This window comes from Eleutherodactylus coqui, unplaced genomic scaffold (genome assembly GCF_035609145.1).
Source record: "Eleutherodactylus coqui strain aEleCoq1 unplaced genomic scaffold, aEleCoq1.hap1 HAP1_SCAFFOLD_425, whole genome shotgun sequence".
NCBI lineage: Eukaryota > Metazoa > Chordata > Amphibia > Anura > Eleutherodactylidae > Eleutherodactylus > Eleutherodactylus coqui.
This window is the reverse complement of record NW_027102523.1, coordinates 5626-77714: the sequence shown is the minus strand read 5'-3', so window position 1 is coordinate 77714 and position 72089 is coordinate 5626. Positions and strand designations below refer to the sequence as shown.

General features: G+C 44.9%; 1 protein-coding gene and 1 long non-coding RNA gene across 4 annotated transcripts; one reads left to right on the top strand and one right to left on the bottom strand.

Annotated features, from left to right (window-relative positions):
- Nucleotides 1–281: 281 nt before the first annotated feature.
- Nucleotides 282–3567, top strand: LOC136604693 (uncharacterized). The gene is made up of 2 exons (XR_010789808.1): nucleotides 282–741; nucleotides 2595–3567. It is a non-coding gene; the product is annotated as an uncharacterized lncRNA (long non-coding RNA).
- An 8586-nt stretch (nucleotides 3568–12153) lies between these two features.
- LOC136604694 (uncharacterized) lies at nucleotides 12154–55888 on the bottom strand. Of its 3 annotated transcripts, none has more exons than XM_066588919.1 (12): nucleotides 55818–55888; nucleotides 45453–45627; nucleotides 43770–43925; nucleotides 43546–43682; nucleotides 26999–27138; nucleotides 24021–24209; nucleotides 23821–23910; nucleotides 20042–20131; nucleotides 16647–16772; nucleotides 15676–15807; nucleotides 14671–14787; nucleotides 12154–14584 (listed from the first exon to the last, which is right to left on the bottom strand). In XM_066588919.1, exons 2-12 carry the CDS (start codon nucleotides 45623–45625, stop codon nucleotides 14462–14464), a joined length of 1473 nt encoding a protein of 490 aa, XP_066445016.1. In that variant the 5' UTR covers nucleotides 45626–45627; nucleotides 55818–55888; the 3' UTR covers nucleotides 12154–14461. The 3 variants fall into 3 exon arrangements, with proteins under 3 accessions (XP_066445016.1, XP_066445014.1, XP_066445015.1); XM_066588917.1 differs by lacking the exon at nucleotides 55818–55888 and adding an exon at nucleotides 55587–55807; XM_066588918.1 differs by lacking the exon at nucleotides 55818–55888 and adding an exon at nucleotides 55587–55807 and having other exon boundaries at nucleotides 16647–16769.
- Nucleotides 55889–72089: the final 16201 nt, after the last annotated feature.

Here is a 72089-nt window from a genome sequence, read left to right as displayed (position 1 = left end):
AATTAAGTTCTGGATGACTAGAATAACTGTTATACTTCCTGATTGTAGTTGTAAGAGAAATAAATACTTCAGTGCTACAAGAATAAGGCCTCACTCATACGGGCAGATTTCAATTGTGGAGGATCCACAGCAAAATGCAGCCATTCTAAGGCATGTACTTTTGCTTTTTCGCTTACTCTTGCAGATACAAATTGCATATTCCACGAGCGGTGGAAAAATCTCAGCATGCTCTATTTTGCTGTGGACTCCATGTGGACGGCATCCATTGAAGTCAACGGAGGCCATCTGACCTGCAGCCCATACGCAATTAACATTGTGTGCTGCGAATACCCACGTCATCGCTTAGCAGCAAAATACAAACATTTAAAAAAACCTGTTCTGCACATGACCGACTGTGAGCCGCTGCGGTCATCTGCAATACAAAATATGCCCGTGAGGTACACAGGGTCGCCAGGCGGGCTCACAGGTGGAATACCACTGCAGGTCTCCTGCATGCGGAATCCAGTCTGCCCGTGTGAGCCCAAGAGCTTTTCATTATTGTGTGGGTGGTACTGTACCCTGCTCATGTGCGATACCATGCATTACCGATAGTTATATGATAAATCACATTGAATTAAAAGTTGCATTATTCTCTCTGTGTCTTTTATACAGGGTAAAGAAGAATTTGAAAAAACTCAAAAGGAACTGCTTGAAAAAGGAAACATTATACGACAAGGAAAGGGTCATCTAGAGCAGCAGCAGGTAAGATACAGATATGTACACTGTAAACTGGACAATCAATGCATTAGGAACGGCTAGTATGTGATCTTGTGATCAGTAATACGGTGCCATGGTATCACTGCGTCACGATCTACTCTCAGATAATATGCCAACATCTCCTCTGCGCAGTACAAGAAAATATTTGGCAGTCACGGATAAAAGTGGGGACTTGAGTGACTGACTGCAGGCAGATTGTTGGCGCCCAGAGGTGTGGTGCCAGGATTTCTGAAGCAGTCGGACTTGTTGGCTGCTCCTAAACCATGATATCAAGAGTGTACCAAGCCACGGGTGGTTTATCCCGGAAGCGAGCATGTGGTATCTCAGCAATGACATGCCACAGTGGACCAACCAACCCAGCAGTAGAACAGCGGTGAAGTTAGAGACAAATTTCTATAATGATCATGTGGCATCATATCTTGCATTGACTGGGGTTCAATAGCAGAAGACCAATATAGCTGCTCCTGATGACCCAGTGTCATTGTCAACAACGCCCTGCATGGGCATAGGAAAGATATCAATAGCCCTTGGACATATGGCAGAAGTCGTCTGGAATGACGATTCCCATTTTCTGCTGAACCATATGGATGGCCAGGTCCACATCTGCCGTAAACTGCATGAAGCTGTGTCCCACTGGTGCACTGTTGGGGTTCAACAGGCTGGTGGTAGTGGCCTAGAACCATTGGTCATCTTACCACAATCCTTGAATGGTGAACGCTCCTCAAGAAGAGCACAAAAAACAAATGAAGCGCACATGGATGAGATCCGAGTGCACTCCATTCTTCACTGATAATTGCTAGGGAATTTTAGAAAGAAAGCTAGGCTTTGTTCAGTTTTTTATGCATGTATAAAAAAACAGATGGCACATAAACAATGCGCACACAACGCATCTATATGTCCAAGCATATACACACATAGTGAAATTTGTCCATTTTTCATGGATTGAAATCGCACACGCCCTTGTGAATGAATCCTTAGGAGAGTCTGATAGAATCACAGATAGAGATCCAGGGAATTTCAAATTCACTGTAGCAGCCGAGTGGACTCATAAGGCACCGGCTGCAGTCATTGAATGGTCTAGCCCTGAGTATCAATATAATGGATGGATAATTGGATGGACGAACAAATAGATAAATAAATTAGACCTAGATGGAGCTATATCACTCCAATTGTATAAAGGATATCATGAGAGAATTTCCCTAAGGATCCATGCTCATAGCCATATTATGGAGCTAAAACCAGGGGTTTTATTCATGGATTCTGTGAAAATCCACCCCAAAAAAGAGTGCAATGCTTACTGCATGTTATATTACAGAAGGCACCATACAGTGACCGGCAGAGATTCAGTGTGTTGTTGTATTGGGCCCTTACATAAGATGTTGATGGGTGTATGAACCCTTAAGTTATGTTCACATGTCACTAATTTGCTGCAGATTTTCTTGCACATTTTTATGCAGATCTGCAGCAGATTTTACCTTCTCAATTGAATTCAAATTGAAGGGATGAAATATGCTGCAGATCTGCACCAAAGTCCGTGACAACATTTTCAGCACATCAGTGACGTGTGAATGATCCTTACTGCAATTTGATGTGAATATGAATAGAATGATTTTTGCAATGCGACAACCCACAGACCAGTTTGTTCAGTGGTTTCCACATGTTGCATCTGGATTATTGCCTCTCTGTAACTGATGGCTTAGTTTACCCTTGTGACTGCCCGCACCTCTGTGATTCTCAAAAGACTAAGATGTATCTGTTTTTTTAAATGATAGAAATAATAAGCTAAACGTGTTACAACTAAGAAAGTTTTCTAATTTATTCTGGTCTTAATACTTCAGCTGAAGCAGTTTGAACGTCTGGAAGAAGAGGTTGCACGGCCCATTGAGAACGATCTGTCAAACTGGACGCCACCACAACACTACAGCCAAGTTCGTAGCACCCTGAGCAACTCAGACCGGCAACTGCTTCTCTTCTACCAAGAACAATGCGAGGCAAACGTCACTACTTTGACCAATGCCATTGATGCCTTCTATAGCTCCATCAGTAGCAACCAACCTTCCAAAATTTTTGTGGCCCACAGCAAATTTGTTATCCTTAGTATTTATATGGGACACATTGTCACGCCAAGCCAAAGCTCAGGACATCCGAAACAAAGTCACCCACTACAGCAATCTTATGTGTGACAAGCTCAAGGAGATAGTTCTTTCCACCAAAACAGAAGCACTTCAATACCCATCTCCATCAGCAGCCAAGGATATGGTGGAGAGAGTCAAAGACCTCAGCAACAGCACTCAGCAGTTCAGGATGGTTCTTGGGCAGCTAGCCGCTATTTGAAGATGCAGTTGACTTTATTGTCTGGAGATCTAGTCCAGGTGTGACAAAGAGATACTGTGAGGAGCTGTTGGCTCAGCGAGTCAGCTGTAAATCCTCTGTAGAGACGTTTGATAGACTTTGATGCCATCTCTTTTAAGTAAAATTAATTTTAAGTGAACTGCAATTGGGATTTATCCATGAAACTACACTACAGCCTATGCTACATTTACGGAGGAATGTCGGACTACAATTAGCTCTTAGCTAAACTTGTAAATATTATTCTTGGATATCAGATTGAATTACTTGTCCATTCCATGTCCCTAATTGTCACCAATCAGACCATTTCTGGGGCAGTTCATTTCATTCTAAATTGTGTTTTGAGCTGCTTTAGCATAAACGCTTTCCCACTGGAAGACCTCCACCGCTGTGGGAAACAGGTGAAATACAGAGTCCGAGGCACTCATTCATTCTTCATAATAAAAGGGTTGTTATTTCTTCCACACTTGTCAGTGACGTACTATAACAGTTACCATCTTATGATATGTGAGACTGTAGGGTAAATTATAAGAAATGATAATGACTTACAACCAGAAGATGCATGCTTTGTGAGTTTTGAAGATGAAGGTTACTGTACTAATTTTTAAAGAGGTTTTCCATCCAAAGGTGAACATACTATAGAGGCAGCTATGGGGTCCTGGAACCAAAGATCCAGTCTAGGTCTAATAGCACCAGAAGGGAGCCCAATTTTCAACCTTCAACACCCTCCCCCCCCCCCCCCCCCCCTCCTGCTCCTGCTCCTTTCATATATGTAGGTTTGGTCTCCACCTAAATGTATTGATTAATATGGCAATAAGTGATAGTGAAAAGTATGGTTTCAGCACTGACAAGCCTTCTCTGCCCTTGGCTTAGTACCAATTTTCTTTAGGATAAAGCCCTGATAATTGGAGACTAGTTGCTTTGGTTTATGTTGCCTGGCATCCCTTATGTAAAAGGATGCAGCTTGTAGGCAGTATTTTCCTATCAACTACTCTGTCTTAAGTTGGCTTTACATTTTAGAAGGCTGTTGGCCAAATACTTTTCTAACAGCTATATATCCTGACCCCTCATAGAAACGTTGGCTTGTCCGGGTGTGTATGTGTTCTGAATAGGAAGAGGAGAGTCACTGTCAGACATCCCTCTTAGCAGCTTATCGGGTTGGGCATGTTGAAATCCAATTGCCTGATCCTTTTCTCCTCTGCAATTGGGAGAAGGTTGGGACTCCCCCATACACATTAGATGGCTACCGACTCCCACCAAAATCAGTGGGTTCAGCTGACATCGCTCTAATGTGTATGGGCAGCCTTAAATGTCAGCAGGGTTGGCGCAGTAGAGAAAGGACACAGCTGGCAACACTCAGGACATGCCATTCCCCACTCAGCCTGTGATATTTAGCACATTTCCAGTCTGAAAACCTCTTTACGGGTGCCTTTTGCAAACTATAACATTATATTTTTTTCCCCAAAATTGCGATTGAAGAGAATAGAGGTTAACATCTCTCCTCTATGTCGGTCCGTTTAGACGCTGGAGACCATATGTGTTTCCTTGGTATTTAGTCAAATAGGAGCAAATGTCTTCAAATACAGGTGCAGCTAAGAGGGGTTTGTCATTATAGTGATACCATCTATTGTTTTACATAAGAGTGCAGGTATCTGTACTGTACTGCAATATTTTAACTCGGAGAGTTATTACAGTGCATGCACAAGGCGGCTGCAAAAGTTAATTGACACATTCAGCTTTACTATGTCTATACTTAAAACCAATGCCATATGTAACTTTCCAAGATGTTCTTTGCAAAACTTAAAGGGGTCGCCTGGGATTAAGAAAAGCAAGTTTGAATTTTATTCCAGAAATAGCACCACTCTTGTCCATGGGGGGTATCTGGTATTGCATCTCATTCCCGTTCAACTGTATGGGGCTGAACTCAACAACCGGTACAGTCCATAAACTGAAGAGAAGATTTTATCAGTAATGAAAAGCAAAGGTTTTTTTTCTTATTCTGAGCCACCCATTTCGGTTAAGTGTTACTACAACAACAGCACAGAGTGGAGTTTTGGTTCATGCGTAAATGTTCATAGCCTTAAATGTACATATGCCAAATGCAACTATATCAATCTACACCAACATACATAGGCGTTTCTCTTTCCACTAAACCCCCACATGATAATCCAAGAAATCACACAGCCCTGCCACTCAGTAATAAAACTAATCAGTAATTATTTGGATTCTACACAGGCTATTACATGACAAATTACCTGGACATACATTGGTCTGTCACAATGCCTTAACCCTTTCTAATCCGCTGTCTGACGTCTAAAGACATTCTGATTGAAGGCTGTACAGCTCCGATGTCGGAACACGTCCGGCAGGGTATTCTTACTGTATATTACTGGCCCGCTCTGTTGTTGGGGGCCTCTCCAGCATGTCCCATACCGCAGTACTGGCTCTAGCCAGCAGATGGTACCGTTGTATATTGGCAGAAAGAGAAAACCACCTAGGAAACCCTGAATCCAAAATTGGATTGCAAAGGGTTAATCCACTTTTAAGAGGTGATGACTTAAATTAAGCCTTAGCCCATGCGCCCCACCATTACATTGACTCTCTAAGGCCACTCTCACACATGGCCCCAGCAAAGAGCTGTGATTTCAATCACGGCACTAGGCTGTGATTTTACTTTGGTTCCTGCCTCCGACAGCGGCTTTAGCACACCCCATTATCGATGAGGTGAACTAAACGCAAAAAATAAAACAGACAACGCTCGAAAATCCAGCGCCGCGTTCGAGCACGTCTGCAAGGCTTCATTGGAATCAATAACAGCGTCATACCGCGGTGTTCAAAACACTGCGGTAATCACGGAAAACCGTCTGTGTGAGTGTGGCCTTAGGGTGTAATTTTTCTTCTATATTTGGGATGACTTTGGTGTATTCTGATGTATGGATGCTATAGATTTTCTCTTTGTAGAGCAATATATTCTGTGAGAAGCTGATGGAAGGTAAAGGAAGTATTGCCAGGATAGAAGAACATATCTGTGTGCTGTGAATTCATTTGCTGGAAAACCAATCCCATATATTTTATTCTGAACTGAGGTCTAATGTCACGCAGAATCTCCTGTCAGTCCTGATTGTTGGGAGCTTGAAATGCCATCTGCCTGTATAAAACACATTTGTCGAATTGTGGTTTGGAAAAAAAAAAAAACATTCTCATGAATAACCTGCGGATGCCATCGACTAGAAACGTGGTTTATTGCTTCCTGACGTTTAAAGGCTTTACTGATGACGGATCTTTAGGCCTCATTGAGGGATGAAAACCAAAACAGAGTTGCTGAGATGTGTGAGATGTTCCATTGTACATTGGGCAACATTATGCTGGGAACCTTGGGTCCTGACATTCATGTGGATGTTATATTGACATGTACCACCTACCTGTTCCTTGTACAGACCATTGTACGCTCCTTTACCGCAGCATTCCATAAAGGCAGTTCCCTCTTTCACCAGGATAATGTGCCCTGCTATACTGCAAAAATTGCTCGAGGATGGTTTGAGAAACATCTCAAGGGGATGATTTCACTTCCAACTTCCTCCAATGACTTGAATTGGCATCACAGGAGCCTTATTTCGCAACTTACAGGATCTGCTGCAACTGGCTCAGAGATAGAAAGCAGAGGGCGCTAATAAATGGTTCATACTCTGATTGGGCCACCGTTGCTAGTGGGGTGATATATAAAATGAGGCAGCTCGGTCTGGGTGAAAATGTGTGTATCTGGGTAATAAACTGTCACAGGGATAGAAAGCAGAGGGTGGTAATAAATGGCTCATACTCTGATTGGGCCACCATTACTAGCGGGGTGCCACAGGCTTCAGTATTGGGCCCCATTCTGTTCAATATATTTATCAACGACCTTATAGAGGGGCTGCACAGTAAAATATCAATATTTGCAGATGACACAAAGTTATACAATATAATCAATGCAACGGAGGACAATGTGCGGCTACAAAAGGACCTAGATAAGCTGGGGGCTTGGGCAGAAAAATGGCAAATGAAGTTCAATATTGATAGATGTAAGGTTATGCACATGGGCAGGAGAAACAGATGTCATCAATATACACTAAATGGGGTACCGCTAGGGAAAAGTGATATGGAAAAAGACCTGGGGGTACTAGTGGATTATAGATTAGACTGGTGTAACCAATGCCAGTCAGCTGCTGCAAAAGCTAATAGAGTCTTGGCGTGTATTAAAAGAGGTATAGGGGTGAAGGATAAGAACATTATTCTCCCACTATATAAGGCACTTGTCAGGCCTCACATGGAATACTGCGCACAGTTCTGGACACCGGTGCTCAGGAAAGATGTTGCAGTGCTTGAAGGGGTTCAAAGGAGGGCAACTAAATTAATAAATGGAATGGGAGCACTAGAATACCCAGAGATGTAATCAAAATTGAGATTTTTCACCCTGGAAAAATGACAACAAAGGGGCAACCAAATAACAATGTATAAATACATTAGGGGACAATACAAAGATCTCTTCCATGATCTGTTTACGTCCTATGTCTAGAAGAAAGCAGGTTTCATCGCCAACATAGAAGGGGGTTCTTTACTGTAAGAGCAGTGAGACTGTGGAACTCTCTGCCTGAGAACGTGGTGATGGCAGAATTGATAAAGGAGTTTAAGAGGGGACTAGACGTCTTTTTAGAATGCTATGATATTACACGATATAGACATTAAATAACCAGCAGGGTTGTTGATCTGGGTCTTACAGACCGATAGGAACTATCAGAGGTTGATCCAGGGATTATTCTGCCATTATAGAGTCGAGAAGGAATTCCCCCAACCCCCAAAATGGGGCAAATGGGCTTCTGCCTCAAAGAGTTTTAGAATCAACAAGCAAGTGGGGAGGGGGGGGGGGAGTGGAAACAGACAAAAATGGATGGAAATTTGTCTTTTTTTCAGCCTAACATACTATGTTACTATCTTACTACCAGTTACCACCTTGCAAGGTCTTGTGGAGTCCATGCTTTAATAAGTCTAAAGGGCTTGTTCGCACCAGCACTCAGTCTGTGTTCAGACTTTACGTTTTTGGAGCAGAGAAATGGAATTAAACGATTCAATTTTTTGCCCATTGATGTCAATGTTTTATTTTTGAGCTTTCAGTTTGCTTCCATTCTGTTAGGTTTCTGTTTCTAATGGAATAAATAGCATAGTCCTTCTAATAGTGTCCGCAGGATTGTGTGACTGTGGACAACTTCAGCTGGGCAGGCTTTCGCCACAAGCTATTTTGTACGTGTGTGAACAAAGCCTTTGGATGGTTTTCCCCTAACTGACTATTGCCACATTTCGAAATGGCTGGGTTTCCATGGCAGTAGGGTGCTGTTTGGGCAGCTACTGCGTGGCAAAAACTCATGCATTTTACCACTGTTTTGTGATGTGGTTGTTGGCTACACGTTTTTTTGTAGGTGAAAGAGGTTAAATACCATCTTTCACCTGTAAAGAACGTATGGTTAATAAGCACAATTCACAGTAAAATATGTTCCTTTTTGCTACACAGTAGTTTGACGCCATTACCTGTATATGAAAACCCAGCCTAAGGCCAGATTCATACATTTGGGTGCGCAATACACAGAAAATAGAACCCTATTGATTTCAATGAGTTCGATCACTGGCGCATATTTGGTGTGAGCAATTCCATCGCACCAAAAAACAGCACACTTTTCTTTCTTACGCATTTATGCAGGCAAAGAGCACATATTAAACTCATTAGACTAATTGGCCATTTCAATGACTGGATCCATGGTTGTGTGTTTTTTTTATGCACGCACAAATACGCCACAACAATGCCACAAAAAAGCACAGCAAATGTGTATAAATATGGATATGTTCCTGTGAATCCAGCCTAAGACAAGTCACACTCTGATTAGTGGGGAACTTCTCACCATTGTATTGAATGACAATACAGATGTATCCTCCCTTAACATATGAAATGTGTAGCACAAATTAAAAAAAAAAATTGTACTGACATGAGAATTTTACATCTTTGTGTCATATGAGCCTCGTGTGGTGCAGAGTGTTAAGGCTGCAGAATGCAGTCCTAAGCCCTAACTCATGTCCTGAAGGTTGCAAATTCAATCCCCACGTGGTTCAGGTAGCCAGCTCAAGGTTGACTCAGCCTTCCATCCTCCTGAGGTTGGTAAAATGAGTGCCCAGCTTGTTGTGGGGGGTAATAAACGAATTACCTGAAAGCGCTGCGGAATAAGTTGGCGCTATACAAATAACAAGTCCCTTCATAAGAAATTAGAGCCCTTTTACTGTCAGAGGATTTTGGACATTTTGCCAGGACAATTTTGACACCTTTGATATGTACAGACAAATCCTAAAATATAAAATATTCATACTAATCTTCCATACCTATGTGTTTTATGGGAATAGACAACATGGTGACTGCAGCTGTCTTGATGATCTACTATTGATGACCTCTTCTGAGAAATACTGAGGAATAGGTCATAACAGTCCGTCTCCCATTGATTTCAGTGAGACCTGCACTTGTAGTTACAAGCGCAGGCCACTTTACAGAGGTCGGAGCAGAGACTTCCGCTGCTTCTGTTCCAACCCCTGTGAATTTGCGGTGCTGTCAGTGGGCGCATAATCAGCTGATCGGTTGGAGTCCCAAGTGACGGACCCAAGCAGATCAACTATTGATGAACTACTGTGAGGATAGGTCATCAATATTCTCCCTTGAAAACACCTTTAATGGAACTTCATGAGAAACTGGAATAATTTTTTTTATGCATTTGCACCTAAAACCCATAGCAACTTGCTTTATCAACTTCTACTTGCTGCACAGTATCTCAGGTCGTATTACTGATAGAGCATAGATTTTTGGTGCTTTTTTTCTAAACCAAGTTTATTATCTCTAAACCAAGAACTAGAGATGAGCGAGCATACTCGCTAAGGGCAATTACTTGAGCGAGCATTGCCCTAAGGCCTTAGTCAGACGGGCGTTTTTAGCCGCGATTTGCGCATGCGCATGCGTCCGGCGATTTTATAAAACCATTGCTTTGCAATGGTATCGGACACATGAGCGCTTTTTATGCGCTCGTCCGATAAATTATAGAACAAAAAAATCGCAGATCGCACCTATCTGCGATCTGCGATTCCTGTTCTCTTCTCTATATGCGCTCAATGGGGCCGGTGGCAGCAGCGCCGACCCCATTGAGAACATATAGAAGACAAATCATTCTTCTCTGCCACAGCTGTAACAGCTGTGGCAGAGAAGAACGATGTTTGCCCATTGAATTCAATGGAGCGGCAATACAGCCGCTCCATTGAAAGCAATGGGCTGCCGGCGTGAATTGTCGGGAAGGGGTTAAATATATAAACCCTTCCCCGCAATTCATCCTAAAATGTGTTAAAATAAAAAAAAATTGCAGCCGGAGTCTAGCCGCGGCCGCTGTCAGTTCTCCTGAACTGCTTCTTGGCACTATTCAGCCGGCGGGGCTTTAAAATCCCCGCCTGCTGAATGATCTGCCTCTGATTGGTCAGGGCCCTGACCAATCAGAGGCAGGTTTCACTCACACACCGATTCATGAATTCATGAATGGGTGAGTGACTGCTGCCTCTCAGCGCTGAGCCAATCAGGGGCAGGTCTGACTCACATCCATTCATGAATTCATGAATGGGTGTGAGTGAGGCATGCCTCTGATTGGCTCAGTGCTGAGCCAATCAGGGGGCAGGTCTGACTCACACCCCCTCCACACCCACTGCAGGACGGCCGCGCGGAGCTCCGGCTGCCGGGAGAAGGTGAGTATACAATTTTTTTTTATTTTAACACATTTTAGGATGCATTGCAGGGAAGGGCTTATATATTTAAGCCCTTACCGACAATTCATCCCGGGCTCGCCTGCAGCGCATTGCTTTAAATGGAGTCGGCTCTATTGCCGTCTCCATTGAATGCAATGCGCTGGACAGCTCCGGCCCGTTTCTAATGAAACGCGGCTAGGAGCAGATTTGCGGGCGATTTGCGGGCGACTTGCGCGCACCGGTCACGCGATTTGCGGATGCGCATCCGTCATGCGATCCGCAAATCGCGCAAAAAAACGCCCGTCTGACTAAGGCCTTAGTGAGTACCTGCCCGCTCGAGAGAAGAGGTTCGGCTGCCGGCGCGGGTGACAGATGAGTTGCGGCAGTGAGCAGGGGGGAAAAAGAGGGAGAGAGAGATCTCCCCTCCGTTCCTCCCCACTCTCCCCCGCCGCCGGCGACCGAACCTTTTCTCTTGAGCGGGCCGGTACTCGCTAAGGGCAATGCTCGCTCGAGCAATTGCCCTTAGCGAGTATGCTCGCTCATCACTACCAAGAACACAATCAAAGCTATCTGTAATACAGCCTGAGATACTGTCTGTAGAACTACAGTTGAAAGTGGGGGCTACAGTGAGAGCTACAGGCATATGCAACTCCTACTTCAGCTATATCACAGGATGCATTGCTGATAAAACCAAGAGTCTTTTCTTTAAAACAAGAACACAACCAGGCTATATCTGCAATAGGTAATGGTGGACACATCTGGAAGGCTGTATTTACACAGGCATTACAAGTTTTGCCCTAGATTCTGGTGAACAACTTGCATTGCACAACACATGGATACTTGTCCCAATAGCTGAACGATGTGTCGGACACTGTACATTACATGTTCTATTCTCATACTTGTACAAAAACGGGACACGCAGTGATTTTTTCAAACGCGGACCATCAGTCTGATTGACAAAACACTCATGTACATGAACCCATTCACGTGAATTGTGATATGTATGGAATTAGCACAGCTAAAAAAACAATCAGATGGAACTCAAGAATATTTCATGTGCAAATATCCCTATGTGTGATAAAACTATCATAAAGGTCAGTAACAAAATTAAAAAGTCAATAACAAAACATGCCGTAAAATTAATTTATGGGTAAACTTCAAGCCCCTATTTCTATGGCTAATGGAGCTTTAACGACTGACTTAATCCTATGTAGGATCTGACAACCAGAACTTGTAAGAAAATAACTTTATTTTCATTAGAACAGGTGTATTGCTGACATACATTTCCATTAATACTTGTTTCTGTCTTTGGATTGTAATACCGTAATTTGTAATAACAGAATAATACACAATTTAAAACATTTTTAAAATATTCAACTTCTAAAACTAGTACATGGGAAAAAATTGGCACAGTTGCCCAGAGCACCCAGATTTCTACTTACATTTTCAAAAGGGTGTCTTAAGAAATGGGAGCTGGACTGTGACATGGGCAACTGCACCACTTTGCACATGCTCTAGTTTCTATAAACCTAACCCAACATACTTAAAACTATGTTTTCGGGTGGCTTCACACAGGCGCATGCGTAGAAATGCTCGCAATAGCGTGACTTTTTGGGTTATAAAGGTCGTGCTGTTGCGTGGAGTTTAAAAAGTATGAACACGCTTGTGTGAAGCCGCCCTTAGGCTGAGTTCTGATATGGCAGTTTCACCACAGGGGTCAGATGTCAGATGTACAGTGTTCCTGAATGAGGGCCTTTCAATTCCCATACATGCTTAGCAGCAGTTGCCACATATTAATGCAATGTGGGATTTTATAGCCTTTCTCCCTGTAAAGCCTCCAACCCACTGGCCATGTGTCCCAGTTGCGTTTGAGAGGCTTGGGCACAACTTGCATCCGAAACCAATATCCAAACAGCCTGAATATAGATGTGTATTTGCACGTCCTAATTCTTGTCTATAGGACATGCAATGAGGTTTTTTTTGTCCATGTGACAAAAGCAGCAGTGTACATAGTCCTATAGGCTATAATGGGTTTGTGTGCTGTTCGTCAATTAACACAGACAGCACACAGAGCCAAACAGCAGACTTCAAATCTAAAGTATTCCATTGATTTCTTAAGGGAATCCCCACCATAGTCTATACAGTGGAGTCATAATCCATCCATTAAAGAGGAAATATCTTTACGATTACAATATGTATAAAAATGATTTTTCAAAAAAAGACATTAAATAACAGAACGACGCATATACAGGACCCAGGTTCACCAATGGGTAGAAGACATTGATGTTTACTTACACATCAGTATATAGCTATCATAAATGTGCCTGTCGCATGAATAATAGAGGCATCGCTGTGTATCCCAAAAGTTGTTATAATAGAATACACAACATATAAAATCACTGCACTAAAGCGATGCCAGAGTATGCTGCCCACAGACAGATCCATGTGAGCCCCACATAAATGCCGCATGCATGTAAGCTAGCACTATTAGATGTTAGGAAATAGCTAGAGGGGTGTTTGGTGCCGGAGTTCAGCTCACTAAATGGGTATGGTCATATTATGTAGTGCTATCTTCTTTATCCCATACGTTTGTTTGTTCTGCAGGGCTAATTGAACTACCTGTGTCTGCTGATGAGATTGAATTCTTTTAAGGCTAACTTCACCCGGCGAGTGCGATATCGCGCTCATCAACATGGTTTTCTCGCCTGTGTGCAGTTGGCATATGGGCAGTGTGTTATAATGCTGCTATTTTGTATATATTGGGTTAATTACTGCTAGTAGATAATATATATATATACTATGTGGGGTTTACTTGGACATGTTTGTGGGCATACACTTTTAGTTGCCACTGCAGCGTACTAATCTATATTCTATACATTGCCATGAGGTGGAAAGATAAAGGAAATAAATCCCTTTGAGCGGCCTGGCTGGATGCATGCGACAAGCATGTTTAGGATAGTTTTTTACTAATGTCTAATGCATTACATTCATGCGGTGGGATCTATTCATGTGCGACACACCGTTATACCTCTTTTATACATGTGACAGACACATTTATGATAGCCATTGGTGAACTGGGGTACTATATATGTATCATTTTGTACTTTATTTGAATGTCTTTATTGGAAAATAATTTTTATACACTTTGTAATAAAGATACTTACTCTTTAATGGATGGCGTATGACTCCATTGTGTGTTCTGGTTTCTAGTTTGATGGGAGTTGCTACAATATGTACAAGAAGGAGGTTATTGATGCACCTAGCCATGTTGTACAATCTCATGTCCTTGAGTTGTTGGCAATCATTACTTAGTCTATACAGTGCAGATGTTTCAATTTACATCCTTGATTTAAAAAAAAAAAAAAAAGAAACCTCTTCTTTATACAGAATCTGCATGCAGATTTTTTCCCATTGACTGGGCTAAAACCAGGACCTGCAACAAATTAGAACCTGCAGCAAAATTTTTGGACATGGCCAAACCGTGTCATTACTATTTTTACAAAAATACAAAGTAAACATTCAGGTAAAAACTGTTGGAGTATTAAAAGTTGAAAGAAGCCAGTCATTATATGATGTCCTTTGGTTTCTCGGCCAGGAACAGGCCCCAGCGCTGATCACCCAGGCTACAGCGATGAAGCTTTTCCTTCCAGCCTTCAATAATGTAGTTGTAATCCTCTTCAGAGAAACTCTACATGGAAGAGGAAGTGACAATTACTGGACATTACCGAGTGTTGTGTCAGGCACATTACACCGCCCAGGACTTTAGGCCATTACCTCTAGAAATTCCTGCTTTATCTCTCGTGTATGTGCAAGCTCCTTTTTCAGCACTTGTACAAATTGTTCTGTCCGATCCTGAACCTGAACTCTGACAAAACCAACTTTCTGCAAGAACTGAGGAGAGAAGTGAAAGGTTACAAGTAGACGGTCTACTATGGCACATCACTGCATGAATCCAACAAAGTGTTAGAATGAGCTTTATTAATCCAAGAACGTAAAAAGAACAAAGAATCAGAGTAGTGGAAGGATTCTGTACGGGAATGATAGATCCAAAGTATGCGGACAACATCAAGCTGGTGCAGATGATGTTCCATTAGGATGTCAAGGCTCTGGACAGAATGAGGGCAGCACGATGTCCTCATTGAGGGGATGAAGGGCTGACCTGGTCGTCTCGAAAGACGATTTAGCAAAGGATTCCAGTCGTCTATCGTGCTGTTCTTTAAAAGATGACGCATCTGCCAGGGACAGGGTAGTGCGTTTGGACAGTTGTGACGCTGGAGCATTCACCGGTGGTGAAGACCACCACCTTTTTAACTATGGGAGGGGTATAGCTGGTAGGAGGAGTCCACTCTTCCTTTGCTTAGTGTCCATATCCTAGTGGCAGGAGCTATACACAAGGTCTTCACTGTGTCCCCCAATGGCACAGCTAAGAAGTTAAATTTGTCTTATAATGTATGCCAATTTCTAGCATAAATTATAATAAATCTGTAAAGCTGTCAAGGCCCCACCTTCTGCAGGCCCCACACACTTTATGATTAGCGACAAGAGCAGTGTAAAATTAAAAAAGGTTCAAATTTTTGCATCATAAAGCTAGCATAAAGCCATTTATATATTGCCCCCCTCTAGCACAAATGTATTCCAGTTGCCTGCTTTTCAGTAAACTAAAAAGAAATGTGGTTCTTCAGATGGGAAAAGTCTTTTACCTTTGAAATACTAAGATCATAGCTACCATGTACTGAAAGATGAGCACCCATAGCAGCCCTACGTGTGTTCTCGAATTACCTTGCCATACTGCTCAGGTGTATATAGAACATAACCCCTCTTCTTCACATACTCCTCAAACACTGAAGACCACGGCCGTCCACCACAACAGTAATCTGTTATTAAGAGTTTCCCTCCTGGTTTCAGCCAAGACTGTAAAAGAATGAAAAGAAGAAAAAAAACATACCACATTTAAAGGGAACCTGTCACCGCTCTAATTCATCAATAACTAACTTATGGTGCTGTTAGGCAAGGTGACAGTGGCTGGATGGTGCATTTTTATACTCACCTGCTCCCTGCGGTGCCTGCCACTGAAGTCCACACTTTGCACAGAAATCTGAATCTTTTCAGATTGCGGTGCACATGCTCCTCCATAGACTTGTATGGGTGAGTGCATGCACAAGGCACTGAAAAGAGTCAGATTTTTGTGTACCGCACGACTTCAGCGCTGGGCACCGTGGGAACAAGGAAGCAGGGGAGTACAAAAAATACATCATTCAGATCCCTGTCACCTCGCCTAACAGCATCATAAGTTACTTTATGGTGCTTCAGGCAGGCCACCTGAGAGAAAAGACAAAATTAAATGCAACAGTCCTTAATGGGGTTGTTCAGCATTAACTCCCCTACAGTTTAGAATGAGTGTTGTTCATTCTGCAGAAGAGAGATATTACAGTTTTGGACAAACGCAAGTCGTTCTACTTCAAAGGGCTGTAGCTCCGGCTCTATCAGTGCTTTTAGTGTTGTTTAAAGGCATCTAAAAGTTTATACAGAAAATTTTAAAAAGTTATTTTTCCCTTACGCAATGCTTTAAATATTGAAAAAATAAAGATCCACTTTTGGAAAAGCTATGCATAGATGGTAAAGATAACTGCATATACTGTATCTAATCACTACCACTTTTATCTGATAATACAGTAGGAAAACTGGGAAATGGGGGAGTGACATTTCTGCCCCCCCCCCCCAAGGTCACTTAAGTTTTCATTTGGTCTTACATAGAACTTCCTGAAAAGTGCTCCTTTGTCATTGATGTGCAGAATGGTGTCTCGGCTGTACACCACATCAAATGATGCTTCAGGGAAGATCCTTCTTGTGGCATCTCCTATTTCAAACTGCACCTGCTAAAATAAGAAAAGGTTTTATAAAACCTTAGAAGGGCATCTTCACACATAGCAGAAATGCTGCAGAAAATCTCATAGCAAATCTGCATCATTTCCGCATCACAACCCCCATCAAAATCTATATAATTGGTACAATTTTGACTGGAAATCAGGTGCATGCCTGCAGCTGATTTCATCCTCGCCTGCTATCCTCTCATCTCAAAATACTGCGTGCTGCAGTACCCAGAACGCAGTGCATATGGGCAACTGCTAATGAGTGCCACCATCACCAATCATGTGATACTGAAGTGGCATCACAGGACTGTCTTAACACATGAAAGCCAGTGGTGGCGCTCAGCAGCAATTGCCAGTGCATACTGTGCTCTGGGTACAGCAGCACACAGTATTAGGAAGTGAGAAGAGCGTAGCGCAGGCTGAGATCAGCTGCAGATCCACAGCTGATTTTGAGTTAAAATCTGCAGCAATGGTGCAGATTTTGACAGGGTTTTTGATGAGGAAATGCTGGTAGTTAGGTCTACCAGAACACATGGTTCTATCACTGATTAAAGAGTAACTGCGCTTTTTCAAACTTTTGACATGTCAGAGGAACATGTTAAAATTTTTGATAGTGGGGGTTCTGCTGCTGAGACACCAACTGGTTGCTAAAACGAGGGGGATGCAGAGCATTGTGTCCCTTCATCTGTCTGTGCTGCCTGTTGGTTCCTCTCAGCGGCTGAACACGGATGCTTAGAGGTCTATAGAAAATATTGTAGGAGTGCAGTGTACAGATGGCTTGGAGAGGGCGATAGACAGCGATTCTGATACCTGAGAGAAAGAGAACATCTGTGAGGGTGGCAGAAACTAGATAAAAAGATCAGCTCCTACCACACACAGGGGGAAAAAAGCTGGCTGCTAGCCAGATAGAGACAGTCTGTAGGAGCAGCCATCAGAAACTTGGAGCCTAAGGTGCAGTTTGGACCAGTATGGGCCTGTCACCCATCTGAAAGAGGAGGATGCCCTTTAGATGCCCCGGGTGGGAGGTTTGTGATGGGGACTCTGTGGGTTGTGAACCATGGATATTGTATGTACCACAAGTTTTGCTATGCTTTGATGTGAAATAAAACTGGCAGGTGCCAGATTTTTAAAAAGTTCCTGTCTCTGGAGTGTTTGTACATTAAGGCCTTAGTCAGACGGGCGTTTTTTCGCGCGATTTGCGCATGCGCATGCGTCCGGCGATTTTTTAAAACCATTGCTTTGCAATGGTATCGGACACATGAGCGCTTTTTATGCGCTCGTCCGATAAATTATAGAACAGAAATCGCAGATCGCGCCTATCTGCGATCTGCGATTCCTGTTCTCTTCTCTATATGCGCTCAATGGGGCCAGCGGCAGCAGCGCCGACCCCATTGAGAACATATAGAAGACAAATCATTCTTCTCTGCCACAGCTGTAACAGCTGTGGCAGAGAAGAACGATGTTTGCCCATTGAATTCATTGGAGCTAGCAATACAGCCGGCTCCATTGAAAGCAATGGGCTGCCGGCGTGCGCGGGATGAATTTTCGGGAAGGGCTTAAATATATAACCCCTTCCCTGCAATTCATCCAGAAAAATGTTAAAATAAAAAATATATATATACTCACCTGCTCCCGGCAGCCGGAGTTCCGCACGGCCGGCCTGCAGTGGGTGTGAAGGGGGTGTGAGTCAGACCTGCCTCTGACTGGCTCAGCGCTGAGCCAATCAGGTGGCAGGTCTGACTCACACCCCCTTCACACCCACTGGAGGCCGGCTGCGCGGAACTTCGTCTGCCGGGACAAGGTGAGTATATATATATTTTTTATTTTAACACTTTTCTGGATGAATTGCAGGGAAGGGCTTATATACCGTATTTTTCGCTCTATAAGACGCACCTGATGATTAGACGCACCTAGGTTTTAGAGAAGGAAAATGGGGAAAAAATGATTTTGAACTCCCCCAGACCAGGCAGTGAGGGAGGTATTACATTAGGAATAAAGAGCAGTAGTACTGCCTCGGAACGAAGTATATACCATCAGATCAACCTGCCATTAAGGATCCAGGAAAGCTGAGTGTAAATGTAATGGTTATCTTTCTACTTGTCACCTAGCTTTCCAGGAGCCCTGAATGCCATGTTTGACTAGTTATAGCAATGCATGTTGTATACTTGCTTGAATAACTCTGGAGTTGGCATTCAGGATCCTGGAAGAGCTGGGTGACAATGTAATGAGGATTCCATTAGTTGTCACCCAACTTTCCAGGAGCTCTGCATGGTATGTCTCATTATGGTTATGTATGGAGTAGATATCTGTGCATAAATAGCCCAAAATGTATACAACATACAAGCAGCTCTCTCCCCTTCCCCCCTGCTATGTAGCCGGCAGATGTGATAGCTGTCTTTAACTACAGCTGATAGATAAGTCAGAGGGGGGGGCAGCAGTTCCTCTTACTAATCAGCTGTTTTATGGGCGCTGGGCTCTGCTATGGCACGCTGTCTGTGGGCTTCATAGCAGGAGCCGCTGGCTGCCCGACCAACTGTCGAGCTCCCTGCTGCTCCCCACCCCCACCAATCAGCTGTTTTATGAGCGCTGGGCTCTGCTATGGAGCGATCATTATCACACTATCTGTGAGCTTCATAGCAGGAGCCGTGGCCGCCCGTAAAACAGCTGAGCTCCCTGCTACTTCCCCGCCCCCACCAATCAGCTGTTGGGCCGGCCGCTCTGCTCTCCTGCTGTGTTGGCTTTGTACGCCGGCTGCACATTCGCTCTATAGGACGCACAGACTTTTTCTCCCCATTTTGGAGGGAAAAAAAGTGCGTCTTATAGAGCGAAAAATACGGTATTTAAGCCCTTCCCGACAATTCATCCCACACTCGCCCGCAGCGCATTGCTTTCAATGGAGCCAGCTGTATTGCCGGCTCCATTGAATGCAATGCGCTGGACAGCTCCGGCCCGTTTCTAATGAAACGCGGCTAGGAGCAGATTTTCGGGCGATTTTCGGGCATCGGTCACGCGATTTGTGGATGCGCATCCGTCATGCGATCCGCAAATCGCGCGAAAAAACGCCCGTCTGACTAAGGCCTAAGTGCCCATTCCCGACGGAGAGGTCGGCGATCTAGGATGCAAGTAACCCCAATCAGCCACATATGGAGGAGGATGCAGGCAAATGGGATGGTGCACAAAGCTGCAGAGTGCAAGCGACGTGTAAAATGGAAGTCCGCTACGAGCAGTGTTGCTAATTCTCCAACCTACCCAACAGGCTTAGTTACATAACTCACCTCAGGAGCATTCTCCTTCACAGCCCTCTCCATGGCAATTTCCACCATGTTAGATGACAGATCCATCCCTAGGACTTCAACCCCATACGTCTGTCAACAGTAAAAGAAAAAAACAAGCATATGTGGCCTAAGTGTTCAGAAAAGAGCTACTATTAATAAAGTGGAACTAACCCAGAGACAAAAAACGAGATTTCTTGCACTTACCATAAAATCTCTGTCTTATCTCATTCTTTGCAGTACACAGTTGAAGATCATGGGTATAGGTACTGCCACTAGGAAGCGGACACTAAACAGAAGAGTGTCAACTCCTCCTACCAAGCTTGTTAGGTTCTGCTGGAGTTTGCTGTTCTACAGGGTTCCAGAAGCACACCTGCACAGGTGAAGGTTAATTGAGCTGGCTGGGTGTGGTTGTACTGGTCAGCCAATCCCCTGTGTTTGGGGGTAGATATATACCCCAGCCCCCTGCAAGAGGAAGCTGTATTTCCTCAGTCTTTGTGCCTGTGTCATGTCAGCTTGTAGCTTGCTGTGTGTGTAGTGTCTGGTCAGCTTGCAGCTTGCTGAGTGCTTGGTGTCCTGTGCTGCCTGTTTTGTGTCATGCTAGAGCAGTGACTGCAAGACACAAGGAGCTTTGATCGCAGCCTTGCAGTTTAAGTTCATTGGCCAATGTGCAAACCAATCCCTCGTCTTTATATTCAGCTTTATCATCTGCTGTGGTAAGTGAGTTTGTGCATTTGTTTGGTCGTACTTGTCCTGGTTCCGTGTACCAGCAATTCTGGGAGAGCCAGGGCCGAGGTTCAAGCGTGGGGCCGCCTTTATTGGGACGATCGCTCTGCTTGTTAGGTAGAGTCTAGTCATCTTCCCTTTAGCACAGGGTCAGTTTCCCCTTCCGCGTTTTGTATGCCAGTACTGTCATTTTCCCCAGTCTGTTGCTTAGTGCTTAGGTGCCCACACTAACAAAGCTAATCGGTTTGTATGCAAGCAGTAGCAGAAGCAGAGTAGGATGAAAACAATGATACATTAAAACAGTAAACAGTAGAACACCATGCGGGTCACCGAGAATAAACACTTCAACAAAGAGCCAATTGCGTAGGTGCTGTGTTCCCAAATGAACAAGGTGAGAAAGATTTTATGGCAGTGCAAACAGTCTCATCCATGTCATTAGGGGACACAGCTGAAGACCAAGGGGCTTTCTAGAGCAGTCTGCAGGGGTGGTAATTTTAGAGAGGAAATCATGCAATCAATTATATAGCCATCTGCAGCACACACCGAGGAAGAGAGGTGTCAGCTGATGAAATTTGTGAACTTTGTAAAACTTTTGAAAAGTGTATAGAGGTCCATGTGGCAGCCTTGCAAATTTGAAGAGCAGAAGCACCGTTGCGTTCCACCCTGGAGGCGCCCACAGCTCAGGTTGAATGTGAAATGACACCCTCGGTAGCCTCAAGGTCACGTCTCGTACCATTAGGAATCACAAAAAAAGGGTCAGGACACTTGAAGGTGGATGTCTGAGACAAGTAAATTCACAGAGTATGAACTAAATCCAACCTATGGAGAGCTTGTGCCTTCGATGAGTATGAAGGACAGAAAGAGGGTAGAATAAGGTCCTCATTATTGTGGAAAGACAACACCACCTTCAGCAGGAAGGAGGGCACAGGGTGGAGGACCAACTTTTCCTGATGCAATACAGTGAATGGGGACTTGACTGACATGGCTGCAAGTTCGGAGACTTGGCGAATGGATGTGACAGCCAGCAAAAACAATATCTTGCAGGCCAAGCAGCAAGCCAGAATGTTATGCAAAGACTTGAAGGGATGTGACTGCCAGGCATCTAGGACCAGATTAAAGTCTCAAGATGGAACTGAAGAATGGTAGAGAAGGGCGGCATGCGCGACTCCATGTATGAACGTGCGAGCAGTCAATTTTGACACCAAAGGACTCCGAAAAAGAATAGACAAGGCCGATACCTGACCTTTTAAGGAAATGAGGCACAAACCCATGTCAAGACGCTCTTGGAGAAATTACAGGAGGTGGGACAGACAAAAATGCATGAGATGTAAATGTCATTGCTCGAACCAGAGGAAGAAAGCCTTCCATGCACAGTGGTAAACACGAGCGGATGTGGGTTTTCTAGCATTCATCATAGTATGGATGACAGGTTCCGTGAAACCATGGGCTCCCAGGATCACAGCTTCAACCACCATGTCATTAAACAAAGAGTGGATAAACTCGGATGTAAGTGGGGTCCCTGTAAGGAGATCTTCTCAAAGATGTAGACGCAACAGAGTACCACGTGTGTCAAGCGTGTCCGGAGCCACAAGGATCACTGAAAGGCCTTCCAGTTTGATCTTTTTGAGACGCTAAGAGATGAGTGGGACAGACAAACGTGAAATTTGACACGAGCATTGGTTATGTCATAAATAGGAAAAGCTAATGGGTCCCAACTCGATTATTCAATTGTAAGTGCAAAACAATTAGCGTCAAAATTTTACGTACATAATCTAAATCTCTCACTTCCCAAAGTCATAGAAACATGTCGCCAGTCTTCAGTGTTTGTTATTTTCTCTGAATCTCAGAATATAGGGCTGGCATTAGACTTTCCCTGTTACCCTATGGAGGAGGCCGAACAATGTGGCGTTAACCATCCTTTTGCCTGTCCTACCCTCAGAAGAACAGGAGGCATGGTCGACCGCTAACTGGACCCTGACCCACCAGCCATAGTGTTCCTCTAGAACCAGAGAACTCCCTTCTCAAAGGCAGGTGAGCACTGGGGTGCACACTGCTGGACTCTCTACCCATCCCTTTCACTAGCAAATTTCATGCCCAAACTCTCCAGTGGACAATCCTCTCTAGGTGGAACAAATCTGCTCGCTTACTCAATAGAAAGATCCATCTACATTTGACACTGTGATGCTCCCTACAGTGATGCCTAGACTTCCCTCAGGCTCACCTGGGACAATCCTTTCGGGCACTTCAGTGGCTGGTCCTCACCATGGATGCCAGTCTTCTCAGATGGGGGGATATACAACACAATCTCACAGCACAAAAAGCGTGAAAAATGGCAACTACATCCCAATGTGTTTCAAGAACTTTGCCGAGGTTGGGGTTGCCGAGACGTCGACGTCATGGCATCCTGAGTCATTGTTCACACCTGAAGTCTGCTCACCTCACAGACAGAAGGAAACCCCACTCAGAAACACATGCATGCATAGCTAAAACAGGAATTAGTTCAAGTGTCCACACACCAAGAAATGGACTACAGAGTCAGACCCCAACCAGATGTAAAAGGAAACATGTTGTCAGATATCACCACCTGACATCATACAGGATATCAGATGTCTGGAGGCCGCACCTGATAAAAGGGAAGGGAGCAGGGGCCCATAGAACATGCAGACAGTGAGATCAGGTGTCCAGACCGTCTGCTAGGAAGGTGGGGAAAGCAACTCAAGATAGCAGCATACATGACACCAAGTACTGAAAAGATGATAATGGATTAATGACCAGCACCCTCTAGTAAGAGGGGCTAGTATTTATGTGCACAAACCGATGGCGATTGGCTTGCTGGAGAACTCCACACCGTCATTCAGCCAAATCAACCACATCTGCAACAGTGTGCTCCTGGAAACCAATAGAACTACATGTCCCAGGAGTACAATGTGACAGGTAGGTCTTGCAATTATGAATGAAACCTTTTGGAAGCCCAAGCCAATCTATTTAGAATACATTTTTCCCACAGAATATAAACAGTGTTATGTAGATAAATAACTATGACAATGTGGACCTACCTTGGCCATGTAGAAGTCTCCTCCACCAATGCCACAGCCCACATCAATGACTCGCTGACCAGGGACAAGGTTTAGCATGGCAATAAACTCCTACAAGTGAAAAATTGGCGTGTTTACAGAAAAGAGAATATTTCTTGCATCTTCTTAAGAAGAATATTACGTCCTACACCCCTAACTTTCTTCCCCTGAACATGTCTTACCTTAGTTGTTTCCAGCCCTCCGGTGCTCACAAAGCCATCCCCAAATATCTTCTCATATCTGAGTATTCCTTTCCGGGAATACTGCTGATTATCAAGGAACTGCTGGAATGTTGTATAACCCTGGTGACTATTAGTGCTCCGTGGGACCTTCTGCAGCATCCAGCAAACCTGGTTCTGATTTTTCTTTACCTGTAACACATAAATAATATGGTTATGATATGGAAGCAGAACAAAGGACGTCAAAGAAAGAACTAGTGTGATTACAGCGATATAAGAGGTATAACACAAAGGATAGAGAATAATAGGCTGCTCTGCTAAGAAAGAAGAAATTCCCGTATTGACATGTGGAGTGTATTCTGATATAGGGGAATACAATGCAAGTAAAATAATGCAAAAACATTTTAATTACGTGAGGATTTATTCTTCATTCATGCTATCCAGCATTGTGGAGCTTGAATGACAGCTAAATAGTTTGAGCTAAGATTCTGGGGTATGTTCACACATGGTGAAATATACTGTGTTTTTTTTTGCTATGGATTTGGATGCAGAAAATCTGCAGCATATTACAGTAAAGGCCACGTGGGGGAGATTTCAAGAAAAACAATCTGCAGTGTAAAGTGATATGCAGTGCAGATTTTATATCTGCGACATATCAATTTATGCTGTGGATTATCACTGCAGATTTCACTCCCAGAAATAAGCGGGTTGAAATCTGTTGCAAATCTGCACCCATCATCCGTATTTGCATAAATTGCCCAGAGGAGCTTGCATGGCCATATAAGTCTCCTCACTCACCTCTCAGGTGCCTTCTCACACCTCTTCAGGGTGCTCTCCTTGGGAGAGACAATGACATCCCCCGACCCACTCACCCCGTAGGTGTCCCCACACACTTTTTGGGTGCTCTCCTTAAGGAGAGACAACACCCCTCTTGGCCCACATCACAGGCCTCTCAAAAGCCAAGCCAGAAACCTACTGCACACAGATGAGGGGCAAACATCCTGAAACAGCTATAAGTATATGGTTTTCTGGCTTGGTATCTAATTCCCAATTATTGTTATAAAGACCTGTAAAAAGGGTCTGACATTGATTTGAAGGAATGCTGCCATCAAGTAGGTGGCGCTGCAGAGGTATTGTTCCATCTTCCTTACTTCCACAAATTACCCAGAGGGGCTTGCATGGCCGTGTAAGTCTCCTCACTCACCTCTCAGGTGTCTTCTCACACCCCTACTGGGTACTCTGCTTGGGGAGAGATGATGACATCCACTGACCCACTCACCCCCTCGGTGTCTCCACATACTTTTGGGTGCTCTCCTTAAGGAGAGATGACACCCCTCTTGACACAAATCTGCACCAAAATCTGTGGCAAATCTGTATGCAACATATGTGGGCTTTACAACAAATTTACTGCAAATTTTGCCATGTATCCGTAACAAAGTCCAATAGCAGATTTTTATTTTTTAACCCCTTCCCGCCCCAGGACGTACCGGTACCTCCTGGGAGCCTGGTACTTCCCGCAACAGGACGTACCGGTACGTCCTGGGGATAGCGCAAGATCACATATGAATGAGTCAGTCACAGCCGGCGTCCCGCTGCAACAGCGGGGGGACATCGGAGATACGCCCCCCGCTGTTAACCCCTTCCCTGCCGCGATCTAAGTAGATCGCGGCAGGGAAAGAGTTCACAGAGGGAGCGCGCTCCCTTTGTGTCTCCGGCCGGCTCTCGCGATGTCATCGCGACAGCCCGGCCTGTCACCATGGCAACAGGATGCCAGACACTGGCGGCCTGTATTGCCAATGTCTATGATCGCTGTATAAGCGATAAGGCATGGCAGAAAAGTAGCTCTGCCATGCCTTATGACAGCGATCATAGGCATAGTGCTGCAAGTCCCTCAGAGGGACTCAAATTGTGTAAAAAAAAAGAAAAGAAAAATGTAAAAAAAGAAAAAATGTAAAAAAAAATGTAAAAAAACCCTTCTTTTATGCTTTTTCTAATATTAGCATAAAAGAAGGTAAAAAAAAATTAAAACCCCACATATTGGGTATTGACGCGTCCGTAACTACGTGTACAAAAAGTTGAACATGCTTTTTATTTTGTACGGCAAAAAGCGTAACAAAAACGCTAAAAAAACAGAGGCAAAATGCTAATTTTTAGCATTTTGCCTCCCAAAAAATGCAATAAAAGTGATCAAAAAAGCCGTACATTCCCCAAAATGGAATCAACAAAAACTACAGCTCGTCTCGCAAAAAATAAGCCCTTATAGAGCTCCGTACATAGAAAAATAAAAAAGTTACAGGACTTTGAATGCAGCTATAGAGAAAAAAAAAGATTTCCAAAAAAAGGGTTTTTATTGCAAAAAAGTGTAAAAACCTAAAAAAAAATATAAGAATTTTGGTATCGTTGTAACCGTACCGACCCGCAGAAAAATTTAGTGTGTCATTTATGCTGCACGATTAACGCTGTAAAAAAAAAATCTATGGCAGAATTGATGCGTATTCTCTCCCTGTTATCATAAAAAAAATAATAAAAGTTTTACGATATAGCCTATGTACCCAAAATTGGCACCGATAAAAACTACAGCTCGCCACGCAAAAAAACCCTCTTATATGGCCGCGTCGACATAAAAAAAAAAAAGGTATGGCTTTTGAAAAATGGAGATGGAAAAATACCAAAAATCGCTTGGTCCTCAACGCCAAAATAGTCCATGTCCTTAAGGGGTTAATCTTACAATGGACGGTCTCTTCTGTAATGGTTTTAGTAAGACACGGATAGGCGATTGTCTGTCCCAATCTATTAGCTGCCTAGCTTTTCACAGACCATTCACAGTAACCAACATGCTGTATAGTCATGGGGCTCTACTCTTTGTGAAGTTTTATATATGAAGTACAGAAACCTTCAGATGCAGTTAGGATGTTGGTTAAATTGATAACTGATCTATATACTGCCTGTGTGATTGCAAGAACAGGCAGATGTTGTCTCACCTTTATATATGTTTGCACTGACTTTGACATCACAATCTCAAAACCATTGTCTCCAGACTTCGAGTAAGCTGATGTAAGCAGGTGATTATACTGGGCAGGTGTACGGTAAACCGTGGGATTACAGGTCCTTTCACAGTCTCCTGAAAGCAAACAAACATATCCATTAATGTTTGACATTTTTTGAGGGGCTCGGGAAAGAATGATCAAAGTCCACTTGAAATGAAAATTGATTATTTTAATCTGAAAGTTTCTCAACTCGTCTAGCCTAAAGTATACAATGAGATGGATCTGTGAACACTGAATACATGCTGAAAACATGGCTGAAAGTTATGTAGCATACCTCAGCAGCATAAGAAATGAAAGCTGTGCTGTGATTGGTTGCTGTGGGCAATAAAGACTGATTATCTTTCAGACAGCTTTCATAAGAGTGAAGTGCAGGGCTACTTTTCCATGCCCACCCCGTATAAAGAAAATGTTTTTATCTTTACCCTAGGCCGGGAGCACACTACCGTATTTTGGCCACTGTTTTGCGTCCGTAATATAGAAGTGCATCTTGGCAAATGATCATAGTAATCATGGCATTCCACTAGCACAGATTATTTTAGAGCCTGCAGATCGGTGTTCTTCTAGCAACAGTATTTTCTTTGCACGGATCTGGAATGGACTTTGCATTTTCTTTGCATTTATCTGCCTTCACCAACAAATTTTACAATATTAATCTACAGAATAGAAGGTTCTGGTTAAAAACACAAAAACTTAGACTATCATTGTTCTTTTCCCAAGCCCTTCAATTGGTCTCTGGAATATCACATGGACTGGAATGGTAATTTTATATCGAATTGGATTCCTTAGCCAAATCCTGAAATATCTGAATGAAAGATTAATTTTAAAGGCCCTTTAAGAATTTAGGAGAAGAGGGGTGGAGTGACTCCTATTAGGGATGTGATCCTAATATTCAGAATAGTTTTTGTAGAATAGTTATTAGGGTGCTGCCCGTCCAATAACAGTCACCATAGGTAACGGGGCATAGAAATACTTAATCGCAAAATGGAGAAATAATGGACCGTGGGTGCAACCCTTGTAATATAAAGCACATAAAAGCAAAGGGATTAACCCAAATTCTTCTTTATTAATGAAATTATAGCCAGCAAAATAACGCGTTTCAGGGACGCAGCCCCTTCTACAGAAATGGCCGGAATGAAATACTGATAAAACAAATGGAAAATAGAAAGTAGGAAGAACGAGAGACATCATGGTGCTCAGGATGTGAGCGCTAATGCCATGAGCTCGGAGTGTGATGCTGCGGTCTCTGATTGTCAGCAGCATCACCTGTCTTCTGGCAGTCGTCCGCAGACAGGGAAAGGATGGGGTAGCGGGAGCAGCACAGCTGGATACCAAGGGGGGAGGGCAAGTGAGTATACTGTCTTTTAGACTTACAGATTTTTCCTTATATCCATTTCCCTAAAGACTGTTCAAAAAAGTAGTTAAAGTACAGATTACAGCGGCCTTTATTTATTGTACTCTTCACAAAGTTATTTCCATGGCAATGAATAAATAAACATTGTCCTTCCTTGTTATTTTAGTTATGCAACAGAGAGTCATTGCTGAAATGAAACCATCACAGGTAGAAATGTCATTAAGGGCTAATGCCCATGGCCAGATTTCTGCCGCATTGTACGCGGCTGAATTACGCTGCGTTGCCCCGCAGCTTTTAAGGTCTATTGAACCTAATAGCTCAATGTTCAAGCTGCGGAATTCCGCAGCACGAAATAAACAGCTGTATGTTCTAAATACCGTGGGAATACGCGCAACCGGCTTCCATTGTAGTCAATCCAGGCTGGCCATCACACTATACTTCCGCTGTAGCACAGCGGAAGTATCGCGTGAATACTCAGCCCTGCCCACCGCGTCATCTGACACTGCTGGCGCTACATGCGCTGTACTGCACATGTGCGCCAGGCATCCATGCGGGTCGCGTACAGAGGATCCGGAGTGGTAGGTATGAGGGTTTTGGGAGGCAATATGGCAGACTCCGCTGCAATATTCTGCTGGTGGAATCCGTCATGGCCGTGGGCATGAGCCCTAAAAGGGGAAGAGGTAACTTGAAAACAAACAAACCAAATCAGTATTATTATTATTATTGAGAATATGATGACGTGTGAAATCCAGAGAGATAACTATTGTGGGTGCAGAAGATGTAGTCACACCCTAGAGCCTTAGAATGCCCATAAGGTCTCTCTTCCTAATATGAAGAGACTGTACTATGAAGGAAGCCTTGGGCTTATTAACACAGGTGAGTGCGATCTGTGGCTGAGAAGCACGGCCCAATATCACTCTTGTCGACATGCGTTTTTCACAGTGATGCAAGGCGTTTTTGATTAAAAAATGCATCATAACACTTATGTGAAATTCAGATTTTCACACATGTGAAAAAAAACCTAAAGTGTTTCACATTGGCTTTAACCCCTTAGTGACGAAGCCAAATTTTTGAAATCTGTCATGTGTCACTTTGCATATCCCAGAGATTCTGACATTGTTTTTTCGCCACATATTGTACTTCATTTAGGTGGTAAAAATAGACCTTTAGAATTTGTGTATATTTATTAAAAGTGCCAATATTGGGAAAATTTTGAAAAAATTGTCATTTTTTTTCACATTTTCAACTGTAATATCTCAAATATGTGCAAACATACTGTACAAATTTTTGCTAAGATATATATTTCCATCTGTTTACTTTATTATAAATGCAAGTTTGAAAAACTTTCGTTTTTTTTTTAATATTTAGGAGACGTACAAGTTTAACATTACTTTTCAGCATTTTGATGAACACTTTGTTTTCCTACACCAAGCCAAGTTTGCAAAGGCTCATAGGTGTCAGAATTATAGATACCCCTACAAATGACCCTATTTTAAAAATTACACCCCTTAATGTATTCACTGAGGGGGGTCATGAGTACTTTGAACCCACAGTTTTTTTTCAGGAATTAATGCAATTTAGAGGAGAAGAAATAAAATTTCATATTTTTGCAAATATGTCATTTTAAAGACATATTTGTTTTCTATAGTTTACATGAAAATGAGGATTTACACCCCAAAATGGATACTCCTGTTTGTTCTGTATTCGGAAATAAACCCATTGTGGCCCTAATCTTATGTCTCTATGCACAACGGGGCCCAAAATGAAAGGAGTAGTCAGTGTCCTTCAGAACAGAAATTTTGCTTGAAGGCCTTTTAGGCCCCATAGCTCACTTGTAGGACTCTTGAGTGGCCAAAACCATAGAAAACCCCTATAAATGACCCCATTTTGAAAACTAGACCCCTTAACGAATTTATCTAGGGGTTTACTGCCCATTTCAACCCCACAGTTTTTGAATGAATTCAAGAAAAGCAGAAGTAAAAAATTGTGATTTTCCTTTTTTTTGGCAATTCTGACTATTTAAAAAGTTTTTTTTTTAACAGCACACATATGAATGAAGACTTGCATCCCAAAATGGATACCCCTGTTTCTCCAGTGTTAAGAGACATACCCATTGTGACCTTAATCTTATGTCTGGAAGCACAAAGGGGCCCAAAATGAAAGGAGCAGTAGGTGGCTTTCAAAATAGAAATTTTGCCTGAAGGCCTTTTATGCCCCATATCACACTTGTAGAGCCCTTGAGTGTCCAAAACCACAGAGAACCCTGACAAATGACACAATTTTGAAGACTAGACCCTTTAATTAATTTATCTAGGGTTGTACTGTGTATTTTGACCCCACAGTTTTTGAAGGAATTTAAGCAAAGCAGAAGGAAAAGTTGTGTTTTTTAGGCAATTCTGTCATTTTAAAAACAGCTTTTTTTGTACAGCACACACATGAATAAGGACTTGCACCCCAAAATGGATACCCCTGTTTCCCCCGTGTTCAGAGACATAGCCATTGTGGCCCCTATCTTATGTCTGGATGCACAAAGAGGCCCAAACTGAACGGAGTACTTGGTGGCTTTCAGAACAGAAATTTTGCTTGAAGGTGATTTAGGCCCCATTGCCCACTTGTAGAGTTCTTGAGCGGCCAAAACCATAAAGAACCCCCACAAATGACCCCATTTTGAAAACTAGACCCCTTAATGAATTCATCTAGGGGTCTACTGAGAATTTTTACCCAACAATTTTTGAATAAATCTAAGCAAAGAAGTAGGAAAAAACTGCGAGTTTAATTTTGTTTGGCAATTGTGTCAATTTAAAAACTGTTTTCTTTATATAGCACACATATGAATGAAAATTTTTACCCCAAAATGGGTACCCCTGTGGGTGCCGTATTCAGAAACCTACCCATTGTGGGCCCAATCTGCTTACAGGACACATGGCTAGGCCTATAATGGAAGGAACACTTGTTGGATTTCAGGGTACAACTGAATTAATTCTAGGCCCCATTGCCCAATTGTAGAGCCATTGAGCAGCCAAAACGATAAAGAACGAGTTCATCTAGGGGATTACTGCATATTTTGACCCCACAGTATTTGAATGAATCTAAGGAAAGCAGAAGGAAAAAAAATTACGATTTTCATTTTTTGGGGGAATTGCGTCAATTTAAAAACAGGTTTTTTTTTGTATAGCGTACATAGGAATGAAGACGTTCACCCCAAAATGGATACCCCCCTTTGTTCCGTGTTCAGAAACATACCTTTTGTGGCCCTAATCTACTTACAGGACACATGACTAGGCCTATAATGGAGGGAACACTCGTTGGATTGCAGGGCACAACTGAATAAATTCCAGGCCCCATAGAACACTTGTGCGGAAAAAAAAATTGACTCCTTAAAAATAATTCCCCACACACACACCTCCGCGCCCTTTTTGGCCTTCCCCCAATCTTAGATAAAAGCAATAATGTAAACCGTGTGTTTTTTTTCGAAGACAGGGGTAATTACGGGGGCCTGGCTGGGATGGGTACATGGGGCAATAAAATCTGGTATTCCCCCTCCTCTTATCCTTTTTGGGGGGGTATTTCTTGACCCAGTGACAGGGACGGGGTGTAAAAAGTGGTGTTCTGTGAGTCTTCGTAATCTTGCGGAGGTGCGGCGGTCTCACACAGAAGGCGCTCAACAAGCTGCTCCTGGAACTGCAAAAAGGCGAGCGTTCCCGGGGCTTCTTGTAAATTAAGTATTACAGGCAGCGATCTGAATAACGCTGGGCTCACACGGCTGTATGTGGAATTCGCTTGCGGAGGCCCACTGCGGATCCCAGCTGTGAGCCTGGCCGTGGCGCGTAATGTACTGCGTATAACTGCCTACTCACGCAGGCAGTCATGTACAGTACACCTTTTTTTGTTTGTATTTCCCGCACCATCGCTTAGCGATGACACGGATCCCTGCAGTCCGTACACAACGTAGTTGCGTATGGGCTGCGGGTATATCTGTGGCCATGGAGCACAATAGGCTCTATGCTGCGGATATCCGCAGTAAAATAGAACATGCTGTGTTCTGTTTTCTGTGAGTGGAATACACAATTCCAACCCGCTAATGTGAGCGGAACTGTGTAATCCAATGCGATTGATTTGCATATTACCGCGGATCAGATGCATACGGGATCTGTAATTCCTATCCGATCATGGGAGACCGACCTAAGGTAGATTGCTTTTTTTTTATCACGTGACCGGGGACCACTCAGTGCTCCAGGCTCTGGTCGCCGGGAGGAAGGAGATGTTAAGTTTCCTAGGCTCCCCGCCTCCTGCACATGGGTCCAGCATTTTGCCAGCGGTCGCATGCGCAGAATTTCTGGAAGGTCAACGGAGGAGGAACACCTCAAATACGGAGGCTTCCAGTAAAAAGTTTCATCTCCTCTCACTGATCGCATCGGTGAAGGGAGATGAAACGTAAACTTTTTTTTTACTTTTACGTGATCGCCATTATCCATTGGATAACGGCGAACACGTGACCAGGAACCGCTCAACGCGGCCGCCCGTGAAAGCTCCAGGCTCTCGGCTAAATTTGTAGCCAAAAGCAGGAAGATTTTAAATTACCCTGGCAATCCATGGCTTTTGCGCATGCCGTTGTGGCGACGCAGAAGCTGTGGTAAGGTCCGCGGATAAATCCGGGGCCCTTAGGTACGTAATTTCATCCTCCCTCACAGATATAATCCGCAAGGGGAGATGAAACGTTAGCTTTTTAAACTTTTTTTTTACTTTTTCAAACTTTTTTTTTTTTTACACTTTTTTTAACTTTAAATAATCACTGTTATCCATTGGATAACAGTGATCATCTCTCTAGTGACATCTCTATGCTCCTGATTACACATAGCAGCCAGGAGCAGAGGGATTTCGAATTTCCCAGGGCCTAAGCCCCTCTGTGTGTGTGCCCGATGATTGACGTCGGGCGCGCATGCGCAGAAGGGGACTTCAGGTCCTGGGAGACCAGAACATCGCTGAGGACCTGGGGTGAGTATTTTCACCACCCCTCATGGATCCGATCCATGAGGGGAGGTAAAACTAACTTTTTAAAGACTTTTTAAAAACTTTTTCGCGATCGCCGCTATCCATTGGATAGCGGCGATCATGGACCCAGGCACTGCTCACCGCAGTCCCTGGTGACATCTCCTGGTTCCTGGCTACCCTCAGGAGTTGGAGCCAGGAGATTTTAAATTTACCGGGGCTCCCGTTCTTCTGCGCATGCGCGTGATGGCATTCGCCTGGCGCGCATGTGTAGAACAGCAGCTCCGGGACCCAGAGGACCCCTTCACTGTGGGACACCACAGGCAAAGCGGGTGAGTAATTTCAGCTGCCCTGATGGATCCGATCCATCAGGGCAGCTGAATCTTTAACTTTTTAAAAACTTTATTGCAATTGGCGCTATCCATTGGATAGTGCCGATCGCATTGCCAGGGGGTACTGTCTGCAGCCCAGGATGACAGGATGACAGCTCCATACTGTCGGCTACCTGCGGGCACCGACAGCATGGAGCTGTCACGTGCTCAGCAAAGAGGGCTTTAATCCAAAGAGAATGCATGTTTTTACGTCCTCTAGGATTAAAGCCCACTTAGATAGGACGTAAAAAGGCAATGTGGCCGTCACTAAGGGGTTAATGCAAAACATCGCACTACACTCGCGGTGCACATCATACAGCATTCAAGTGCTTATGTATTTGAATTTTTTGCATGTATTTTTAATCAAATCTATCTGTACAATTCCCATTTAGAATGTGCTTCATGATCGACAGTACCATTCAGTATACATCAAATTTGCCAACGACACAAAGCCAGGAGGGATAGCTAACACTAGGGAAGAGAGGGAGAGTATTTAAAGAGATCTAGAAAAGCTTGCACAGTGGGTGGCGACTAACAGAATAGTATTGAACAAAAAGAAATGCAGAGTCCTACATCTGGGCAAGAAAAATGAAAAAAAGCACATACAGAATGGGAGGAATTGGGCTAAACAGCAACACATGTAAAAGAGACTTGGGTATACTAATACATCATAGACTGAACATGAGTCAACAATGTGATGCAGCAGCCAAAAAGGCACACACAATTCTGGGATGTATTAAGAGAAGTATAGAGTCTAGATCATGTGAGGTAATTATCCCCCTTTACTCTTCCTTAGTCAGACCTCAACTGGAATATTGTGTCCAGTTCTGGGCACCACACTTTAAAAAAGACAGACAAACTGGAGCAAGTTCTGAGAAGAGTTACCAAGATGGTGAGTGGTCTACAAATCATGTCCTATGAGGAACGGTTAAAGGATCTGGGAATGTTTAAACTTGCAAAAAAGAAGGCTGAGAGGAGACTTAATAGCTGTCTACAAATATCTGACGGGTTGTCACAGTGCAGATGGATCAGCCCTATTCTCATTTGCACAAGGAAAGACTAGATGCAATGGGATGAAACTGAAAGGGAGGAGACACAGATTAGATATTAGAAAAAACTTTCTGACACTGAGGGTGATCAATGAGTGGAACAGGTTACCACGGGAGGTGGTGAGTTCTCCTTCAATGGAAGTATTCAAACAAAGGCTGGACAAAGATCTGTCTGGCAGTGTACCAAAATCTGCTAGTGTTCTTCCCTGGCTCTCTCCCTGAACATTTCCTAAGGGCTTCTAGATCTTCCTTGCACAAACACTCACAATAATCACTCCACATGGTACAAACAGGAAATACATGATACCCACTGCGGATTCTGCACCAATAGCCGTCCATAGACATGCTGTGTTAAGGAATTCTCCCCTGTCCACGAGCGGAAATCACCTGCGGTTTTCCGCTCGCAGGGGAGAATCGTAGCATGTTCTATTTCGTGCGGAATGCTTCCATTGTAGTCCATGGAAGCCGTTCGTCCCGCAATACTTACACTGTGAGAACAGCTAAAGTATCGTGGAAATACGCGTCACCCCGCAATGCGGCGGATCCGGAGAGGTAAGTATGAGGTCTCTGGGGGGCACTGTGTCGGATTCCGCTACGATATTTCGCAGGTGATAAGGGTGGGCATGGAGGCTCTGGTACCCTGTTGGGTCGCCTCTAGCTTGGATGCAAGATATGATACGGGGGGGGGGGGCATGGAGGCTCTAGTACATTGTTGTACCGCCTCTAGCTTGGATACAAGATGTGATACGGGTGGGCATTGAGGCATACAGGTTCTGTTTGGTATCCTGCAGCATATTGCTCCACATTTGCTATATCTGAGCCTCTAGATCGTGTAAACTCGTAGGCTTTTGAAGTTAGCGTCTAAGATGGTCCCATACATGTTCTGTTGGTGATAAACCTGGTGACTGGGCAGCCACGGAAGTGTGACAATGTTGTGAGGACATTCCTGTGACCCCCGCTTGTGTGTGCGGCTGAGCATTATCCTGCTGCCTCTTGGAAGCCGCCATGAGTGGAAAACATGTGGCTACAGGATGTCCTGAACATATCGCTGAGCTGTCATTATCCCTCGTATCACCACTAGGGGTGACCAACTGTCGTATTCGATGGCCCCCCCAGACCATCACACCAGCAGGGAGCAGTGTGCCACTCCACAACAGAGGCAGGATTGAGGTGCTCCCCCCGAAGTCTACAGACATGAACACTGCTGTCGTAAGCGCCCAAATAAACCTGGATTCGTCGCTAAAGACAACCCAGTTCCACTCCGTAGTGTCCAGTTTCATCATTCAAAACACCACTGCTGACACTTTGGGAGCGGGCTAATGGCACGCCGACACTTGGGGGGCGGGTTAATGGCATGCCGACACTTGGGGGCAGGTTAATGGCACGCCGACACTTGGGGGCAGGTTAATGGCACGCCGACACTTGGAGGGCGGGTTAATGGCACGCCGACACTTGGGGGCGGGTTATATATATATATATATTAGCAGTATCAGACGGCTGTTGGAGCAACTGCGCTTAGCGCTACAGAGAAAAGTTACACCTGAACAAGGTTTTTCGTCGCCTGTTCAAACTTTGCACCAGAGAGCAGGCATTGGGAAAAATAAAAATGCATTCACTACGTGCGAGAAGGATAGGGAAGGTCCTATCTTTTCTCAGTCTAGTATTAATTGCAGAGAATACTGCTAGTGAAAACAAAACCACTGAAATCCTATTGAAATCAGTGGCTTCGTTTTGTCCTAATATACGGCCGTGATAATCATGACTACATAAGGGAAGAAAATTACATTTGCCTGAAACCGCCCATATACACACAAACACATAGATAGAGAGATACAGATAGGGATAAAGAGAGATCGATAGATGATACGATAAATGGATAGATAGATACAGATAGACAGATAGTTTTATAAATATATAGATACAGATAGATAGAGATATATAGATAGAGATATACAGATAAATAGATAGATGATACGATAAATGGATAGATAGATTTAAAAATATTTAGATACAGATAGATAGAGATATATAGAGATATACAGATAGATAGATACAGAGAGATACTAAGATATAGTTATAAATAGATAGATATAAATAGATACAGATAGATAGATAAAGATAGATAGATAGATAGATAAATAGGGGAAGATAGATACATACATACAGAGAAATAGATAGCTACAAAGAGAAAGATGCAGATAGATATAAGTAGATCGATAGATGTAGATAAATAGAGATATAAATAGACATGTATAAATAGATAAAGAGGAATAGATGTAGATAGATAAAGATAGATAGATGGATATAAATAGATAGATTATATAAATAGATGGGTAGATACAGAGAGATACAGAGGCATAAATAGATAGAGGTAAATAGATATATAAATAGATACAGAGGGATAGATAGATGTAGATAGATAGATAGATATAAAAAGATAGATTATATAAATAGATGGATAGATATAGATAGATACAGAGAGATAGATATAAATACATACAGAAGCATAGATAGATAGAAATAGATAGATATAGATATAAATAGATATAGAGGGATAGATGTAGATAGATAGAAGAAGATAGAGGTAGATAGAATATATAAATAGATATAGATGCAGAGAGATAGATATAAATAGATACAGAGGTATAGATAGATATGGATAGATACAGAGAGAGAGAGAGAGATAAATAGATAGATTATATAAATAGATGGGTAGATAGAAATAGATGCATAGAGATAGATATAAATAGATAAAGAGGCATAGATAGATAGATATGGATAGATACAGAGAGAGAGAGAGAGAGAGATAAATAGATGGGCAGATAGATTTAGATACATAGAGATAGATATAAATAGATACAGAGGCATAGATAGATATAGATAAAGATAGATAGATAGATATAAACAGATATATTATATAAATAGATGGGTAGATAGAGATAGATACAGAGAGATAGATAAATATAAATAGACAGATTATATAAATAGATGGGTAGGTAGTAGAGATGAGCGAACACGTTTGGCTCCGCCCCTTTTTCGCCCGAACACCGAACTTTGCGAACACTTCAGTGTTCGGGCGAAAAAGTTCGGGGGCCGCCGTGGCAGCGCGGGGGGGTGCGGCGGGGAGTGGGGGGGAGAGGGAGAGAGAGAGGGCTCCCCCCTGTTCCCCGCTACTGCCGCCGCGCATCTCCCCGCCCCCCGGCGGCACCCGGACACTTACGCGCGAACACTGCAGTGTTCGGCAAAGCCGGTGTCCGGGTGCGGATGTGTCCGTAACGGACACGTTCGCTCATCCCTAGTAGGTAGTCATAGACACACAGAGATATACATATATATAGATAAATAGATAGCAGATATAGATAGATACAGAGAGATAAATAGAAAAAGACAAACAGATACAGGAGGGATAGAAAGATGTAGATAGATAGCTAGATAGATAGATAGATAGATAGATAGATAGATATAAATAGATAGAGGTAGATAGATAGATCTAAATAGATTGATTATATAAATAGATACAAAAATAGAGAGATAGATAGATATAAATAGATAAAGAGGGATAGAGAGATAGATAGATATAAATAGATACGGAGGGATAGATATAGATAGATAAATATAAATAGATAGATATAGATAGACATAAATAGACAGATTATATAAATAGATGGGTAGATAGAGATAGATATAAATAGATGCAGAGGGATAGATAGGTAGATATAAATAAATAGATTATATAAATAGATGGGTAGACAAAGCTAGATACAGAGAGAGAGAGACACACAAAAAGATGCTGATGCATAGATAGATGTAGATAGCTATAGATAGATATATAGAGAAAAAGATGCAAAGAGAAAGATGTAGATAGATATAAATAGATACAGAGAGATAGATAAATAGATAAAAAATATATAGATAGAGAGATAGATATAAATAGATGTAGATATAGCTATAGGTAGATAGATAGATGGAAAAAGATAGATAGATAGAAAAATACAGGTTGATAGATAGATAGAAAAATAGATTACTAGATATAGATTTAGATAGATACAAAGAGAAATAGATGTAGATAGATATAGATAGATAAATAGATAGATCTAGCTACAGGTAGATAGATAGATGGAAAAAGATAGATAGATAGATAGAGGTTGATAGATAGATATAAATAGATAGAAAAATAGATTAATAGATACAAAGAGAAATAGATGTAGATAGATAGATATAAGTAGAAAAATATAGATAGATAAATTCAGAAAGATAGATAGATACAGATAGTTAGAAATAGTTAGACAATAGATAGATACAGATAGATAGATATAAATAGAAAGAAATATAGCTATAGAGAGATAGATAGAAATAGATAGATTATATAAATAGATGGGTAGGTAGCCAGAGATAGATGCTGAAAGATAGATATAAATAGATACAGAGGCTTACATAGATATAGATAAATAGAAAGCTAGATATGGATAGATACAGAGAGATAGATAGATAGATAGAGATAGATAGATAAATAGATACAGGAAGGATAGATAGATGTAGATAGATAAATAGATAGATATAAATAGATAGCTTATTTAAATAGATGGGTAGATGGAAAGAAATAGATACAGATAGATATAAATAGATATAGAGGCATAGATAGATAGAGATAGATTGAGAGATAGATATAAATAGACAGATATAAATAGATGCAGAGGGATAGATGTAGATATATAAATATAAATAGATAGATTATATAAATAGATGGGTAGATAGATACAGAGAGATAGATAGATATAAATAGATGCAGATAGATAGAGAGATAGATGGGTAAACCGATAGAGATAGATACAGAGAGAGAGAGAGAGAAAGAAAAAGATGCAGATGCATAGATAGATGTAGATAGATATTGATATATAGATAGATACAGAGAAATAGACGCAAAGAGAGAAAGATGTAGATATATATATATATAGAGAGAGAAAGATAGATATAAATAGATATAGAGAGATAGCTAGATACATTCAGAGAGATAGTTAGAAATAAATAGACATAGATAGATATAGATAGATGCACACACACACACATTATATAACATATATATATATATATATATATATATATACACATACACACACACATACACATTTGAGCAGGCATAACAATGTTCATATGTATATATATATATATATACACGTGCGCACAAAAACACCGCCTATTAGAACCACTGGTTCCCTATGGTGTGTTCACATGTCCGTGCTTTACAGGCGTGCAAATACACGTACCTGCAAAACAGAGGACATGCGTGCATCATAAATCCGTGATGTGCGTCAATATACCACACCAATCAGTGATCAGTGCCAAGGGGACTCCCTGCGGGGAGTAAAGAATCCCCTGCTACAACTGTCACAGCTGTGGCAGAGGATTGCAATGTTCTTCCATTGCTTTCAATGGGATCGGCACGTCTGCAGTCCCATTGAAAGCAATGGGCTTCTGGCAAGCCCTGTAGGGATTTTCGGGGAAGGGCTTAAAATCATCCCTAGAATGTGTTAAAGATGAAAGAAAATTATACTCACCTCTCCTCAGCTGTCGGGGCTCAGGCGCGTCTAGCCTGTCTTCTCCCTGCACTGCTCTAAAGCTCTTTCAGCAGGCGGGGATTTAAAATCCCTGTCTGCTGAGAGGGCTGTATCTGATTGGCTAAAGCTCAGCCAATCACGAGCAGCTCTAAGCCATTCATTGAATGACAGCTGAGTGCTGCCTGTGATTGGTCACAGCACTCAGCCAATCACAAGAAGCACCTGGCCATTTATAGAATTCAAGAGAATTCTTTACTCCCCGCAGGGATAAAGAAATCTTCTGCCACAGTTGTCACAGCTCTGGCATGGGATTCTTTACTTCCCGCAAGGAGTCCCCTTGTCATTGAACACTGTGACATGGATAATTTTCAGGGAAGGGTTATATTTCAAGCTCTTCCCTGAAAAATCAATGCAAGGGTTGCCGGCATCCTATTGCTTTCAATGGTACCGCTGGCTGCAGCCGCGGCCCCATTGAAATCACTGCTGAACAGAGCAGCATTCACGCGTGTTTGTGCACGTACGTGGGTGCGCGGCTTTGTGCGCAGCTGTGTACGGCACACGCAAGATTTTTTTTTGTACACACATATTTTATATACGCACACACACACACACACACACATTTAGGCGGGTAGCAGGACAAGCTTTGTTTTGTCTATTGGCTAATAGAAATGTATTCTGCCTGACAACAATGTCAGGGATACATTTCTATTGGGCGCTGTGATGGCTAGATCTCGGTCTAGCCCGTGTGCGCTCCTGATGAACTCGCTCGTGCCAAAGTCTCGCACATGCGCGCTCGCTCTGAAGTCTCACGCATGCGCAATATTGCAGGCTGCTACTAGTGACAAAGCATACATTGACCAGCAGAAAGCAGAAGGTAGCACATGTATGCTACCTCACCGGATCAAGAAAAATCACGTGACCCAAGTGGGAAGAGGATCCAGAAGATCGGGTAGGAGAAGAGGAAGCAGGCTGCCTGGGGAGCCATATGGAGGGAAGTATACCATTTTTTATTTTTAATGACAGAAGCCCTTTAAAGGGGTTGTCCCGCGCCGAAACGGTTTTTTTTTTCAATAGCCCCCCCGTTCGGCGCGAAACAAACCCGTTGCATGTGTTGAAAAAAAAAACGGATAGTACTTACCCGAATCCCCGCGCTCCGGTGACTTCTTACTTACCTTGCGAAGATGGCCGCCGGGATCTTCACCCTCGGTGGACCGCAGGTCTTCTGTGCGGTCCATTGCCGATTCCAGCTTCCTGATTGGCTGGAATCGGCACACGTGACGGGGCGGAGCTACGAGGAGCAGCTGTCCAGCACGAGCAGCCCCATTCAACATGGAGAAGACCGGACTGCGCAAGCGCGTCTAATCGGGCGATTAGACGCTGAAAATTAGACGGCACCATGGAGACGAGGACGCTAGCAACGGAACAGGTAAGTGAATAACTTCTGTATGGCTCATAATTAATGCACAATGTACATTACAAAGTGCATTAATATGGCCATACAGAAGTGTATACCCCAACTTTGTTTCGCGGGACAACCCCTTTAAGGATCCGACAATTTTTTTCTATTTTCATCGCTGCATTCCTAAAACCGTAACTTTTTTTGCTTTTATTATGGCATAGCTTTGTGAATGTATTTTTTTGCAGGACAAGGTATATGTTTCAATGACACCATTTTGGGAAAATGAATGGGGAGCATATAGAAAAAACTGAAATTCTGACATTGTTGGCACTTGATCTTGCAATCTTCTGAATAGCTTCTATAATATGCTGTAATACCTCTGTATTGCACTGTATAGTATATCAGTGTTACACTGAGAGGCAGTCTACCGTATTAGGTTCTACTTTGGCAGGGCATATGAGACCTAGTGGCCATGGCAACTCACTAATAACTCATGATCAATATAGGAGTTGCTGATGAGATTACAGGGGAAGCTTGTTGCCTCTATAAAACCATTTAGGTGCCTCAGCCAATATTGACTACAGCATCTAAGAAGTTAAACAGCTGGCATTGTAGTTATTGCCGATCCTGACCATTAGAGCAGGGTGACATATATAATAAGGTTAACTCCAGCAAGTGATGGGGTGGTCATAGCTCTTTTGCCTGTACCATCACTGTGCCATAACGAGCCACTCACTAGGGTATATTACTGCTCAGAGCAAGAAGGGTTTAATTATCCCTGTTCTGTGACATCAATGTGTGTATTATCCTGGTATTAGGATGTTGTACTGAACAGCTCTGCGCAGTGACATCACTGCACACATTCATTAGCTGTGGCAGGGGGTTATTCGCCTGGCATCTCTCACTTGTGGATCGCCCACCTCTCAGACTAGAATGGGCACCACATATGTATAAAAGGCTCCAGGAGACTTCACTTTCTTTAAATCTGGCGCCTGCCCGTCTTTATTTCATAGCACAGCAATATAGGAGCACAGCATACAACACAGTTCAGATGTAATGTCCTGGGTACACAACCCACAGGGTCCCTGTCACTAACCCCCACCTGGGGCATCTAGAGGGTGCCCTCCTCTTTCAGACTGAGTGACAGGTCCCACACTGGTCCGCTCCTGACCTCAGGCTCTGAGTCCCTAACCCGGCTCTTCTGACCGCCTCTCTTCTGGCTAGCAGCCACCTTTCTTTCCCCTGGGTCTGGCGGGAACTGGCTCTTTTGTATTGCTTCCTGTCACACCCACAGCAGCCAGAATGCCTTACTAACACCCTCTGCAAGCCATTCTGATACTGCACTCCCACATATCACAATGTTTATTATGTGTATTAGACTTGACACTGGTTATTATCCATACTGTGACATGAATGTGTTTGTGACATCATCTTGTGTATTATCCTTGCCTGTTACAGACGTAGCATTGGGGCCAAGAAACTGCAAGCTATGTGCCTCTGATATTCTGGCAAATAAGCATCAAGAAAGTTGGGTAGAAATAGTTTGACTGTACTGCAGATAACTGGGAAATGATAACTTAAAATGCTAATTATAGTTTAGGAGATTAACAACCCTATCTAGTTGGCGATTTAAGTAATCACTTCCTTTCTGTAAGCATGGGCAGTCAAGGTCTGTATGACACCTAGTTATCTGTGGCTAGCTTGAAGCAGGATACAGGTGACAATAGTACTCAACAGTAACGAATCCTAAAACATTACTGTACTTACCTGATGGATAAAAGCAAGACTCTCTGAAGAAGAGATAGCTACCAGGTCTAAGCCATCCCAACATCTTTTGAGTCAAAGCTACTATTTCTTCATCAGTCAGGTACATGAAGAGCCAATTTGAGAAGATGAAGTCATAACTGAGGAGAATGAGAATAGGTTTATCACATGATTCTTGAATGTTCATCAGTTACATGATGCTGTGTTAGTCTCATGTCACAACTCACCGATCATTGGGTAGGTCCAGAAGAGTGACATCAGCTTGCAGAAAAGTAATGTTTCTTCGATAACCATTTTTTTCACGATTTTTGGCAATGAAGTTCTGCATGAAGTCCACCGCAGTAACTTGGCTTGCCAACTCGGCCAGGTGTCCTGTATAACGACTGGGCCAAATATTAGGGTAAATGAAAAGCTTTGCATAGGAAATTAATTTTCTCACCAGCCAATAATGGGAAATGGCAGCCATCACTCAGAACTAAAGAAAGGCTATCCTACATTCACTATTTAAATGACAGACACTAAAGGGGGCTACACGCATTAGATGAACATTGTCCAAACTCATTAATTTTGGCTGACCACAAATGGAGGCCTCCCAAATTTCTTGGAAGAAAGAAGAATTGCATGGCTGAATTTTAACATGCCTAATCCTTTCGTTCCCAAGACAGATAAGCTGTCACTAGAGGTGTTTGGCAGAGGTTAATTTCCCTCAATCCACTGAGCATACATGCACCCTTGAATATATATGTGTCCAAACAACTATGTATGTGTATGGCCAGACTAATAGTTCTTTTACATGGGACAAGCTGTCAGGCAAATGATGCCCAACAGCTCATCCAAGTGATGCTTGCTCCTGTGCTTTTACATAGGAGCAAGTATCGCTAGCATTGCTTAAAGCGCTGCCGGCATGGTGATGGAGTGGCCGGAGAGTGTTCTCTCCTCACCCGCCTCCATTCACAGTAAGCAGACAGTCATTGAATAGTCATTGAACAAGTGAACAACTGCTGTTTATACTGAACGACACGTTGTTCAGTTTTCTGTATGCAGATTCTCGTTCAGCCGCTGCATGCGTGTTAGGTTGTGCTGCTGGGACCTGTTATTTTACAGGTTTCCGGCAGCACAGCTTCACAGGTGTGGGATAATTGAGCTCGCTGAGTGTGGATTCTCCAGTCAGCCAATCCCCACTGGTCTGCTGTAATATATACCAGCCCCTCTGCTATAGGATGCCAGTTTTCCTACACCCTGGCGTTTGGCTTTCAGGCATGATGTGTTGGGTATGTCTGTGCGGGTGGCCGGACATGTGTGTGAACAGTCATGTATTCTATTGGGTCTGTGCTGGTGGCCAGATATGTCGTATGTCCAGAACAGTCTTGTTCTGTGTTGCATGCAATCCCTGGTGTGTGGGTGTGAACAGTGTCCCATCCTGCTTTGGATTGTTTACCATCAGTGGGCGAGTTAGGTCCCTAGATTCCAGCGAGGGGCCGTGCCTATTGGGACGATTGCCCCACTTGCAGGCAGGACTCCTGGGGAAAGTGGTCTTGTGAGTGTAGAGTTCCGGAAGACGAGGACCCTTGAAGTGGGCTCGTGGGCTTAAGCATCTTGGCCAAAATACAAACTAATACCTCGTACATGCTAAAGTTATTCCATCTGGCTATGTGTGCAAGTATGCTGGCGAGTGTTTTGAGCATTTGTCAGTCATGATTTACGTCTGTTTGCGAGTTCCGTTTGTAGTGCTTATAGTGCGTGGTTTGCATGAAGATTTTGGGTTCCAGGGTGTCCTGGTGGACGTAACAATGCATTTACATGGGATGATTATCATTTAGATTTCCATGGGAACGTGGGAATCTGAACGCTTCTCAAAGATCGTCCCATGTAAAAGGGCCATTACACTGAAAACGGTTTGTGCCTCTTACCCTATCCCAGCCCCAAGCTCCAAGACATTTAATCCATCCAAGCATGGCAGCAACAAGACAATCTCCTCTGTCTCTTCTTTGGATAGGAGATGAGCACCTGAGTCAAGCATCATCTCTTCTAGGCTTGCATTTCGTGAATGCTCTTCCCAAAACTTAGTCATTGTTTGCCTCATCTCTACAAGGAAAGAAGATGTGAAATGTTAGTGTGCTTTATATGACTGAAATGGGGCATCACAAACAGAAGCTGAGTGAGGATGGGGTGAATAGAATGTATCAGTCACCAAATACTCATATACCTGCACTGTACACATTAGATGGGAACTGCTCTCCAAAACACTGATATTCTTTAAGGCCTCATGTGCACTAGAAAAATACAATCCGCGCAGAATCTGCCGCAGATTTCTGCGGCGGATTCCACGCGGATTTGCTTTAAATGGTATTTTTTTGCATGCAGATATCCTCACACATTGCTATCAATGTGATAGCAATGTTGGCGATCCTCGGCAAAATGGATCATGCCGCGTTTTTTCTGCCGCGCGTGAAAAATGCAATTCTTTTAAAATGCCATCCGCGGGTGCAAAAATCAATTTAATGGACCGCGGATGGCCAATCATTCCTTATGGGCAAAATCCGCTGCGGATTCCGCAATTCCATTTAGCTAGTGGACATGAGGCCTAAGGGGTTCACCATGGTATGGTATAATAACTCATTTATTTTGAATAAACTCTCTGCTTACTTTACTATAAAAACTTTGCTGCAGCCATGGCTTGGCCCATGTATTTGTATAGCACAAGATCTATTGCACAAAGCTGCCAAATGCTCTGATATGCTCCATTCAAAGTTAGGGCAGAGGAGGGTTAAGAACAAGTATAGGCTGAGCCACCTATGTAAAGTGCACATGTGACCAAGGGGCGAGGCTGTAATAAAGTCAGACAATTTTTTAATAAAAATTAATCAGTTATTTTTTTAGAGATGAGCGAGCATACTCGCTAAGGACAAATACTCGAGCGAGTATTGTCCTTTTCGAGTACCTGCCCGCTCATGAGAAAAGATTTGGGTGCCGGCGGGGGAGAGCAGGGGGTAACGGGGGGAGATCTCTGTCTCACACCCCCCCTCCCCCGCGCTCTCTCCTGCTTACTCCGGCAACACACCGCTCACCCCCACCGGCAGCCGAATCTTTTCTCACGAACAGACAGGTACTTGAAAAGGACACTACTCGCTTGAGTATTTGTCCTTAGCGATTATGCTCACTCATCTCTAAAAAAAATAACTTATTGATTTTTATTAAAAAATTGTCTGACTTTATAACAGCTGAGACCTCACCCCCTGCTGACCATGGTCACATGTGCACTTTACATAGGTGGCTCAGCCCATACATGATCTCAACCTCCAATTTTTTTATTAAACTGGTTTTTAAATGACTGGGAATGTCTTCCACAGCAATGTGTTTGAAGGGTGAAGAACTGAACCAGATTTGTGCAACTTGTGCAACTTGTGCAAGACCTTGAGACAAGCAGGTTGCAGAATCTGATGACGAGTTAGACATCAGTTAAAAGGAGTCTATGGTTTCCTCACACTTTCCAAAAACATAGATTTACATTTTAGAGTCCAGTGTGGGATTCCGCATCAAATCCAGCCCATAGCATGCAATGTAAAAACGCAATTTCTTGCCCATGAGCGGAAATCGATTGAGAATTTCTGCTCGTGGAGAAGAAATCGCAGCATGCTGCAATTTTGTGCGGGCTACGCACTGATGGCTTCCATTGAAGTCAATGGAAGCTGTCCGTCCCCCAGCCATTCTGCAGTCATGATTGCAGAATGGTCGCAGGAGCAGTGTAATCGCCTAGCGACGGCGCAACATCCTCTGTACTGCGCATGTGTGCTGGAGCACAGGCGGGCACACCGGCATCACAGAGAAGACACTGGATGGCATCTTCTTCTCTGTGCTGTGAATGTACTTGCCTGCGCTCCGGCACGCATGCTATGGACAGGAGGTACGCATGGCTCACCGGGTCGAACTCGGGGTCCAACCCACCCGTGGACAGAAGCCCTTTGCGAGTCTGCATATTGGCAGACATCTGTACTAGTGCATTATGTCACCACCGGAAACAATGGGTGGACACATGGGCTGTCTGGGATGAGTGACAGGGAATGCCCACATAGCACCTCAGCTGTGATCAGCACTCCCTGGGCGCTATGGTGGGCGGCCCTCACAAGGACTGACAGCCTGTGTTTTGCCCCCTCACTTGGAAAGTTCCTTCCTGTGTCGCCAGATTGCTCTGCCCTTAGCGGCCTCTGGACCCCCATCACCGTCAGGGAGCATACATAAGCTTGCTCTGTGCACCCGGCGGAGAGCTCCATCAATGTTGGCCTGTGGGTCTTTGCGGCATAAGTGGGGTAAGAGTCATGCCAGAAAAGTTTTATGTGCAGCCGGCGGGGAGCTTCCTCCTCCCTGGAGGAGGAAGCGACATGCGGCATCAGTCAAGTTATCCGTGCAGCCGGTGCTAAAGTTTAATGTCCCCAGTTGTCAGTAAGATCCCCGCAGCTACATCTGCACATGTGCTGCTATTTCAGCATCCACTGATGGGGGAAAGTGGTCACTGTACTGTGTGTCTACCACAGGAGCTTATGGGGGTGTGCCCTGGGAGTTTCCCGTCACTGAGCCTGGCAAACCCATGTCTCCACCTATAGTTCCAGTGGAAACATATTGCACTAGTACCGACATCTGCTAATGTGACATTGTTGTGGCAGCAAACTCCCGCCACATCACATCTTAAGGGTGTCAATTGTTTGCAGCTTATTGCTCTAAACACGACCCTTCAGTAAACTCCACAAGAAGAAATCAAGTGGGTGTCAGGTCTGGCTATGTTGGCATCCACAGATTTTTAAAAGTTAATTGGTTACCAAAATAACTTTCAATTTTCCTCATTATTGCATTAGAGCTGCAGCACGTTGCACCATTTTGTTGAAAGTAACACTCCGTTAATTAGTGTCAAACTATTCCAACAACTGGTGAATAGGAGGACTTTGTCGGTACACTTCCTTCACCAAACTTATTCTGAAATACCCTTTGACATTGTTTAATATATTGATTGCCATACTAGAAAGAAAAAAAATTCTTGGGCCCACAGTGTTTTATTACAAAAATTGAGTAAGAACTTCAAAAACCAAATGATCCTTTCTAATTGAATGAAAAATTTGCTATTTTGTGTTCTGTTCATGAGTTCTATGCAACTCATGTGATACTAGCATACATTTTTACACTGCATGCCACGCGAGTTGTCTGCGACTCACGACATACTGAATTAGTTTCTGAGAATTGAGTATTTTGTCATTCTACAGGTATATAGTTGTGACTGGAGTGGGCCTTGGGTGTTCCTGGATGCCAACCTCTGAATCATAAGTGTGCAACAATGTCATGTTGCCACATACTATAGTATCGATTTTGTTCAAAGATCCGCAAGGCAAACATTCAAGGTGAGCAATTTATTGTAACCATAAGAACTTCAACAAGTACCAAATCAGGACCCAAACTACAGGGTAAGTGCACATAACATGTATGTTACAGCGTGGCAGCGTGAGGTGCCTGCATACCACATGACTCCCAAGGTAAAGAGATGTGGGCTCAAAACTGGCATGAGTTAAATCCAACTGTGAGTGAGGAGGGGTTACATCAAGAAGGTGAGTGAGGAGACGTATAAGGCCATCCATGGTCCTCTGGGTAATATACATGGCAGGTCATGTGTTAAATGAACCTCTTCACCAGTATTCACAAACAATAAACACATGCTGTTCAAGTGAGTACATGCTTGTGACACACTGCTTGTTGGCGGTTGCATGTCAAAATCACGGGTACAGTCTGCTTCGCTGATAGGTGTTAAAGTTCAATAGACATGGGGGGGAGATTTATGAAAGTGTCTAAAGCAAGAACTGTCTCTGTTGCCTATAGAAACAAATCCAAGTGTAGTCTTCATTCCTCAAAGTGCTCTTGAAAAATAAAAGCTGCTCTCTGATTGGTTGCTATGGGCAGCAAAGATAGGATTTCTTTCAGACAGTTTTCACAATTGTTCATAAAATCATCCAGATCTATTTTTGTAGAGAACCAGACAAAAATGACAAAGTTGTTGAGGAATGTTTGGGTTTCCTAGCGAGAGAATCATCCCTGTACAACCTTCTGATAGATGCCGCACTTTACCAGCTTAGAACCACAATGGCATAATTATTCCATCTAATTTGGCAGAGACCCGTATAATGAATTTACAGTCAGGACACAACACAACTGGCAGTAAAAAGAGGCACAGCTGCTGCCCGCCGCCAGCAAACATTCCAGGAACTCATGAGAGCGAAGATAAGAGCCCAAGATAACCAGAGACTGCATCGTAAGGACTTTTATTATCTCTCCTGAGTGTTGCCAAGGAAAAGAATGGCCACTCCAGCTTCCAGCCAGATGTTGGCTGGCACTGCCAGCAACCAGCAGACGTTTCCAGTGGTTTGCTTCAGCTGCAGGAACCTGGCATGAATGGCATGCCACAAACAAGTGAACTGATATAAGCACTTAAGACAAGTGGTCTGCACCTTGCACTTTTCCAGTTGTTGAGAAACTAGATATCCGTGTTTGCCCTGAAAAGAACTGCTGGGAGTTGTAGTTTTCAAACACTAAGGCTACATTCACACAAGCGAGCCTGCCCAATATCGTGCTTGCCAACATGCGTTTTACCCGTGGATGCGAGGCATTTTTAATGCTGCTGTGAAATTCCAATCCTCACAAGCGAAAGAGGATCCTAAGTGTTTACCATTGATTTCAAGGGGAAATATCACATCGCACTCACGTTATGAGAAAAGCGAAAAAATAGCACATGCAGCAGGTTTTTTTTCCATGCAGCATTGCAGACATCAGCGGTCACAGACTCTGCATTGCACCGCTGGAACAGAGCTGCAGGCGGGGTGAGTAGAATTCCTTTAAAGGAGTTTTCCAAGCAGTGCCCGCCAGGATACCCTAGGGTCTGAGCTGGGGTCCCACGATTTCAATGAGAGCTCCGCCTGCAATTACACGCGACGGCCACTACACGGGTCAAAGCAGTGCTTCTACTCCAAGCCTGGTGTATCCCGGCGGCCACTGCCTGGATAACCCCTTTAAGGTTCAATGTACAGCTTATGGGCCACATAAAATGAGGCAGCGGGCCACTTTTGTTTGACCTGAGTGCCCTAGAGAGAAGCCTATTGGAAAACATCAGAGAAAACTGCCATACCCAGAGCATAATGCGATTTTGAAAAATGTCACAGACCAAAAAAACACAACCAGCAGTTTAAAAAAATCACCATGAATAAAAAAAAAACTACACTGTTTGCAGTGTGGTTCATAAATCCCTACTGACCTACAGCTAACGTCTGGACGGGGCTTTTTTTTTGCCACAAAAATAAGCAGCATTAAAACCACAAAAACGTGTGGCTCCGGTCTGAGGTTTGCTGTGATATAGAATGATGTTAAGCTGCACAAGATCCGTGAACATACGCTAAAGTTATACGTCTGAAGAAAGCGTGGTGGTCACCTAGGTATTGAGGTCAAGGAATAACTACCCATCCCTGCACCTCTAGGGAATAAGTTCAGTACACAGCTGGGGGGCTGAGGACACCCTATTTTCTTACAGGATATAGACGCAGTATAGTATACATAGTATCTAAACCAAACTCAAAGCATGCCATAAGATGAAAGGATCACACTACGTCTTCATCACCACCCATCACCTCTTCTTAACAATACACATCGTAATCTTTATTAACACAAATCTTCCGACGCAACAAACCATGTAAATATAAACCTACTAAAAAATAACGCTTAATAGAAGGTAGGGGCAGAAGACAGGTGAAGGACAAAACTATCACAGCACATCCAGTAGGAGCCGATACTCAAAAAGCCGCCATTACAAATTCCGCTGGCCAGCAATATATAGTAATCGCCAATGTAAAAATAGAGTAAATGGTTTACTTACTGAGACTATGAGGGTCTTCAAACGGGCACATATTATTCATATACTCATGATATATCTCTTGATCTCTAAGAGAGTAATCCATACACTTGTCCAGTATAGGGTACATAGGCATGAGAGGTGTTAAGAGGAAGCTATCCTTACACGCAACCTAGACTTACCCTACCGGACAACAGATCGCCCTGGGAAGAGCATCCTTGTTTAACTGAGGGCTCTCCACTAGAGATGAGCGAGCATATACTCGTTAAGGGACAATACTCCAGTACCTGCCTGCTCATCAGAAAAGATTCGGGTGCCGGTGGCGGTGAGCGGTGGGTTGCGGGAGTAAGCAGGGGGGAGAGAGAGAGATGTCCCCGCCGTTCCCCCCTGCTGGCACCCGAGTCTTTTCTGACAAGCAGGCAGGTACTCGAAAAGGATGATACTTACTCGAGTATTGTCCCTTAACGAGTATTTGCTCGCTCATCTCTACTCTCCACTATAATGCCCTTATTCTAACAGCAGCATCCTCTAGTAGGAAGTAAAACAATCATATATATATATATATATATGTCCAAACGTGTTTCCCCCTAAAAAATAAAGAGCCCCACCCTATAGTCAATAATCCTGATAGAGATGTCCCAACCTTCTATGCACTCCCCAAGATACATAAGAGACTTCATCCTTTAAAGGGGAGACCCATTACATCTGGGGTGGATTCCAACATTCAAAAGCCTAGTGTTTATAATGATAACGTCTTACGGGAATTTGTATGGACATAACCCTCCTATGTGTGCGACTCCTTGGATCTTTTACAGAAACTAGGCGTCCCAGTTAGTGGAGTGTATTTAGGTCTTAGATTTATTAATATGTCTGCTCTTGTTGTGTCAGAAAACTTCCGTTAATGAAGATTAAGGCTGCCTGTCCACGGGTGATCTGTCACTGCGTTATCAGCGGCGATAATCCAGGCTGCGGGTAACGCTTTCCATAGGCTAACTATGGAAAGGGCAGCCCAACGTCCACGAGCAGAGAATCTCCGCGGTGAGCCTATCTATTAGATAGGCTCACCACGAAGACCAGTCAGTGCTCCCCCCTCCTCCCCCGCGGCGGAATATCGCTAGCAAAATTCTGTCAAAATTCTGTCAAAATGAAAAAAAAACGTAGCACTAACACAGCGTTAAAAAAACACACGTGTGTGAAAGCCCTAAAGGGAATCTGTAACCTGTTTCTAGCCCTATAAGCTAAGCTAATGAGCTAAAAGTAAGTGACCCATTGAGTCCGGGGATTTAAGTGTTAAACCTACCTCTCCTGAAGTTTTGCAAGTCAGGGATTGCCCAGTTTTGGGTAGCGCGTTCCAGAGCACTGGTGCTGTTCTGGAGAAGTCTTTGAGGCGGGAATGAGAGGTTCAACTTAAAGGGGCACTCAGTCTGATTTTGTTAATGGAGCAGAGGGCGTGGGCTGGATGATGGATTGAGATGAGGAAGGCAATGTAGGGCGGGGCGGTGCTATGGAGAGCTTTATGGATGATGGTAGTAAATTTAAATTGAGTTCTGTATTTAATGAGCAGGCAATGCAATGACCGGCACAGGGCAGAGGCGTCCGAGTAGCGGCTGGACAGGAAGATGAGCCTGGCTGCCGCATTCAGGATGGATTGGAGAGGGTAGAGTCTGGTGCAGGGGAGGCTGATCAGCAGCTAGTTGCAATAATCGATCCGGGAGTGGATGAGGGCAACAGTAAGCGTTTTTTAGCGTGTCCACAGTGAGAAAAGGTGGGTTCGTGCGATGTTCTTGAGATGCAGGTCGCATGTCCGGGCCAGAGATTAGATGTAGGGGGTAAAGGAGAGATCAGAGTCGAATATAACCCCATGGCAGCGGGCATGTTGTCTAGGAGTTATGGTGGTGCCACACACTGAGATGTCAGGATGAGGTCGGTTAGTAGAGGGTAGAAACGCCAGTAGGTCAGTTTTTGAGAGGATTAGTTTTAGGTAGAGAGAGGACATAGTGTTAGAGACAGCGGACAGACAGTTGGTGATGTTTTGGAGTAAAGGTGCAGAGATGTCACGGGAAGAGGTGTATAGCTGGATGTCGTCAGCGTAGAGATGGTATTGGAGGCCAAATATCCTAATGGTTTGGCCAGTAGGGGCTGTGTAGATTAAAGAAAGGAGGGGGCCGAGGACTGAGCCCTGGGGGACCCCAACAGCAAGGGGAAGAAGGGGGGGAGGTAGAGCCAGCAAAGGAGACGCTAAATGAGTGGTCAGATAGGTAGGAGAACCAGGAGAGAGCAGTGTCCTTTAAGCCGATGCAGCGAAGCATACTGAGGAGAAGTTTGTGGTTAACAGTGTCAAATGCTGCAGAGAGGTCGAGGAGGATCAGTAGGGAGTAATCGCCCCTCGATTTGGCCATCAGGAGGTCATTTGACACCTATGTAAGGGTTTCTGTCGAGCGTAGGGGCAGAAGCCGGACTGTAGGGGGTTGAGAAGAGAGTTTTCTGATAGATAGCTTATAAGGCGGGAGTAACCAAGGCGTTCTAGTAGTTTGGAGATGAAGGGGAGATTTGAGATGGGTCAGTAGTTGGCAGCAAAGGTCGAGTCAAGAGTAGGTTTCTTTAGCAGTGGGGATATGATGGCGTGTTTGAAAGAGGAAGTGAAGAATATACATAGTATATAGCAGTGTATAAATTCTAAATAGTATATGGACACAGTAGAGTATGGGCTCATGCCCACGGCCGTGACGGACTCCACCAGCGGAATATCGCAGCGGAGTCCATCACACCGTCCCCCCAAGGACCCCATACTCACCTCCCGGATCCACTGTGCGCGTCCCGCCTGACACACCGACCCGCATGCGTAGTACAGGGCATGACGCGGCCGGCAGTGGGGTCGCGTATTCACGTGATACTTCCGCTGTGCTGACAGCGGAAGTATAGCGTGATGGCCGGCTTCCATTGACTGAAGTGCTGAAACTTTTCTCTTCTATATAGCAATACAGTATGTAAAGAATACATAGTATACAGACATAGTATACCATAGTATAGAATATATGGCATATGGACCCACTATATTATATAGCAGTGTAGCAGGAAAAGTATATATAGTATATGGTCCCAGTAAAGTATATAGCAGTAGAGTATGTATAGCAGTAGTATATAGTGTGTGAATACACTGTAGTATATAGTAGGGCAATATGTATGGTGTATATAGAAGGATATGTAAAGTATATATTTTATATGGACACAGTATAGTATATAGCTGTATAGTATGTAAAGCATATAGCAGTGAAAAATGTACAGTGCATAGAGTATATAGAAGTATGCGTAAAGTATATATATTATATGGATACAGTATAGTTTTACATACATTGTATAGCGTATATATAGCAGTACGGTACGAATTGTATATAGAGTATAGAACTATACAGTTTACTTAGTATAGAGGAGTACAGTATATATAGACTATAGGAGAACAGTATGTATAGTATATACAGGTACAATATGTATAATTGTATAGCAGTACAGTATATATAGAGTATAGGAGTTGAGTATGTATACTACCATACATAGTTGTACAGTGTTGTATATAATAGTACAGCATGTATAGTATATAGCAGCACAGTATGTAGGCATATAGATAATATATAGTAGTATGGTATGTATAGTGTATACAGTATTGAGCATCACAGTATGCATAGTATATAGCAGTACAGTGTATATATAGAGCACAGTATGTATACTATATGGGTGTATAGCATATACATAGTATATAACAGTATGTATAGTGTATATATAGTATATAACAGTACATATAGTATATAGCAGTACAATATGTAAATTATATATATTTAATAGCTTACAGTATGTATATTGTATATATAGTATATAACAGTACATATATGTATACAGTATATAGCTGTACGGTGTATATATATATGTTATAGCAGGACTGTATATACAGTATATATAATCGTTGCCTACTAAACACTATTCTGTGGAGAGTTTATATCCCCTGCTACTCTTTTACACGGCAGTAGAACACTTTCCTTCTGCGATGACAGAAGTTTCTAGAACAACTTGTACATAGAAGGACGGAGTGCAGAAAGTCTTGTAACCATCATGGATTAGGCAGAGAGGAGCCGGACCCCATCCTGTACACAAACCCCACGGCCCCAGGACTCACCATTAGCCATGGCTGCAGCTAGAGTATGACGTCACAGGATAAGTCACAAATCACTGGTCCCTATAGCAGGCTATTGCGCCCCCTCTCCAGTAATGCAGCCTCTCTGAGTATTTATTAGCACTGTCTAGCTCCTTCTAGAAGCTCTCTATGACGTAATAAGAGTGCAGCTCCCTCTATCACTGTGCGTCTGGCCACTGTAGTGCAGCTGAAGCTCCTGCTGTATCTATTTACCCTGCAGCCGCCGGACCTCTTGAGTACAACTCCTAGAACACGGCTAATATTCGCTATTTGTAAGAGCGGCGCGCACCGCCTCTGGTGTGAGAGCGACATGCATTACGTCACGGCAGCTCATCGGCACGGAACGCCCATCCGAGCGCTGATTGGTTAACTGGCGCTAACAATCCAAAGAGTCAACGGCTGGGCGTGGCTATGTAGATGAGCCGCTACTGGAGGGTCATTCAGTTTAACGGGAGAGATGGCAGAGAGTTGTGTGGGGCGCTTCAGTGAGGGCAGTTAGATGGCTGAGCACTGTACTCCTGCCATTACTCTCAGCCTCTTGTGCTGGGGAGCAACTGGACACCACAAAGTAGAGGCCCTTCACAGATATGTGAAAACTGGTTGTTGCCCATAGCAACCAATCACAGTGCAGCTTTCATTTCTTATAGGGATCTTGAAAAATAAAAGCTGTTCTGTGGTTGGCTGTCGTGGACAGCAAAAGTTTACCTATTAGGCCAGCTATCCATCCCGAAGGGAGAAAGAGAAGTCAGATGGAACCTTAAACAGTCTACAAACATTTGCCCTTGTATGTCCCTCCGGCTGAACTGCAAAACTTGTACTGGGACACAAAAATGTACACAAAAAGTCCAACCTGCTTTTGTCTTGAGCCTTTGCTAGATTCATCACCTGGGGCGTAGGCATTTTTGATGAATTTGGCGCATGTTGAACAGAGGAAACATGTCGTTCGCATGGTGCATTAGTATTAGTAAGGCCAAGGCTACCCATTGGATGTGTCGCATGCAGCATCACATCAATGGTGCCCTGCTGCCCCCAAAGACAACTGCGACGCAAGGAAACCCAACTCCGTTCAATTTGGGTTACAAGTCGCATGTGGCTTTTCGAACCAAAGACATCAATGTAAGTCATGTGACTGCGAATGTCCTGCAGTTTGGCAGTTTCTAGGGCTACACGGTTCCGTTTCACGTGAAGTAACATGTCTGATCATTGTCAGTGATCGCCGATGACACGATAATGGCAGAAAATTCAACTCAGTTGGGTTTTGATCGCAGGCTGCCAGTTGCATGAGACTTTTCACCATAGAGATCAATGTATGCTGCGTGCGACTGCCACCTTCCTACAATTTTGTTGTGATTTGGCTGTTTTTTTAACAGTTCTGAGCGACGTCATGCAACAGCAAATCACAGGCAGGTCACACAACTATTTCTGTTGCTCAACTTTCATGCAACTTGCTATTGTGCAACGTGTCGTCTTGTAGCCTAAGGCCTCCATCACACAGGCGTTCAGCAAAGCGCCGCGATTTTACTTTAGCTTTCGGCCGCAGTGAGCTGCGGAGACAGCTGGGTTTAGCATACCTCATTACTGACGTAAAAATAGAACAGACTCCGCTCAAAACTCACGGCGCTGTGAAGTGCCGCAATCGAGCGACTGTCTGAGAGGCTCCATTGAAAACAATGGGAGCGGTATACTGCGATTAGCACGGTCCTGAAAACGCCATGTTAGTCACGTAAAAAAGCATGTGTGTGAGGGAGACCTAAGGCTAGCCATGATATCGCACTTTCCACTATGTGAAAGCCCTGTGGATGTGAGGCGTTTTTATGTGAAAACAGCCTTGCATCATCACTACAGGAATCCCTTCATCCCCGTAGGGAATCCCCTCATCCCTGCAGGGATTCCCCCAGCCACAGCTCAAGGGATTTCCCCAGCCACTGCTGTTACAGCTGCGGCAGAGGATTGAAAACAATGGGCGATATCAAAAAGATATAACATGCTGCCATTTTATTTCAACACAATTACGTGAGCGAAAACATCGCAGATTACGTGAGAAGGAAACCACTGGAAATCATTGTTTTATAATTCTGCGTTTTACTCACTTTTGCATCGGGTGAACCCACCCTAAACCTCTCCCATTCTGTAGTTTTCAGTATGCTTCATGATTTGTCATTGGAAACTGAGAAAAAATATCCTTTTATACCGATGCAAGAGCGGAGAAAATGGGAGAATACAGGCGAAAAATGGGGTGAAAACAGCCAAACAGAGTAAGGACACCGTTTATAACGTTTTTTATGTACACTAAGAACACTTTTTTTAACGTTTTGCTTTTGTGGCCGCATTCCAAGAGCCAAAGCATTTTTATTTTCCCAAAGACGGAGCTCTATAAGGCTTGTTTTTTGTGGGATGAACTCTAGTCTTCATTTATCCAATTTTTGGGAAAATAACCTTTTGATTACTTTTACTAGAGGCAGAAGTAACAAAATCTGCAATTCTGGCACGTTTTTTATTTTTATTTTAACAGCATTGACAGTGCTGTATAAGGGCTTATTCACATGAGCGTATATTGGCCGCTGTTTTCTAGGCTGGCCGATATACGCTACCATCTGATGCATTGGATTCCAATGTATCAGATTACACAGGCGTATTACACAGGCGCTTATACATCTGGCAGGAAAGATAGTCCTGGAACTATCTTCCTGGCCCGACTACGGCTACTGCCATAGACTCCTATGGGAGTCAATTACAGTAGCGTAACTGCTAAACTTCGTCCCCCCCCTTCTTCTCTCCGCCCCTTGCCACTTTTTACAATGGGAGGGGGCGGGATGGGGCAGACCTAAACTCCGCCCCATCCCGCCCTCTCCCATTGCAAACAGCTCAGCACATTAGCTCCTGCCTCGCCTCCTCTCCTTGCAGAAAGCCAGTGAGGGGGAGGGAAGGGGAAGACAGCTCAGCACATCTAAGCTGTCTCCCCCTGCCCAAAGGCATATACGCCGAGCCTGTGCATCAGATGGTAGCATATATCGTCCGGCCGTGAAAACACTGTCTGATATACGCTCGTGTGAATAAGCCCTAAATAATATGTTAAATTGATTCTGCAGGCCAGTACGATTGCACCAATACCAAATTTATATAGGATTTGTGTTTTTTGCAACTTTTTCACCCTATTTAAAAATTTATATATTTTTTATTTCTGCATTTAAATGTCCCTAACATTTTTATTTTTTTTTGTCAATGGTGTTATGTGAAGTTTTTATTGGGGGGGGGGGGGTGAGTTGTACTTTTTGATGGTACCATTTGTTGATCTATGCAACATTTTGATCACTTTCTATTCTCTTTTTTGTAAGGCGAGATAGGCAAAATTAACTATGTTTGCCATGCTTTTTTGTATTTTTTTTTAATGCTGTGCGGTGGGCAGGTTATATAATGAGTAGAGATGAGCGAGCACCAAAATGCTCGGGTGCTCGTTACTCGAGACGAACTTTTCGCGATGCTCGAGGGTTCGTTTCGAGTAACGAACCCCATTGAAGTCAATGGGCGACCCGAGCATTTTTGTATATTGCCGATGCTCGCAAAGGTTTTCATTTGTGAAAATCTGGGCAATTCAAGAAAGTGATGGGAACGACACAGCAACGGATAGGGCAGGCGAGGGGCTACATGTTGGGCTGCATCTCAAGTTCCCAGGTCCCACTATTAAGCCACAATAGCGGCAAGAGTGGGCCCCCCCCCCCAACAACTTTTACTTCTGAAAAGCCCTCATTAGCAATGGATACCTTAGCTAAGCACCACACTACCTCCAACAAAGCACAATCACTGCCTGCATGACACTCCGCTGCCACTTCTCCTGGGTTACATGCTGCCCAACACACCCCCCCCCCCCCCCCGCACGACCCAGTGTCCACAGCGCACACCAAACTGTCCCTGCGCAGCCTTCAGCTGCCCTCATGCCACGCCACACTCATGTCTATTTATAAGTGCGTCTGCCACAGGAAAAGCAGGCACACACTGCAGAGGGTTGGCACGGCTAGGCAGCGACCCTCTTTAAAAGGGGCGGGGCGATAGTCCACAATGCTGTACAGAAGCAATGAGAAATCCAATCCTGTGCCACCTCCATCTGGAGCTGGACACGTGGGCATAGCAATGGGGAACCTATGTGCCACATACTATTCATTCTGTCAAGGTGTCTGCATGCCCCAGTCAGACCGCGTTTTTTTATAAATAGTAACAGGCAGGTACAACTGGGAATCCCCAACTCCACAATGGGAATTCCGTGTGCGCCCACAGCATGGGTGGCTCCCTGAAACCCACCGGCTGTACATACAGTAAATGTATCCCTTTGCAGTGCCCTGGACAGCAGAGCTAACGTCAGATGAAATGCAGGTGGGCTTCGGCCCACACTGCATGCCCCAGTCAGACTGGGGTTCTTTAGAAGTAGACACAGATGCATTTACAACTCCCTGTGGACCCACAGCATGGGTGGCTCCCTGGAACCCACCGGCGGTACATAAAAATATCCCATTGCAGTGCCCAACACAGCTGATGTAATGTCGTGCTTAATGCAGGTGGGCTTCGGCCCACACTGCATGCCCCAGTCAGACTGGGGTTCTTTAGAAGTGGACACAGATGCATTTACAACTCTGTGTGGACCCACAGCATGGGTGGGTGCCAGGAAGCCACCGGCGGTACATAAATATATCCCATTGCATTGCCCATCACAGCTGATGTTGCGTCAGCTGTAATGCAGGTGGGCAAAAAATTAATTGGATTACACTGTAGGCGAGGGCCCACAAAAATTGGTGTACCAACAGTACTAATGTACCTGAGAAAAATTGCCCATGCCCAACCGAGAGGGCAGGTGAAACCCATTAATCGCTTTGGTTAATGTGGCTTAATTGGTAACTAGGCCAGAAGGCAGCCCAGTTAAAATAAAAATTGGTTGAGGTGAAAGTTTCAACGCTTTAATGAGCATTGAAACGTATAAAAATTGTTTAGAAAAATTATATGACTGAGCCTTGTGGGCCTAAGAAAAATTGCCCGTTCGGCGTGATTACGTGAGGTTTCAGGAGGAGGAGCAGGAGGAGGAGGGGGAACATTATACACAGATTGATGAAGCAAAAAGGTCCCCGTTTTGGATGGTGATAGAGAACGATGCTTCCATCCGCGGGTGCAGCCTACGTATTGTTTATGTATCGCTGCTGTCCGCTGGTGGAGAAGAGAAGTCTGGGGAAATCCAGCCTTTGTTCATCTTGATGAGTGTTAGCCTGTCGCCAATGTCGGTTGACAGGCGGGTACGCTTATCCGTGATGATTCCCCCAGCCACACTAAACACACTCTCTGACAAGACGCTAGCCGCAGGACAAGCAAGCACCTCCAGGGCATACAGCGCTAGTTCAGGCCACGTGTCCAGCTTCAACACCCAGTAGTTGTAGGGGGCAGAGGCGTCACCGAGGACAGTCGTGCGATCGGCTACGCACTCCCTCACCATCCTTTTACAGTGCTCCCGCCAACTCAGCCTTGACTGGGGACCGGTGACACAGTCTTGCTGGGGAGCCATAAAGCTGTCAAAGGCCTTAGAGAGTGTTCCCCTGCCTGCGCTGTACATGCTGCCTGATCTCTGCGCCTCCCCTGCTACCTGGGCCGCGGAAATGCGCCTTCGGCCACTAGCGCTGTCGGATGGGAAGTTTACCATCAGTTTGTCCACCAGCGCCCTGTGGTATAGCATCATTCTCGAACCCCTTTCCTCTTCGGGAATGAGAGTGGAAAGGCTCTCCTTATACCGTGGGTCGAGCAGTGTGTACACCCAGTAATCCGTAGTGGCCAGAATGCGTGTAACGCGAGGGTCACGAGAAAGGCATCCTAACATGAAGTCAGCCATGTGTGCCGGGGTACCTGTACGCAACACATGGCTGTCCTCACTAGGAAGATCACTTTCAGGATCCTCCTCCTCCTCCTCCTCTGGCCATACACGCTGAAAGGATGACAGGCAAGCTGCATCTGTACCCTCAGCAGTGGGCCAAGCTGTCTCTTTCCCCTCCTCCTCATGCTCCTCCCCCTCCTCCTTCTCCTCCTCCTCCTCTGGCCATACACGCTGAAAAGATGACAGGCAAGCAGCATCTGTCCCCTCAGCAGTGGGCCAAGCTGTCTCTTCCCCCTCCTCCTCATGTTCCTCCCCCTCCTCCTCAACGCGCTGAGATATAGACATGAGGTTGCTCTGACTATCCAGCGACATACTGTCTTCCCCCGCCTCCGTTTCTGATTCCAAAGCGTCTGCCTTTATGCTTTGCAGGGAACTTCTCAAGAGGCATAGCAGAGGAATGGTGACGCTAATGATTGCAGCATCCCCGCTCACCATCTGGGTAGACTCCTCAAAGTTTCCAAGGACCTGGCAGATGGCTGCCAACCAGGCCCACTCTTCTGTAAAGAATTGAGGAGGCTGACTCCCACTGCGCCGCCCATGTTGGAGTTGGTATTCCACAATAGCTCTATGCTGCTCATAGAGTCTGGCCAACATGTGGAGCGTAGAGTTCCACTGTGTGGGCACGTCGCACAGCAGTCGGTGCACTGGCAGATTAAACCGATGTTGCAGTGTCCGCAGGGTGGCAGCGTGCGTGTGGGATTTGCGGAAATGTGCGCAGAGCTGGCGCACCTTTCCGAGCAGGTATTACAAGTGGGGGTAGCTTTTCAGAAAGCGCTGAACCACCAAATTAAAGACATGGGCCAGGCATGGCACGTGCGTGAGGCTGCCGAGCTGCAGAGCCGCCACCAGGTTACGGCCGTTGTCACACACGACCATGCCCGGTTGGAGGCTCAGCGGCGCAAGCCAGCGGTCGGTCTGCTCTGTCAGACCCTGCAGCAGTTCGTGGGCTGTGTGCCTCTTCTCTCCTAAGCTGAGTAGTTTCAGCACGGCCTGCTGATGCTTGCCCACCGCTGTGCTGCCACGCCGCGTGACACCGACTGCTGGCGACGTGCTGCTGCTGCTGACACATCTTGATTGCGAGACAGAGGTTGCGTAGGAGGAGGGTGGTTTAGTGGAGGAAGCATACACCCCCGCAGATACCACCACCGAGCTGGGGCACGCAATTCGGGGGGTGGGTAGGACGTGAGCAGTCCCAGGCTCTGACTCTGTCCCAGCCTCCACTAAATTCACCCAATGTGCCGTTAGGGAGATATAGTGGCCCTGCCCGCCTGTGCTTGTCCACGTGTCTGTTGTTAAGTGGACCTTGGCAGTAACCGCGTTGGTGAGGGCGCGTACAATGTTGCGGGAGACGTGGTCGTGCAGGCCTGAGACGGCACATCGGGAAAAGTAGTGGCGACTGGGAACCGAGTAGCGCGGGGCCGCCGCCGCCATCATGCTTTTGAAAGCCTCCGTTTCCACAAGCCTATACGGCAGCATCTCTAGGCTGATCAATTTTGCAATGTGCACGTTTAACGCTTAAGCGTGCGGGTGCGTGGCGTCGTACTTGCGCTTGCGCTCAAACAGTGGCGCTAGCGACGTCTGGACGCTACGCTGAGAGACATTGCTGGATGGGGCCGAGGACAGCGGAGGTGAGGGTGTGGGTGCAGGCCAGGAGACGGTACTGCCTGTGTCCTCAGAGGGGGGTTGGATCTCAGTGGCAGGTTGGGGCACAGGGGGAGAGGCAGTGGTGCAAACCGGAGGCGGTGAACGGGCATCGTCCCACCTTGTGGGGTGCTTGGCCATCATATGCCTGCGCATGCTGGTGGTGGTGCCTCCCCAGCTGATCTTGGCGCGACAAAGGTTGCACACCACTGTTCGTCGGTCGTCAGGCGTCTCTGTGAAAAACTGCCACACCGTAGAGCACCTTGACCTCTGCAGGGTGGCATGGCGCGAGGGGGCGCTTTGGGAACCAGTTGGTGGATTATTAGGTCTGGCCCTGCCTCTACCCCTGGCCACCGCACTGGCTCGGCCTGTGCCCACACCCTGACTTGGGCCTCCGCGTCCTCGCCCGCGTCCACGTCCTATAGGCCTACCCCTACCCCTCAGCATGGTGTATTACCAGTAGTGCAGAAACAGAACGCTGTAATTAAATGTGCCGCTTATTGGCCTGTGGTTGGAGGCTGACTTCGCTTACGGAACGCCAGGAAATAATTTGGCGCAAGCCTGCTGTAACACTTAGCTGGCTGCGTATGATTTTGTAGAACTACTACACCCAGCACACACAGACCCAGAACACTGAGCACAGTGACAGGCAGGCCAAATAGATTTTTTGCCCAATATTTTTTAGAAAAGGCACACTGCGTACATTCAATCAATAATATATGTCTTCTGTCCCTGCCTCCACACTTCTGTCCCTGGAGTGTGTCACAGAACTGCAGAGTGTTGCACTGTTATTAACTGCAACACAGCGGTGATTTCAGAGACAGGAAATAATTTGGCGCAAGCCTGCTGTAACACTTAGCTGGCTGCGTATGATTTTGTAGAACTTCTACACCCAGCACACACAGACCCAGAACACTGAGCACAGTGACAGGCAGGCCAAATAAATTTTTTTCCAATATTTTTTAGAAAAGGCCCACGGCCTATATTCAATCAATAATATATGTCTTCTGTCCCTGGAGTGTGTCACAGAACTGCAGTGTTGCACTGTTAACTGCAACACAGCGGTGATTTCAGAGCCCAGACAGAGCCAGGAAATAATTTGGCGCAAGCCTGCTGTAACACTTAGCTGGCTGCGTATGATTTTGTAGAACTACTACACCCAGCACACACAGACCCAGAACACTGAGCACAGTGACAGGCAGGCCAAATAGATTTTTTGCCCAATATTTTTTAGAAAAGGCCCACTGCGTATATTCAATCAATAATATATGTCTTCTGTCCCTGCCTCCACACTTCTGTCCCTGGAGTATTACTGCAGGGCGCAATGCTCTGCACGGCCGATATACCAAAAAAAAAAAAATGTGCAACACTGCAAAAAGCAGCCTCCACACTACTGCACACGGTTAGATGTGGCCCTAAGAAGGACCGTTGGGGTTCTTGAAGCCTACACTAACTCCTAACACTCTCCCTACAGCAGCTCCAACACGATACCACTGTCCCTCAGCTATGTCACAACGCATCTGAGGCGAGCCGCGGGAGGGGCCGATTTTTATACTCGGGTGACACCTGATCTCGCCAGCCACTCACTGCAGGGGGGTGGTATAGGGCTTGAACGTCGCAGGGGGAAGTTGTAATGCCTTCCCTGTCTTTCAATTGGCCAGAAAAGCGCGCTAACGTCTCAGAGATGAAAGTGAAAGTAACCCGAACATCGCGTGGTGCTCGTTACGAGTAACGAGCATCTCGAACACGCTAATACTCGAACGAGTATCAAGCTCGGACGAGTACATTCGCTCATCTCTAATAATGAGCTATTTTTTTCCCTGGGTCATTACGAAGGCAGCGATATCACATGTGTGATTTGTTTTATTTTTTTTTTACATAGTAAAGGTTTTCCCCTTTCCTGGTGGGGTTTTGACATATTTATTTCTATTAGTTTTTTAACTATTTTTTTAATCCTTTTTATTTTTGTACACTAGGGGACTTGAATGTCAACCTATTTTATCATTCTTCTAAGACACTACTATTCTTCCGTATAGTAGTGCATTAGAAAGCCTATAAGGTCAGCCAGAGGCTGGATTCACACGGCTGTACGCATTCTTAGATTCGCCCGCCGGCGACGTAAAAACGTGTAAATGGGAGCACAAATTTAACGTCTGTGTGCCCGTTCAGATGGCACGGGCCCGACACATATACGCCGAGGCCGCAATGCCTTCCCTCCCCCTCGCCGGCTCTCTGCCTCTCTCCTTCCCTCTGGCTGTTTGCAATGGGAGGGGGGGGGAGCTTAGTCCCTTGTCCACAGCCAGCAATGGGAGGGGGCGGCGCTAAGCTCCACTACGTTCCGCCCCTTCCCATTGAAAACAGCCAGAGCGGAGGAGAGAGGAGGAGAGAAAAGCAGCATGACTGCTAAACTCCCACCTAACCTTCTCCGGCCACTGTTATAGGCTCACATAGGAGTCTATGCAGCGGCCAACGTATTCTGATCGGGAAGATAGTTCCAGGACTCTTCCCTGTCCAGCGTGAAAGCTCCTGGTGCTGTCTTTGGGAATATACACATGGAATATGCTGGTGTAATCTGATGCATTGGAATCCAATGCATCAGATGGTAGTGTATATTGGCCGGCTGTGAAAATGGCTGCTGATATACGCTCGTGTGAATAAGCCCAAAGGCTGAGCATCATAGATCACTGTAGCTAGCAGACCCACAGGCTATATTGAAGCCTCCAAGTGCCATAGCAACCGATCAGGACCCCATGGCATGTAAAGGGTAAAAGAGTGACCCGGCACCCAGTCAAAACCGCGCACGTGCGGACCATCTCCCATCGGTTTCGACTGGGTGCCGGACACGGGTAAGGGCAAAGACCCTGATGAGCAATAGGTACGACCCCTTTTGTGACGTACATTTCTGACATCAGCGGCACACGTGCAGTACAGCTCTGTAGCCTCGTGAGGGCATGGGCGCAGCCCTCATTGGCTGATGACTCGCGTCTGCGCAGTGGGGTGGTTTGGACGCTGCAGACAGCAGTGTTTTGTGAAGGATATGAACTACCCCACCTTTCCTCGGGTGCTACTTTGTATATGCTCTTATCATTTTTATTAACATCAGCTGAGCTGCCTACTCCTGGCCCAATGGTTACCACTTGTGGGTGGGTACATTGTTGTGTCTATGTCTGCTATTGGCTATGTGTATTTTACTTGTGGGTATATATCACTGTGTTGTCTGTATCTTCACTTATGCTTGATAAAGATCCGATATAGGATCGAAACGTCGCAATGACTTTTTATTGAGGAATAAAGATGTATTTTTCTTAACCCCTTAGTGACCAAGCCTGTTTGCGCCTTAAAGGAGATGTCTCGAGGCAGGAGTGGATTTTTTTTTTTGCCCAGTCCCCCTAATTAAACATACATTACTAAGCCCCCTTGTAAATGACTTTTCTAGCTGGTTTGTACTTACCGTTCCAGCGTTTCAGCAACTTATAAAAATTTTCCCAAGATGGCCACCGGCTCTTTTCCCTTCGCTTGCTGCAGCCCGACGTGCGCGCTCCCGAGACGCTACCAGCTGTGTCTCCCTGACAACCAGACGCCCCGCAGCCGCCGACCGGACTCCTGGAGTGAACACGGCCGACCAGTCACTCACCGCCAGGCAGCAGGTAACCGGCGCAGCCCCCCCCCCCCCGGCACAGCGGCAGCCCCCCCGGCACAGTGACAGACAGCCCCCCCCGGCACAGCGGCAGCCCCCCCATCGCAGCGACAGCCCCCCCCCCGGCACAGCGACAGCCCCCCCCATCGCAGCAACAGCCCCCCCATCACAGCGGCAGCCCCCCCATCACAGCGGCAGCCCCCCCCGGCGCAGCGGCAGCCCCCCCGGCGCAGCCCGCCCCCGACGCAGCGGCAGCCCCCCCGGCCCATCACTTACCAGGACGGCGGGACAGCTGGACGGCGGGACAGCTGGGCGGCTTCTCCGGACAGCTCGGCAGCTCTGCACCTTCCTCTAACAGAGGATGGTACAGAATGGCCGCTCCAGCGCGCTCCCGAGCAGTGACAGCTCGTCTGCGCATGCGCAGAATAGCTGTAGCGGGGAGCACACTGAAGCGGCTCGTGCTGAAAGGAGAAGAACGGACTGCGCAAGCGCGTCTAAAAAAGCAAGCTGCCAGCGAATTTAGACGGAACCATGGAGACGAGGACGCTAGCAATGGAGCAGGTAAGTGAATAACTTCTGTATGGCTCATATTTAATGCACGATGTATATTACAAAGTGCATTAATATGGCCATACAGAAGTGTATACCCCCACTTGATTTCGCGAGACAACCCCTTTAATGACCAGGCCAAATTTTGCAAATCTGACACGTGTCACTTTAGCATGGAAAAACACCAGAAAGGTTTTGCATATCCAAGCGATTCTGACACTGTTTTTTCGCCACATGTTGTACTTCATTTAGGTGGAAAAAAAAGACAGATAGAATTTGTGTTTATTTATTAAAAGCGCCAAAATTGGGAAAAATTTTTAAAAATCATCATTTTTTCACATTTCCAACTGCAATATCTCAAATATGTGCAAACATAATATAGAAATTTTTGCTAACATATATATTTCCATCCATTTACTTTATTTTGGGTGCACATTGGAAAAACTTTCGTTTTTTTTTAACCATTTAGGAGACGTACAAATTTAACATTACTTTTCAGCATTTTAAGGAACACTTTGTTTTCCTACACCAATCCAAGATTGGAAAGGCTCATAGGAGTCAAAATGATAGATACCCCCACAAGTGACCGCATTTTAAAAACTACACCCTTTAACGTATTCACTGAGGGGTGTCATGAGTATTTTAACCCCACAGGTTTTTTTTCAGAAGTCAATGCAATTTAGAAGAGAAAAACTAAAATTTCATATTTTTGCAAATATGTCATTTTAAAGACAGGACTTTTTTCTATAGTACACATGAAAATTAGGATTTGCACCCCAGAATGGATACCCCTGTTTGTCCCGTGCTCAGAAACATACCCATTGTGGCCCTAATCTTACGTCTGGATGCACGATGGGGCCCAAAATGAAAGGAGCAACCGGTGGCTTTCGGAACAGAAATTTTGCTTGAAGGAGATTTAGGCCCTATTGCACACTTGTAGAGCCATTGAATGACTAAAACGATGGAGAACGCCCACAAGTGACCCCATTTTGAAAAGTAGACCCCTTAACGAATTTATCTAGGGGTACGATTACTTTTTTGACTTCACAGTTTTTAAATGAATCTAAGCCAAGCCGAAGGGAAAAAAATACGATTTTCATTTTTTTGGTAATTCTGTCATTTCAAAAGCAGTTTTTTTTGTACCGCACATATATGAATGAAGACTTGCACCCCACAATGGATACCCCTGTTTGTCCTGTGCTCAGAAACATACCCATTGTGGCCCTAGTATTACGTCTATATGCACAATGGGGCCCAAAATGAAAGGGGCAACCGGTGGCTTTCGGAACAGAAATTTTGCTTGATGGAGATTTAGTCCCCATTGCCCACTTGTAGAGCCATTGAGTGACCAAAACGATGGAGAACCCCCACAAGTGACCCCATTTTGAAAAGTAGACCCCCTAAGGAATTTATCTAGGGGTATGATGACTTTTTTGACTTCACAGTTTTTGAATGAATCTAAGCCAAGCAGAAGGAAAAAATTATGATTTTCATTTTTTTGGCAATTGTGTCAATTTAAAAACAGTTTTTTTTGTACAGTGTACATAGGAATGAAGACGTTCACCCCAAAATGGATCCCCCCATTTGTCCCGTGTTCAGAAACATACCCATTGTGGCCCTAATCTACTTACAGGACACATGGCTAGGCCCATAATGGAGGAAATGCCCGCTGGATTTCAGGGCGAACTGAATAAATTCCAGGCCCCATTGCCCACTTATACAGAAAAAAAATTGACTTCCTAAAAATAATCCCTCCCCCCTCCCCCCCCCCCCCCGCCATCCCCATTTTTTTGGCATTCCCTAAATATTAGATAAAGGTAATAATATAAACTGCGTTTTATGTCCGAAGACAGGGGTAATTACGGAGGCTATCCGGGTGTCCCCCCCCCCCCTCCTCTCATGTGTTTTGGGGGGTATTTCATAACCTCAGTGGCGGGTATAGGGTGTAGAAAGTGGCACTCTGTGAGGCTCTGTAATTTTGCTGAGGTGCGGCGGTCTCACAGAGAAGGCGCTCAACAAGCTGCTCCTGGAACTGCAGGAAGGCGAGCGTTCCCGGGGCTTCTTGTAAATTACGGATTACAGGTAGCGGTCTGAATAACGCCGGGCTCACGTAGCCAGAGGCGGAATCTGATTGCGGAGGCCCGCAGCGGATCCCAGCTGTAAGCCTGGCTGTGTCCCTGCATACGGCCGCATAATGTACTGCGCATAACTGTCTATTCACACAGGCGGTCATGTGCAGTATACCGTTGTTTGTTTTTATTTCCCGCGCCGTCGCTTAGAGATGACCCGGGTACCCGCAGCCCGTACACAATGTGTTTGCATATGGGCTGCCGGTATAGAGCACAATGGGCTCTAGGTTGCGGATATCCGCAGTAAAATATAACATGCCGTGTTCTGTTTCTGCGAGTGGATTACGTAATTCCGACCCGCTAATTGGTGGAAATTGTGTAATCCAATGCATGCGATTGATCCGTGGATTACCGCTGATCAAGCGCATGCAGAACCCGTAATTCCTCTCCGGTCATGCATGACCGGCCTAATGTTAGATCGCTACTTTATCACGTGACCGGGGACCGCTCAGCGAGGCCTCCGGTCACTGCTCCAAGTACTCAGCGACCGTTGGTCGCTGGGAGCAAGGAGATTTAACATTTCCTGGGCTCCCCGGTTCCTGCGAATGTGTCCGGCATTTTGCCGGCGGGCACATGTGCAGCAGCCGGAAGGGTCCATGGAGGATAATCGCATCTGGATTCAAATGCGGAAGCCTCCGAGAAGATGTTTCATCTCCCCCCACCGATCGCATCAGTGAGGGGAGATGAAACTGCCACTTTTTAAAGAACTTTTACGTGATCGCCATTATGCATTGGATAACGACGATCACGTAACCAGTAACCGCATACCGCGGCTCCCCGTGACATCTCCAGGCTCTTGGCTACCTTTGGTAGCCAGCAGCAGGGAGATTTTAAATTTCTTGGGCAATCTTTCACTTTTGCGCATGCGTCCGCCATCATGCTGACGGGCGCATGCGCCGAAGCTGGCTAAGGTCCACGGATCAACATCCCACCAGGGAACAAATCCGGGACCTTGGGTACGTAATTTCATCCCCCCTTATGGATATGATCCGTAAGGGGAGATGAAACTAACTTTTTTAACTTTTAACTTTTTTTTTTTTTTTTACTTTATACGATCACCGTTATCTGATGGATAACGGTTTATCATATGACTGGAAACCGCATACAGCGGTCCCCAGTCATATGTCCCTGCACTCGGCTATCTGTGACAGCCGGGTGCAGGGAGATTTTGAATTTGCCGGGCTCGCCGGCTTCTGCGCATGCGCGCCACATCGGTACATCGCAGAAGCCAGCGGGGGGTCCCGACACTGGCCGGAGGACATCGGCGGACCTGAGGTGAGTATTTTCACCTTCCCTCGTGGATCCGATCCATGAGGGGAGGTGAAACTTTTCTTTTTTTACACTCTTTTTCACTTTTCCGCGATCGTCGTTATCCATTGTATAACGGCGATCGCGGAAAAGCTCCCGGCTACCTACAGGAGCCGGGAGCCAGGAGATTTTAAATTTCCCGCGCCGCCGGGCCTTCTGCGCATGCGGCTGACGTAATGCCGCCTGGCGCGCAAACGCAGAAGGACGGCTACGGCGCCCGGAGCATCAGGACACCGGGGAGCCGTGCCGCGGACGTCGGTGAGTAATTTCAGCTGCTCCGATGGATCCGATCCATCGGAGCAGCTGAATCTTTAACTTTTATTGCAGTTTTATTTACTTTTTTGCGATCGGCGCTATCCATTGCATAGCGCCGATCGCAATGCCGGTGGGGGGTCTCTGCAGCCCGGGATGACAGCTCCATGCTGTCAGCTACCTGCGAACACCGACAGCATGGAGCTGTCACGTCCACAGCCCGAGGGGCTTTATTCTCTGCAGGACACATGTTTTTACGTCCTCGGAGAATAAAGCCCACTTCGGGAGGACGTAAAAACACTATGGGCTGGTCGTTAAGGGGTTAAGAAAACCCCGAAGTGCTGATCTGACTACACATTTATGGACTTCTCATTTCTTGATCCTTAGGTCCGGATCCTTTATTGGGATCGTGCACTGAAAGCCTGAGTGTGCTTTGTTAAAGTGCTTGGGCGTGCTGCTACTCACATATCTTTCCTCTGGTCGAAGGTCTCTTCAGTCCCCACTATTAGAGTAAATGTCCGGCTGCCGTCCGACAGCTGAGCACCCTCTCCCCCCAATACCACGCGCTGGACTTCTAATGTTGCGCCGTCTTTCGACTTTCTTATCTTTGGACTTTTTAAAGCCTCCCTCACACAGTCGTTTTTGTACAGCGTTTAGCGCCGCATTTTCAGCCCTGTGCTAAACTCTGTACAACGCTCTCATTCTTTTTAATGGGGCTGCTCACACAAGCGTCAAAACGCTGCGCTTTGACAGTGATGCATGTTCTATCTTTGGCCGTTTTCAGCCCTGCATCGCCCTTTGAATTGAATGGGCAGTGTTGGCAGCTCTGCTAAAAACACGGCACAGCTTGGTGCCGTGCTTTGGGCAGCACGAAACTCAGCGCTAGCTGCACTACCAAAATAAAAAAAGTTATACTCACCTAGCTGGCGCTGCCTGGTCCCTGCGGCTGCTTTCCGAGACTACAGGCACTTGTCAGAGAATGTTTGGCTAGTGATGGGGTTTGAAGACCCCACCTCCAGCAGGAGATTGCTGATTGGCTAATCCAGCACCAATCACAGCCAGCC

Coding starts and splice junctions, on each gene's coding strand:
- LOC136604694 (XM_066588917.1), bottom strand. Junction 43,683..43,769: donor CTGGACCTACCCAATGATCG/GTGAGTTGTGAC, acceptor CATTCTCCTCAG/TTATGACTTCATCTTCTCAA. Junction 27,139..43,545: donor GTCTTGCTTTTATCCATCAG/GTAAGTACAGTA, acceptor GTTTGCTTTCAG/GAGACTGTGAAAGGACCTGT.